This window comes from Antechinus flavipes, chromosome 6 (assembly GCF_016432865.1).
Source record: "Antechinus flavipes isolate AdamAnt ecotype Samford, QLD, Australia chromosome 6, AdamAnt_v2, whole genome shotgun sequence".
Taxonomy (NCBI): domain Eukaryota; kingdom Metazoa; phylum Chordata; class Mammalia; order Dasyuromorphia; family Dasyuridae; genus Antechinus; species Antechinus flavipes.
Window position 1 is genome coordinate 192395170 of NC_067403.1, and position 72089 is coordinate 192467258.

The following is a 72089-nucleotide window of genomic DNA, read 5'->3' on the forward strand; positions in this document are numbered from 1 at the left end:
TAATATCATATTATAGGTATGAGAGTTCTTCTGTAGGGAGAAGAGGATTGGGGGCAGGGACCTGGACCATCTGCAAAAATTCTTTTCCTTCAAGGAATTATTATATAAATCCACAGGTGCCTTCAAGTGAAAGTAATTGTCAAAGGAAAAAGAAATAAGTTAGAGGTTGTAAGTAACTTCCTGTTGGAGGACATCAAGGAAAGTATTTGTCATTCTGACTTAAATCATAGAGATATCTATTGTCTTCTCATGGCATGTATACAACATGGGTATGAAAGCAACTTGACTTTTGTCAAAACCTGCAAACACTTCTGATGTCTTGAGGGGACATAAGATACTGCCAAAAAGGGGGGAAATGGGGACAAAGTATCACCAAAAATTAAGAAGTTCTTTTGGAGAAACTGAATACTTAGGTACACTGTTGGAATTTTCATCATTCTGATGGTAGTAGATTCAAAATATGCAGACAAAGTTTGGTGTGAACAACTAGCAAATAAGGTGCTGAAAGAGAAAAGGATTTGGATTTCTAGATCTTGTATTAAAATATAGAACTAATCAGTTTATGACCAGAGATGGACTGGAATGAACAAATACTTATAATAATGTCAGTTATATATTATTTCTCTTTCTCTTTTTCTTTCTTTCTCTTTTTCTTTCTTTCTTTCTTTCTTTCTTTCTTTCTTTCTTTCTTTCTTTCTTTCTTTCTTTCTTTCTTTATCTCTCTGTCTCTCTCTTCCTTCCTCCCTCCCTCCCTCTCTCCCTCTCTCCTTTCTCCTTCCTTCCTTCCTTCTCTCCATCCTTCTCTTCTTCCTTCCTCTCTTCCTTCCTCTCTCTCTCTCTCTCTTTCTTTCTTTCCTTCTTTCTTAAGAGAAACTTGAAAAGTCTTGAATAAAAAGATAAAGAGCAAAATGAACTGAACCAGAATAGTTATTTGCATAATAACTACCAAAAAGGAAAGAAGAAACAACACTGAAAAATAATAAATTCAGGTTAATCTAGTGACCAGTCACAAATTCAGAGAACAAACGGTGACTAATGCCTCCTACCTTTTGGCAGAGAGTTGGTGAATCCTAGGTATACAATGGTAATATTCAGAAAAAGAGCAATAAAATCCATGGTCTCAAGGGCCTAGATAAAAATGCAAGAAATACTGGTAATAAACAGTTTAACTTAGAGATTCTAATACAAAAAGGAAAATACAGCCTCATCAGATGAAAAGACTTTGTAAAATGGATTAATGACTGAAATATGGCTCTGGGAACCCATTCCTCATTCAGAAGAAACAAAATAGATGAAGTGAGAAGTAGAATCTTATATTAATAAAATATGCTTGTGTGAAAAAATATCAGAATCTAAAGTGAGTAATATGGTGAAAAACATTTGTTGAAGGAGAAAAAATTGTGGAAATAATATTTTTAAATATACTATAGACACCTGGTCAGAAGGAAAAATTAGATGAGAAACTTGGGAAAGGAGAAATTAGATGAGTAACTTGGGAAACAGAACAAACTTAGCATGATTTTAAAAGGAGAGAGGATTTCAATTATCTTAACATTTCTAAGAGTGCTTTTTTTGTATCTATCTTGCTTTTTGTCTCTTTGTCCCTGTCTGTCTTTTTTTTGGTCTCTGTGTCTGTATTTGTCTATCACTGTCACTGTTTCTGTTCCTCTACCTCTGTTTCTTTCTCGGCTTCCCCACTTCTCCTCCAAAAGCAGAAAATAATTCAATATCTTCCTTTTTGATAAGGTCAGAGTTCAAAATAAAAAAATGACAATAGAATTCTAGACCAAAGTTCAATCTTCAATGAAAAATTGGTTGCTCCATCATTCTAAAGAATGGATGATGACATTTTTGACAATCTTTACAAGAAGATGATGGATTAAACTAAATTGCTTACATTAAAATTGTTTATATTACATTAAAACATTAGAAAAACAAAATTCAGTGGCAAATTCATAGTTGTTGTTATTGTTCTTCTTCAATAGCAACAACATGATATCTTGATTTGTGCCTGAATTGTATTTGAATGAGGCAGAGTTGCACAAAGTTGTCAGCATTTCTCTGTCCTCCAGTGTCATCAAAGTCTAGTGTAAGATAAAGGTCAAGACCATTGTCAATGGCCCAGGATCAAATTCACAGCTACTTTATACTTCATACTTCAAAGGAATAAATTGTATATTACTCAGAAAAATCAAGAAGCATTTTACAATAACTTAGCAGGAGCAAATGGGAGATAGACTCAAGAAGCATGTTGAGATATCATTTTGAACCTAGTCATTGTGTGCATTTCTTTTGTTCGACTCTGCTTATTTGTTACCAGGGAAGTTCTTATTGTTTTAAATGTGGGGAGAGAGGAGGATAAGAATACTAGGGAGTTACTGTGATGCCAGAGAAAAGTGAGAAAAGGGGGAAAGGTCTAGAATATATTTTCTTTGCTGCCTCTTCAAGCAGGACCTTTTGTGATTCTGAATTATTTTATTGTTTTCTAATGGTTTTCTATATGTAAATCTTTACTCCATCCCCCCATACCTTTTAGCCTCCTCAAGGGCAAATATATTCTCTTTTCTTGTCTTCCCCACATCACCTAATACAGCAATGGGCACACAATAAATATTCAGTAAAGACACATTAAATTGAGCTAAGTTACAGCCATAGATTGTAAAGCACATAAAGAAATAGGAGGGAAAAATTATGTGACCATATTACCCCCAAGGCCCGTTCTAAGTCACAGGCCATTTAAACACAAATGATACTTTCCTTCCTACACTCTGTGCCTGCAATCAAAAATAAACCTGATTTTAAAACACACACACACAAATGTGTGTGTGAATGCGTGCATGCAAGCCTGTTCCCTTGAGAATTCTCTTTGAATCTTCACAGAACCCAGAAACCCTTCATGTTTTCACACTGTTTCCTGGATGTTTGTCAAGTTTCTCATCTAAATTCAAATAATATCTCAACTTAACCATTTCTGATTTCTAGACTAGCCATGACCAACATCTCAGAGTGGAAATACTTGATTGCTGTTTCATTTCTCATGCAAGCATACTAACCCACCTCCATTCTTACCTCCTTTCTCCCAAAGTGATTGTACGATATTTTTACTGGAATTAATTTTCTAATATTTCGGTGGCTCTGTGATTTCACTGATGAATCTATTAGTCAATAAGCATTTAATAAATACCTATTGCTAGATCCTAAAGATATAAATATAAGAATAAAATAATCTGTTCTCAAATAGAGGGGGGATGATATATAAGTATATGTCTAATATATAAAAATGAATACAATGGAGAGAGAATTAGCTGCTGAGGGGTTAATGTCGATGATGTGCTTACCTTTAGATCAGGACTCCTATCTGGGTGTGGTATGGACTCCTTTGGCAGTCTGGTAAAGCCTATGGACTCATTTTTCAGAATAAATGCATAAAACAAAATGCATAGGGTTGTCTAGATAGATAGATAGATATTTGGAATATCAATATATATAGAGAGAATTCAAATATATTGAAATGCAGTTATTGAAATATATCTTTTAAATGTTCACCATCCTTAGCTTAAGGATCCCCTTTCTTAACCCATTCATGCCTCCTCATTCTGTATAAATTTTGCCCACAACCTCCCTCAAATCCTCCCAGAGGACCTACATCATATATTGGAGGTTCTTCTTTAGTTCTATTAACATTTTACAAGGTAAGGACAGTCCTTGGCCTATCCATTGGCTGTCCTGAACTCCTACTTCATGAATAATTTGTTTCCTCCTCTGTTCACACATTTCCTAGACTATTTCTTGTCTTTATTTCTTGTAAGAAAGTTACTACTTATACCCACTTTGTGTCTTTCCATTGCCTGTAGGGTTGCCCTCAATTTTAATTCTTTGGAATTTTGAGAGATTTTGTGATCTACAGTCATATTTTTTAATGTGCATGAGTTTTTTTTAACATTCTATAGTATTTTATTTGGAAAAAATAATTTTCCAAATATATGTAAAATAGTTTTCAGTATTCGTTTTTATAAGACTTTGTATTCCAAATTTTTCTTCCTCCCTCCCAATCAGTAGCCACATTGCATTACTGGGAGAACCTTAGTAGTTTAATAACAAAGATAATAGAAAAGTTTCTATGTCAGGAGATAGCATTTGGCAATTGGTAGCTTTGCCCACTTTTCACCAAAGGATGAATTATGATTACATCTTCCTATTCAGTTCTGGGTCTAGCCAATCGTCCATCCACAGTGCCTACAAGAGAAATATATACTAATAAATTGGTCCCATGAGATGTCTGTTGAAGGGCATATCTTCATTATCATCATCACTTGCATTTATATAGTACTTTAAGGTCTGTGGAGCACTTTATACATGGAATCTCATTTGATTTTCACAATAGCTATGGGAGATAATAGGTGATATTGTCAACATATTTTATATAGATGATGAAACTGAGCTTAAGAGAGGTTAAGTGATTTGCCAGAGCTTGTAAGACTGGGGGGGGGGGGGTTGAACTCAGTTTTTTCTGACACCAGGTCCCATGCTCTAACCATGGACAATCTAGCTTCCTCCTGCTTCAAACATTTACTGGGCTGGTCAATAGCATCTATCTCTTGAGATTTTTGTGAGGATTAAGCATAATGTATATAATATACATAAAGTGCTTTGTAAAGCTTTAAAGATTATCTACTTAAGAGTTCTTGATATTATGATTGCAGTTTCCCTAGCATTTGCACATCTATAATACAGAAAAGTGAGTAGATTTATTCTCCCAAGGTTCACAAAGATCTGAGAGCAAGAATGAGTGAAACTTGGGAAGAGGAAAACTTCAGTGCAAAGCACTTTCTAACAGCTGGAGCAACCCAGAAGTGGAGTGAGAAGTTTCAAAAGGTAATAAGGTCGTTATGGTCCAAAGTCATCCAGTAAAGCCTGAGTGGTTAAACATCTGGGAAATTGGATAGGAGATACCTGGTTTGGTCAGGGTTCAAACGACTTATGAAACTTCTCAGAGCCATTCCAACTCTGCATTCTGTGGCTGTGGTTCCCAACTGCAATTTGTAGCCTTACTTTGCTGATTTTAAATATTTGCTTACTTGTGGTTCATTAGAGGATATATTGAGCCTAGATGCTTGGTTTTAGCTCTCAAACGCAGCCACATTGCAAAAAGAAATTCACAGTGTAGTGACTAGGAATCAAGCATTTTCCATAAGGAAAGCTAGAGCAGGGAAGAGATCCAGGACATCTCTAGGAAAGACCTGATTGGAGAACAATACATGAGTAAAAAAAAGTTGAGTGAATTTGTAAACCAACAACTGAAAATTTAATATGAGACTTATTTTAAAGTAAAGTTAACAGGAAAGACCACTTTTCTCTTCCTTGGGGCTGGAAGAAGGACCTCTGTTCCTCTTGTAAGCCTAAAAGGGCAATTCTGTGTCATACATAATGCATCTTGCCTTAAAAAACAGCTCTTGGCATTTACTGCTTGTGACAAATATTTTTCAAAAGTTCCATTTTGATATAAAAGGCTCAGTGCCCATCTAAAAGGAATCTGTGTTTGTCTAAATTATTTAGATTCAAGAAAGCACCCCCTCAGGGCAGAGGGATGATTAAATTCCTTGCGATCTAATTTTCAGGGGCTCTTGTACTGACACACAAAAATAAGACTTCTTGCCAAGGAATAACTCTTTGAAGTGAGACTACCCCCAATGTTCCTTACTGAGGAATCTGCCTTTAAGGTGAGCCGGGAAGTGGTTTTGATTCTGCCCAAAAATGAATAGCAAAATGATGGAGGAGGAATGGTCTGGGATAGCAAGGGTCAGACCTTCACTGATGGACCTGAGGACCTGAAGACCAGCCACCAGCTGGCTATTACCTAAACCTTACCAATGCTGGACCTAAAGAGGAAGAAGTGATTCAGAGAAGATTGCGCTAGTATAACCCTAGGTGTAGGCCAGAGGTGACTTTATTAAAGCATTGCAATGTATGAGAAAGAAAAACACTTCCATCCTTATTTAAGAAGTAAGTATGGGAATTTCTGGTAAGTGTTTAACAATGGGTCCCTGAGGGAGAAAAAGATGCATAGAAATTTTTTCAACTAATTTGCATTACTAACATGTAGCAATATTTAACTTTAATAAATTTAAATTAAACATTATTTAAGTTCAGGCAATCAACAAAATAATAAATCAAATCTTGATCTGTGGTGTTTGTTGATTTGTAAAGTATAAATGCTTACACTGAAAATTTAACAGTTGACTCCAACACATTCTGTTCATTTGGATGTCAGTACCTTGAGACAAAACTCTTATTTCTCCATGCAAACTAGTCCCGCCCATATCTAGTTATGACTCTGTCATCTCTAATCTTCCTAGTAGTTAGTGAAATCTCCCTCCTCAGTTCTCTTTTTATGCTAGTCTGTGTATGTGTTATGTTGCCGTTCAGTTATTTTTTAGTCATGTCCAACTCTTCATAACCCCATCTGGAGTTTTCTTGATAAAGACACTAGAGTGATTTGCCATTTCTTTCACCAGCTCATTTTACAGATGAGGAAACAGAGGCAAACAGTTAAGTGACTTGCACAGGGTCACACAGCTAATGCTGGATTTGAACTCATGAAGATGGTTCTTCCTGACTCCTGCTCCAGTGCTCTATCTGCCTTTATGTATTATTGCCACTGTATTCTTAATCCAGACCTTCTCTGAAGTGCAAGAGTCAAAAAAATCATCAGGGAAAAGAATGAAAGAAAAAAAAAAGATGCGTGAGTCTTCCAGGTCAAAGGATAGACAGAGTACTACTCCCCTAAAGCCCTCATGAGATCAAGGAAAATCAAGGGACGCCTCATCATGTGAATTTACAGCAAATATAATTAAGCACCAACTTCATGCAAAGTACTATGCTATGTTTGGGCAATTTCAAATGAAACTGTGATCTCATGGATATGGGAATGTTAATGATACTGATTTCAAATGGAAAATAATTCTCCTGCCTCCATTTCATAGAGCAGAAAGATAATTCTTGGCAAAATGTGTTTCCTTCCTTTTTAACATATGAAGATTTTTAAGATCTGACTAAAAAAAATAAGCCTACATGGCAGTCAGGCAATGATTCCTTGAGATCACTTTTTAGAGCTTCAGAGAATCCATGATTAGGGACAATTGGAAGGGATGGAGAGAGTGCTATATGGGGATATTCCATGATAACTTGTATTCCCAACAGCTGTATATTAATTTTTTATTTACAATTTTATTTTTCTCTAATTACATGTAAAAAGGATTTTTTTTTCAAATTTTGAGTTCCAAATTAACTCCCTTCCTCCCTGCCCTCCCCTCTCATTTAAAAGAAAAGCAATTTGACATCAATTATATATGTGTAGTCATGCAAAACACATTTCCATGTAAGCCAAACTAATAGCTATATATTCTTAAAATCTTAGAATGAATTTAGAAAGTCTCTAATCCAAACGCCACTTTTTTTACAGAAGGGGAAACAAGACCCATAAAGGTAAATAACAAGTAACCAGTCAATTTGTTTCAGGAAACCTAGAAGAAACAGTAGTAGGGCAGGATCAGAGTAGGATTTCCTAAGGCAAAAACTTCTTTTTATTGATACTCTTTCCCAATAAAACACAAACCTACAAACAAGCTGGATGATGTCTTGAAAGAATCTCAAATGCAATATGCCTAAAACAACTCATTATTTTCCTCCCTAAAAATCATACCTTGTCTAACCTTCTCTGTTTAGTAGAGCACATCATCATCCTTCTAGGTACCCAGTTTTACAAATCTCAGAGTTATCTTCAATTATTCCCTCTCCTTCATCCCACGCTCCACTTATTTAACTAGTTGACAACTATGTCTTATCTATTCCCCTCTCTCCAGTCCAATCATCACCAAACTATGTCAGGTCTTCATCACCCTCGTCAAGATAACAATACTGAAAGAGCAATATGAAACACTTAGGTGATACACTGAATACAGTGAACACACTGGCCTGGAGTCAAGAAGTCCTAACTTCAAACCTAGTCTCAGACACTTACTATCTGTGTGACTCTGGGCAAGTCCCTTAACCTATATTAGCTTCAGTTTTCACATTTATAAAATGGTGATAATAATAGCACCTATGTCTCAGATTTGTTGCAAGAATCAAATGTGGCTTAGAATAACTATATAATAGTTAGCATTAAATAAATGTTGGTCATGACTATATAATTTATCATCAGAGTACCCGAATTCAACTTCCAGTTAATATTTATATGATTCTGGACAAGTAAGTGATCCTCTCTGGGTCTCAGTTTTCTCATCTATAAAAGTGGAGGTTGGACTAGGCAGAGGATTTCTTAAACTTTTTCTGCTCATTACATATTTTGCCCAAGAAATGTTTACATGACCCATGTATATAGGTATATAAAAAGTATGCAAATAAAATATTTATTGATTATAAATCATCATTTTGTAATTCCCACATTCAATTATGAGCCCCCATATGGGGTCTTAAACCATTGAGACCAGATGACCTCTAATTATAAATCTGTGGTTCTGTAGTCATCTCAGGCTCTCCTAGTCCAATCTAAAATAATCTTCCTTAGTCACACATCTGACTGTGTCACTTATTTACTTATAAACCTTTGATGTCTCTGTAAGGACTTTAGGATAGTATAAAAAGTACTTAAACTGGCATTTAATTCCTTTCTTAATCTGGCTGTAGCCCATCTTTATGGATTCATTGCAAATTCCTCCCCTTCACACACTCTGTGTAATAAACTTGCTATTCCCCAAATTTGGGATCTATCTCTGGTCTAGTTAATCTGCCCCCCATATCTGGAAGACATCTCTTCATTTTGGTTTCTTAGACTCCTATTAACTGAGCATCATGGCTCATACCATGTGCTATTTCCTGCCAAAAAATTCTTTTCTGATCTACTTGATCTACTCCTTCAGCTTCAAGTTTTCTCTCTCTCTCTCTGTCTCTGTCTCTGTGTGCGTGTGTGTGTGAATGTATATGCCTATTTATATATTGCTTCTGCCCCTACTACATCTTTCCTCCTATCTAGTAGAGACCAAAGTCTACTTTTCTATCAGTTTTAGTATCCTCATTGTTTAGCATAGTGTCTTGAATAATGATATAACATTTGTACAGCACTAAGGACAGTGCTTGGTTCATAAATGTTTGTCTTATTTCCTTGAACATTGCAGATGCTTCTTGTGGGTTGGATTGGAATAGACTAGAGGAAATTGGATAGGATGAGAATGGAGTACAGTGAATTGGAATAGGGAAGAAAACAAGTTATATTACTCCAAAATAGTTTTTAAAAAAACAATGTATACACAAAAGAAAATGATAGCAAACTGTGAGTTCATGTGACATACACTACAATTTTCCATCAAAAAAAGTGAAAGTTGATTGCTTTGATTTGAACAAGGAAATACTGAAGTCACTTGTTATATATAACTTGAGTTTTATTGACATCTAATATTTGCTTTATCTGCATCATTGTAATCATTGCTCATTTAAATCTTTTTTCATTTAAATTTAATTCATGCACAAATCAAGATATCAACCTGTGATGACAATGACAAATGAAGGACAAACAATAATAATAATAACAACAAGAACTTAGTCACATTTATGTATCAGTATTATCTGGGCATGCCTTAGTCATTAGTTACATGGATTATTTGAAAATGAAGGACAAACAACAATAACAAAAACAAGAACTCAGTGACATTCGTGTATCAGAATTATTTGGGCATGCCCTAGTCATTAGTTACATGGATTATTTCCAAAATTTCACATAGCAACTAATGATTCTATAATATCTTTGCACAAATAGGATTCTATATGCTGTCAGTAAACCCAATAGAATTACTGATTCAAAGGGTATGAATGGTTTTATTGATTTTTATTACATAATTCTATATTGCAATCCAAAATGGCAAAACAAATTCACAATCTATGTAGTTATTTGTATTATTTTTTAAATCATTTTGTCAATATTGTGCCTTGTTAGTGTATTTCCTCTCTTCAAAGTTCTGAAAACTATAATGTTACATTGTTTTCTAATTTTGTTTGATGGGGTGATTTAGATATTTAGATCATTTATGTTATGTTGAATTTGTTGTAGTGGATGTAATAAGTTACTGGCTAAACTCATTTTCTATCAAAATGCTTTCCAGCCCATCTAGTTATCTTTGTTAAAATCGAACTCTTTCCACAATAACATATGTTCTTGGCTATATCAAAGATCATAAGCATGTATGTAAGTATGTGTGTATGTGTGTGTTTTCACTTAAAAATCCTCCTTATGATTAAATAATGTATTACTGATTTATTTTTATATTTTTATCCAGTACCTGATAATGTTGTTAATTTCTGTTTTATAATATAATTTGAAATATGATAATGCTATTTTCTTTTCCTTCCTACTTATTCTCACTGTTTCCTTTGATATTCTTGACCTATTATTTTTCCACATACATTATACTATTATTTTATGCAATTTTATTAAATATAACATTGGTACAGAATTAAATCTGCAGGGTGATTTGAGTAGAATTGTTATTTTTACCAAATTAGCATGGCCAATGCATTAAAATTGAATAGCTTTCCAATTATTTATGTAGCCTTTTATTGAGGCTAATTTTTTGCAGTCAGGGAAAGATTTCAGAATAGCTGCATGGGAGATATTGTCTGGCAGAATAACATTGCCATACTAGCTCAGAAAGAGATTGGATGTGCCATCTCAAGAACTGGGGAGGCAGAGGTTGGAAGAGTATTGTCATAGTGTCCAGAGCTTTTGAATAACTCTATGACAGATCAGGTCACTCTGTCTGGAGAGGGAATCTGTAAGAGATGGCACTCTGACACTCCACAGAGGACCACACATAAGCTGGCCACTTTGTGAGAGAAGAATGGAAGGGTGGTACAGAGAATTTGCATGGAGTTAGTCCAAAGTTTCTCAGGGAAGCAGTCTGCAATGAAATTTTAACAGGTCAAGAGGGGATCATAATGGGGGATCAGACACCAAGAGCGTGTATGTGTACGTGGTAGCTAAGAAGCCAACAATGGGAATTTGGTTCCCTTCACATAACTTGATCTATCCGACATACTTGGAAATTCATGCTCATCTTATATCTATTTAATGGAGAATATTTTTTCTTCTTTAAGATTAAATTAAGCTCAATCATCATCTTCTGCATAAAGTCCTTCCTGGTCACTCCAAATGCTAGTGTCCCACCAACCAATTTATCTTTTGATTACCTGTTTTGCATATTTTTTTTATTTATTAGCTTTATATTATATATTTGTATGTATGCATGTATATATAAACATACATGCATACATGTGTATATATCAGAGACAGGGACCACCCAGCCCATGGAACATATAAGACTCATAAAATCATTTGTTTTGTCCCTACCAAGGCAACCACAGGTGATAACAACTTCCCATTGAGTTCTTTAAGTTGATAGTTTTGTTTCACTCACATATGATATTATAAATATCCAAATGGCTCTTCACAGAAAAAAAATATTCTCCAGTCCTGCTGTATATATACAATATACATACATATATACACATATGCATGCATACTGATACATAGTATATGTTCAATAAGTGATTGTCAATTGATATAGTAGAACAAATAATTCAGACTAAGTTTGTGGTTGTCACTGATGCTTCACAAACTTAAGATAGGTCAGAAGGGTTACATATTCTCCAAACTCCCCTCCCTATGTCTTTTTGCTGCGAGATGTATTTATTTGATCTTCCTTATTAATTATAATATTTTATAATGACCAATCCTCAACACTGTATATTTCATATATGTGTATGCATGTGCATATAAAGCTAAGCATATGTGTGTATATGTTACATGTTTACACCTATGTGTACACATACTTACACAAATATGAACATATATGCACATACATACATATATTCTGTATGTTTGTATGTGTACTTTGGGTAAAAGGGAAAGGAAAAAGCCATGGATTAGATTAAAGGACATAGAATTTAAATAGAAAAGTGATTTGACTCTTTGAATGTTAGGGATGTTCCTAACTGTGCACTTTCTTCTATGATAGATAAATACACACACATACATATGTGTGTGTATACATACATATGTGTGTGTTTATTTTATTAAAATTCTCTAATCTAGAAGAGAGATTTCTCCCTAGTCTAGAAAGTTAGCTAAATTGCTACAGAGAGATATGGTTGCAGGGGGCAGAAATGGAGGTCAGGACAAAAGAAGAGGTTTTGACCCTAGGCTGCCCAATAGAAATAGAAAGGAATGGGATCTACTGATACATATATTTTATCATGTATTTATATGTATGTTATATTTGTATTTCCATACTATTCATTGTGATTTTCCTTTATTCATTTTTTTGTAGTTTAGATGCATGTTCATTTGCTTAATTTTTCTCTTTCATTAAATTAACTAACAGTTGAATAATTCCATTACTATTTTCAAAAGGAAATAGCTTTGTTTTTGTTAAGTAATTTAAAATTTTCAATCCATTTATTTCACATTTAATTTAATTTTTCCCTTTTGTTTTTGCTTTGGGCTTATTAATTAGTTAGTTTTTAAATGTTTGCCATCCATGTTTGATGAATTAACATTCTCTTTTCCCCTTATATTAGTATAAGTACTGATAAAGATACATTCACTCCAAATATTTCTTTAGCTTCATCCCATAAAATTTGACATATTGTTTCACTTTTGAAATTTCCCTTCACATGACTATTATTTCTATAATTTGGCCTGAGTCACTAATTATTTAGAATATTGTCTGTAATCCCATTTTAGATCTAAATGTTTTGAGTATATTTTTTTCTTGATTCCTATTTTTAATTCTCATAATCTTGAAAGACTATATTGAATATTTCTACCTTTCTGCATTTGTGAGTCTTTCATTCTCTAGAGCAGAAAAAAAGTTTTGTAAAAGTATTGTGTATGCCTGAAAATAAGTATATTTTCTAAAATTTCCATGGATTTTTTTCATATGTCTATCAAATCTTGTTTGTAACATTCAGCTATTCTGTAAATTTTTTTCTTATAATTCTCCTACTTTCAATGCCTTACTATCTCACTCTTTTTGCCTTTCTGTTACCTTTTGCTTTAAGCACTTTAATAATTTTTTTTGGTCAGTGTATCAATGTTTCCCATTTTATATATTTCATTTTCTCTGAAGCTCTTCAGCAGAATATAGATTCCCTATTTTTCTCTCAGTGCTATCTAGATTTACTTCTGTGTTATTCAAAATCATGATCATTATTTCTATTCAGTAAAGTTTAATGAATTTTATTTCAATCTCTTAATTTGTATCTCTATGCTTTAAATGCATTTCCTGTAGGCAACAAATTGTTTGGCTATTTAAAAAAAGACAGTTTGCAACTCTTTCTTTAATAGGTGAGTGCAAGCTATCTACTGTTCAGTGTTTGATGTTGTTCAATTAATTCATTAATTGTTCAGTTTGATTTTCCTCACATGATTATTGTTATCAGTGCAAGGTACATAATAACTTGTTTCATTAGTATCAATACAATTTAAGACTTTTTACATATAAAAAAATACATATCCTACCTCCACCAAAGCACAGTGTCAGATACTGGCATTTTATTTTTACTGATATTATTGTTTAAAAGATTATGCATGTTTTCCTTACTTCTAGGTAGAATTGGATTCAGAATTATCTTCTATTCCCCATTCTCAAATTATTCCTTATTTTTTCATGCAGTGGCATCCAAATTCAAGATACAGTAATCTTGCCCTCTCTTTTCTTACCCAAGTCATCTGCTTCTCTCTTTCCCCCTTACATGGCATTTCTCCTCAAATTCTTGCCATAGGTTCATCAGTGTTCCCTTTGCAAGATGAAATTTCAGAGACCTAAGCTTATCTGCTATGTGGCTATGCAGTGACATTTATTCATTCCTTACTTGAATGTCTTTTTTTAATCTATTAAAGACCTATTTAGTTGGGTTGTTAAAACACCTGCCCCAAATTTGCTTTTTTGGAAGACATGGGAATCTTCTGATGCACTGGAAAAAAAAAATATATATATATATATATATAATCTTTTCCTTTACAAGAACATGATCAATTTTCTTTTGCTATACATGTCTTTTTAAACTATTATTTACAAATAAGAATTTATAGGCATATCACAATAGCAGCACAGTCTCACTCAAAATAATTGAGCAGAGTCATTGTATAAATCACATTTTATCCTAAAAGCTATAAAGAATATGACTCTATGAAACTTTAAATTAGTCTATAAAAGCTTATCGTCCCTTAGTTATCTACTGGTAGCATTTACTTTACACAATAGAAATATTTTCAGAAAATTGTTTGCAAATTGAAATGTCTATAAATCAAAGCTTGTTTTCGCTCTAAACTTCTAGGACATTTATTATGCCACCCTAAATGGCAAGTTGTTTTCTAGTATTTTGCATTTATTTATCTTTATGTTGTTTCTTTACCAGAAATGTAAATTCTTTAAGGGTAGGCATCTCTTAGTCATCTCCTGTCTTTTATAGTATTTATATAACACAGATAGAGCTTGAGATAAAATCTGAAATGGGCTTGCCTTAGGAGATAGTGAATTCTCCATCACTCAGGACCCTCAAGAATATGATGGATGACTACTTCTTGGAAATTTTGTAAACAGGATTCTTGCTGAGGATGAATCAAAGTAAATGACCTTTCAGTCCTTTCCAGTCTAAGAATCTATTTTTCCATGCTTTTTCTTCTGTTTTCAATATTTCTGAGAAATATTCTTATAGGATTTTTGGAAGTATGGCATGTAGATTCATTCTCTCTGTGTCTCTCTGTCTCTGTCTCTCTGTCTCTGCCTCTCTGTGTCTCTGTCTCTGTGTCTCTATTTCTCTGTCTCTGTCTCTATCTCTCCCTCTCTCTGTCTTCTGACTCTCTGTCTATCTGCCTGTCTCTATTTCTCCCTTCTCTAGCACAGCTCTACTCTAAGGCTTCATTATTTTCATTTGTAGATACATCTTCAATCCCCTTCCATGCTGTTCTTCTACCTTTGAATTTTGTCTTCCATCTGTCCCATTTTATTTCTTCAATGGATGGAGTCAAACTCCAATCAAAATAGATGTCATTAAAATATATATGAGGATCTCTGTAGTCTGCATATTGATTTAGATAATCACATATTAAAATTATCTATGTTTTATTGTGCTTTTATTTGTTCTGTTAAATATTTTCCAATTATATTTTAATCTGGCTCAGTCCAGTGTCACAATTCACATGCAATTCATGTGTTACTTGTTTGATATCTCTGTTTTAGATGATCCACTGATTTATTATTATTTTCACCATACTTTTCAAAGCTGTTGCCTGCTTGTCTTTTATTCTGTTTTTCCTTCACTGATCTTAAGTCTTTTGTCAGTTATTACCTTAACTAAGTTTGTTAACCATCCTAAAGGTTCTTATATTAGATCTAGCTTGCTTCAGCTGGATCTTCTTTCTGTATCATTCTTTCTATCTGAAGATTTTTTCTATTATCTATTATATCTATATCTATATATCTATTCTATACTTTTCTATTATCCCAAAATATTAACCAGTTCTTCACTCTTCATGTTTATGCAAAGTGATATTTTTCATACAAAGATTTTTCTTCCCTTTTTCTCTTCTGTTTTTGACCTTTTGCCTTATTTGGCACATTTCTTGCTAATGAGAGGTGGGCTAACTTAGCTTTCTCAAAAGATGAGAAAATAATCTAAAATTTACTTAAATTTGTCTTCTCCTTTCATCTGAAGAATTTTAGGTTTGTGCCTTCTGTCTTAATTAGTGAGGAGAGAGTTTCTTTTATATATAATACCTCACATTCCTGCTCTGTAGATCAAGAAAAAATTGTGGATTGTGGTTTTTTTTTTTTAATTTGATACTTCCTCATCTGTCAAAAATCTGGTTCCCAAGAGAATATGGTGAAAGATATGGTTGAAAGTTTACAGAAGTTGTCTTAAAATCCAAGAGAGACTAGCACTAAACAATAATAAATTTTATTTCAATGATCTTTTAAATTATTTGAAGCATTGTTTTTCTCACAACTGTATGATACAAGACAACCTGAGGATTATTACTCTCATTTTCCAGATAAGGAAATTGAGTCTCATTGAGATGATAAAGATCATAAATTAAGGAAATTTCCGAGCTGAGACTTAAACCTATGTTTTCTGACATAATCTAGTGTGCTTACCCCCATATCACAGGGACATTTGACCTCAAAGTGACTTTCCTGTCCAGGGTCTCCTAGAGAAAGAGGAGACAAGGATTAGAAATTAAGTTATCTCACTACTCCCAGAGCCAAGTTCTATCTCTTTTCCCATAATATAGGAACTTGATATGTTTGTTGAATTTAAATTTATTTTTCTTTTCAAAAGTAAAATTCTAGGAATCAGAGCAGGGATGAAGTACCACCCACTGAACTATACCCAGCAAGCAGAACTATTTCTAAGCCAGGAAGCCTCAGGACAAGAACATTAGGATCTGTGCATTCTACTATGTCTGGGGCTTTGAGTCTGTTGATTTTCTGCTTTGATTAGTATTTTCTCTCCTCGAATTCCAAGAAAAGTTTCCCAACCTTCTCTTTACTGTCTCCACAAAAGCCATCCTCCCTAGAACATCTTGTTGAAGTATGGAGATATCCTTAGGTCCTTGCATGTATGAGTATGGACTTCATGATAGACAGCATGAACATATCCAGCCTAGATAAGGGTAAATTAGCTGATTCCCAGAGAATTGACAAGCAGGGAAGGTTTTTGTTTATTTGTTTGTTTTTATCTACATCAATTAATTTCAGCAATACACTAAAGAGCAGAAGACCTGCAGTCTGCATTAGTGGAATAATAATGACGATGACAAAAACAACAACAATTTTATACAATGCTCTAAGGCTTATAAAGCAATTTATGTTATTTCCTTTGATTCTCATAACAACTCTGCAAGGTAGGTGCTATTGCTATACTATTTAAAGATAAGTAAACAGGTCAAGAGAGATTAAATAGTCAATCACTAACTCATGGGTCACAAAATTATTAAATGCCTCAGAGAAGATTCAACTTCCCCTTGACTTCAAGTCCAATATTCTTTTTACTATACTATGTAATTATCCAAATTAGCCAAATCACAGCAGATAAAGCAAAATAATTGGAGTTAGAAAGACCTGAGATCAGAAGCCATCTCTGAGACATAATATCATCAAGTCACTTCATTTCTCTGTGGCTCAGTCTCCTTATTTGTAAAAAAGAGGACTTTGGACTTCAAAGTCTCCCAGGTTAGACTCAAGCTCTAAATCCATGCTCCCATGATAGTCAATATTCTTGAAGTAGTCCCAAGACCATTGAGTTTAGAAGTACATAGACCTAGATTCCAGGCCCAGATTATCTCATCTCTTATATAGATGTATATACATATATATCTATATATCTCTAGTAGCATAATAGCATAATAGTATTCTACCAGTTTCCTCTTGGGAATAATAATACCTCCTACTACCTACAGTGAGTAACATGAGATAATATTTGTAAAGTACTTTGCAAGCCTTAAAGTAACATAGGAATATGAATTGTTGCTACTATTACTATCACTTCAACAAATTTGGGATCACATCTGTATGGGTTCTTCTTCTACCAATACAGATTCCTACCTTTCCATGAGTTCTCATCCTGCTTGATTCTTGTCTCTATTTTTTCCTTGTAATTTGTTTTTGTATGTTGTTTTTTTATAACATGACTAATACAGAAATATGTTTGTGTGACTTCACATTTATTATCAAGACCATATTGCTTGTCTTCTCAAAGCCAAGGCTGGATGAATTGTGGAGGGAATATAGGAAGCCAATTCTAGTTTACCCTGGTTTAAGGAAAGAATAGAATTAGGGCCTGGACCCCACAATTTTACTGATGAAGGAAACTCCCTTTGCCAATGCAGTTTAGTACCATTTCTACAAGCTATAGTCTTGAAATGTTTGCTTGAGATCTAAGTGACTTAACCAGGATCACACAGTCCTTATGTCTTGGAAATAAGACTTGAATCCAGATCCTCCTGGTTTCAAATTTGACACTTTGCTGCCTCTTCATTTAAAGGGAATTATTATTAATTAATTATTGAAATGTGACTAATTGTGTATAGATTGTATTACCCTGAATGTAAGTTCCATGAAAAATCTTTGCATTTCCCCAGGCATATAGATATTACATAGATATTAAAGGTATTGTGGGATGAAGTTGGATAGAGAAAATGACAGAAATTAAATGTATCATTGTAAGCAAACTATCTTCCTGGTTTATCAAAAACTCCTGAAAGATGACTTGGAAAGAAGCCCATGGGATTGATTCAGGAGCTTACACAGGCTCCAATTTCCATTTATTTCAGTTCTATCAGGAAACTAAATAATGCAAACCTGAAAATAAGTTGTGGGCCCTGTGCCTGGTAATGGTGGCCTTCTGAAGGTAGTCAGTGAGCCAGAATAAAGAAATACAATCTAAAGTCCATCTTTGCTTTTAACTCAGCCTGATAAGTAAGACACTGTGCTTCTCAGGAAACCTGGTGTGGGGGAAAAAGCAGACCTGGGAATCAGGTTATCTGTATACAAGTTTCAGTTTTGCTATTGATTTATTATGTGACCTTAAGCAGATTGGTCAAGCTTTCTGGAACTCAGTTTCTACATCTGTAAAATAAGGATGATGATGTCTGCCCATCATAATGACTTCACAGGATTGTAATGAGAACCAAATGAGAAAACAGGAATAAAAGTGGTTTGGGAAAAGTTAATAGTACCAGAAAATTCTGTAGAAATTATGTTGGTAGAAAAGTAGTGTTACAGAATCACCTAATGTTAGGTTTAGAGGGGACCTCAGTAACCATCTAGTCTTTCCCTTGCCCAAAATAGAATACTCACTGCAACACATCTAACAGCCATCCAACCTTGGATTGAAATCCTCCAATAAAGAGGGATCATGTCCTCCTCACACTGCCCATCCCACTTATAAGCAGCTCTAATTGTTGGCAAGTTTTTCCTGACATCAAACTTAAATTTGCTTTTTACCAACTTTCACCCATTGTTCTGCCTCCTTCTGCCCAAATTGAGCAAATCTGATCTCTTCAAACATTATAAATAGCTTTTCAAACACTCTTCAAACCATCACATTTCCCTTTAGTCTTTTCAGTTGTGTTGACTATTGTCTTGCCAAGTGATACCAAAGGAGAGAACAAGGCTGATGATTTTGTGCATCTCTGACTCACTTAAAGCCAATACATGGGCAAGTCATGACATTACCTGTGATATCCCTGGTCTTTGAAAACGAAGGATGAACAACAATTTCAGTAACTAGATACATGTAAGATACAATTTTACTTTCCTGAAATGTTTTCACAACTATGTTCTTTGCAGTATACAGCAATTAAATGATGCATATAGGGAAATGATTATTTCTTCCACAATTAAAGACACTAGACTTGTTTTTCTTAACCCCAGATGTCAGGAGAGAAACCAGAGACAGAGACAGAGATGGAGAGAGACAGACACAGAGAGGAAAAGACAGGGAGAGAGAGAGAGAGAGAGAGAGAGAGAGAGAGAGAGAGAGAGAGAGAGAGAGAGAGAGAGAGAGAGAGAGAGAGTTTCAGTTTGATATAGATAAAAACTTCTTAATCATTAGAACTAGTCAGCTCCCTCCACCTCCCATATTCATTAGGAAGAGTATGTGATCTTGGAAAGGGGAGGGTCACATTGACAAAATAATAAGTTCTTATAGTACTACTGAATTAAGGAATGATGTGGTAAGCAAAAGGGATCCATTGAAAGTGTTTGAGCAGTATTTGAAGAGGAGAACCTCTCTGCCAATTTACCTAGCTAGATATATTACTCTCATTTCTCATCTTTTCCCATTTTTTATTCCATCTCCTTCATAGAAAGAAATTTATATTCCCTTGTATTTATAGAAAATCAGAAGTGGAAAAGATCTTAGAACATAAATTATTAGAGTTAAAAGATTCCTCAGACTCAAGATCTCTCTCTCTCTCTCTCTCTCTCTCTCTCTCTCTCTCTCTCTCTCTCTCTCTCCCTCCCCTTTCTTTCTCTCTTACTCCTTTCTTTCTCTTTCTGCCTTAAGCCCATGTCTTAGATCATAGCACATCAGAGCTGGGAGGGAGCCTCCTGATATTCATTATCTACATGATCTTGGCAAATATATGAAGAGTCATGTGACCCCAAATTTAGAGCTGGAATTGACCCTAGAGGCCACCTAGAACAACTTCCTTGTTTTGCAGATGAGGAATATAAAGCCCAGAGATATTAGGTGATATGCCCAGCATCACCTAGCTAATAAGTATGAAGGGGGGATTTGAATCCAGCATCTTCTGGCCAAAGAGCCAGAGTATTGTTTCCTTATCTAAAAAAGAGAGCGTTAGATTAAGTAGCTTGTATATTTCCTTCTACTTTTAAATCTATGAACTTTGTACTATGGACCTTAGCAATCATCCTATCTTAATATTTCCCTTTTTAAAAATTCACAAAACTAGAGAAATCAATAAGGTAGAGATCACTGGGTTTGAAGTCAGGAAAACCTAAATTCAAATCCTTCATCAGATACCTAATAGCTATATGATACTGGACAAGTCATTTAATCTCTCTCAGCCCCCATTCCAACAGCTGTAAAATGGGGATAACAATAGTATCTATCTACTTCACAGGCTAACATGAAATAATATATAAAGTGTATATAAAATCTAAAACACTGAATGATGAGAATAAGGGTGATGATGAAGATGACACGTTCAAAGTAGCATATATAATAAATGGCATTGTAGGAATTTTATTTCCCCTTTTTCCAGCTACACTCCTCCACCCAAGCATATTTTGACTGCTCTTTCCTATCTCAAATGAACCTTTCTCCTTTATATCAAAACTGGTTTGGCAATGTTTTCAAGCCATTTTTTAAAATGACAACAATTCTGTGTCTCCAGCTGAAATAAGGATTTATAATGTGAATATGAAAAAAGACTTTTAGTTTTACAACATCAATATTCACACACACATTCACCCTTACTCCCACCCACCCCCTGCCTTTGAGGCCCTCTCAAGCAAGTACACACTGCCCTGCTTCTAAGGTGAATATTATAGCCTGAATAAAAGCACTGTGGGTGTAAATGGCCCTTCTAGAAAGTGTAGTTACTGTTCTCTTCTTAAACTGTTTATTCTGAAACTGGGTTTTAGTGACTCAGGCTCAAGACTGAAGCCAGCAAAAATGCCCTCTGACTTCTCCATAACTAGTTTTCTTCTAAGACAGCCATTATCCCTGAAGAGGAAAGCATTTGAAGAATAACATTAGTCATAGCTTTTAGCAGCTTAGACTCTGACAGGACCCTCCATGACCCTCTTCGACACAACCTTGTTCAGCATAAAGAATTATGAATTTGATATCAAAAGACCCAGACTCAAGCCTGTTTCTTCTGCTTCCTACTGGTGTTGAGTTTAAGAAAATCATGGCCATCTCTGGGCCTCTGGTCTTTGCCTCTATAAAATGAGGGAGCTGGACCGAAGAGTCTCCAAGACCTCTAAGGAGGTCTTCCAACCTCCAAGCCCACTGCCCTATGACCTTATGTGAAAGAATTTTCCTTGGCTGCAAGCCCTATGGAATTGTGTATTAGGCAATAAAAAGGCCTCCTTCTCCCTAAATGCCAATGCTGTCACACTGAAATCACATTTGCTCTTGGTCTAGGTTCTTCACAATCCAGTTATGTCTATAGGAAAAGATGTAAGCTTTTCCCTTCTCTTCTACTCTGCTGCTTGCATGGGGGAAAGGATTTTTTCCCATAAAAGTTAGGTGCAGCACAGAGGGAGTATTCCACACAGAAACAACAATGGATGATTCCACCCTTCTGGAATGGTTAGAGAAACCAGCAGCAAAGGACTGCCAATTTACCCAGCTTTCCCAGCTTCCTTCAATCTCCACCTTCCACTCGTAGCCTTTTCTGATCCCACTTACTTGGAGTGCCTCCTCTATTGTAGTTCCAATTTATCCTGTACACATCCTGCTTGTGTTTGCATGTTGTCCCCACATTAGACTGTGACCCTTTCTTTGTAGCCCTGGAGCTTAGCATAGTACCTTATATATAGTGAATGATTAGTTGTTATTGTTGCTTGTCAGAGGACCATGACATTAGGAAAATGATGTCATGATATGCAAGTGAATTGGATTTAAGTGAAGGAGGGCTGATGTTTAATACATGCTTATTGACTGATTGAAAGTGAGGGAGAAACTGTTCTCTGCTTCTTCAGTTGTTCTGCAACATAACGAAGATTCAAGTAATAAAACTATGTAAGAGAAAAAGAGAGAACGACAGAGACAGAGAGAAAGAATGAAAGAGAGAAAGAGAAAGAGAGAGAGTAGTGGATTTCTTTGTGGAAGGCTATACAATGTCTTGGAAAAGAGAGATTCCCCACTTCCATCCCCATATTGGTGTGACAATTTCTCTGCCTTTCTATAGGTTTCAGGAGATCTGAAATGAAAGGATTTAGAATTGAATGGGATCTTAGAGGTCACGTTGAGCTCCCTCCTTTTAACCCACAGGGTCATTGACTTTTCAAGGATATACAGATTTGTCCCTAAATGTACCATGTAACCTTTGACCAGAAATCCAAGAAAATTAAATCATCCCAAATTAATGACACAGTATTTTAAAGCTATAAGACACCATATGGATTACTGAAGCCTATAGTTATGAAGTGCCATGTCTTAACATCCACAGTGAAGGATATTCAAGAAGGACTACAATGTAAGTGCCCTGGTCTTGGTTTCAGTAGTTTTTTTTCCTGATACTAGAGTATATGTGTTATAGTCCTCATGGAGAATGGCATGTTAAGGCAAGGTGACAAGAGCTGTTACTCATTGAGTTCTTTCTAAGAAAATGTGGAATCAGTATGAATTTCTCTCTTCTCAAATACCTCTACCACATAAGTCATTCCCAAGGCTTAAGGACTGTGAAGAACTCAGAGTCACCTCATTCATCTTGGATCAGAGATTTTGGGAAGCTGAGATATTGTTCTCACTCCCTGGATTTCTGGAGGACAAAGCACTCCTTTGCTTGAGCTGAAAGGATCCCTTCCCAGGATTCTCCTCTTCTTCCTCCTAAATACCTCAGTGGTTTGGGACCCTGACATTTTTTCTTTCTATTTGAACTATTTTCTATTTTTTTTCCTATTTGTAACTATTTTTTCCTGTTTTTTATTCTATTTTTTTCTACTTCTAATCTGACCAGCAGGCTCAAGTTGATGGCTAGGGCATCAAGATCAAAATACAATTAGACTCAAGTATAATAATTAGAAGATTAAAGATCTAACCTTGAATCAATGAATGAGTTAGTGAAATAGGCAGAGCTTTGTTCATAGTATAAGGTTTTGGATTATGAACACTCAACGTTCAGTGTCTGGAACACAGTAGGTTCTTTAAAAATATTTATTGACTCAACCTGTGAACCAGAGGATCCCCCCAAAATGAGACTATATCAGACCATCCAGACTATCATAGCAGGAAAGGACTTTAGAGATTACCAAACAGAATCCCTAGCCAAGATGAAACTTTCCCAATGACACTTCTAGCAACACAATATGGGATAGTTCCCAAGGCTGTGTCCTGCTTTGGTTTTTAGCTGTTAGGAAAGGATGGTTTTTAGTTGTTAGAAAAAGTTTTCCCAATAATAAATCTAAATATACATCCCTCCAATTTAGACCCATTGTTCCCACCTCCACATTCTTGGCACCAAACAGGATTGTTATTATTATTATTATTATTATTATTATTTTGCTGAGGCAATAATAATAATAATAATAATCTAAGAAATATTAAATGTCTGAGGCCAGATTTGAACTTAGGTCCTCTTGACTTCAAGGCTGGTGTTCTATCCACTGCACCATCTAGCTGCCCCATTTTCTCTTTTTTTAAATGACCTCACATTGGTTATTTAAAGAGAATGGATGTACCCTCTCAAAGTCCTCCTTTCTGACTATCCTCAGCTCTTTCATTCATATGGTGTGTTCTACCATTTCTTCATAGTTTTGATCATCCACCTCTTGCTTGTCAACAGCTTTCTGAAAACATGATCAACAGAACAGAACATGTGATCTAACTAAGGCAGAAAACGGGGGACTACTGCCTCCCTTGTCCTGGCCACTATGACTTCCTTTCCTTGACAAAGCCCCAGAACAAGGCAATGGAACAAAAGCCTGGGGAGAGCAGGGCAGGACAAACACAAAAGCTTACAGGAGCCAAGAGCTGGGCTAGGCTGAGGATGATGTTGGGATGAGACAACTCGGATCCAGAAAGCCAAGGAAAATAATCAAATGACACTTTACAATGCTCCACACTGCTTTGACTGAGTATTCCTTCAGAACCAGCACTTACAATGCCAATTTTTACTTCTTAAATGGAAAGTATTGTCAAAACACAGGAACTGTGCATCTTTTTAGGAGGCATAGGAGTGTGACAGAGGAGTAAGAGTCTAGAGCTCCAAGTCAGAAGATCTCCACTTGAGTTCCATCTCTATTACTTACCAGCCCTGTGATGTTGGGGTTCCCAGCTTGGAATCTAGATGCTTGCAATATATACCTTACGCAGTCATTGTGAAGATAAAATGGGGCAATGCATGGGCAAATTTTGTAAACTTTAAAGTAGTGTGTAAGTAGAATTGGGGTAGTGGAGTGGAGAGAAGTTGGTCTGTTTTTAGACTTGGGAAGACACAGACTGTATTGCTTCAGACATTAATATGACCCTTGGAAATATTCACCCTCTGAACAGAGCAGCTTGGGGGAATAGTGGATAGAGCACTGGGCTTGTGGTCAGGAAGAGCTGAGGTCAAATCTTGCCTGAGATGCTTACTATTTATATGACCATTGACATTTATTTGCCCCAGTTTCCATGTCTGTAAAATGTGGATAATAATAGCACTTCCCTCCCTGGGTTTTTGTGATGTCTCAAATGAGATATTTTAAAGCACTTAGCATAGTTCTTGACACAAATAGGTGCTTATTAAATTTTGGTTCTTTCTCTTCCTTCCTCCTGAATGCTTCTAAGACTATATGTTACAGAGCATGACTTATCTGCCTTGTTGAAACCTTTTCCACATCCTGAGTGCTTGATCTAGACCTTCTATCCCTTCCCAACTTGTAACTGTTATCTTCATTATTACAATTGTCATTTTTTCCTCCTCCTCCTCCTCATCATCACCATCATATGGACTTTATTATTTAGTCCGAAGCTCACACCCTTTTAGGTTGTAAAAGTTGACTCTATTTTGTTGGCTTTGGTCACTTCTCCACCAACTGGCCCCTAGCCCTGTTCTCCTTTCTAGAGCCTTCATGAATCAAATAAGAATGAACTCTACTTGCCCCAAAGAGGTGGCCAACCTAAAAAAGTCATGTCAAAAAGCAAACAAAACAATTTTGAGTCCAAAAATACTCAAAGACTTTTTTGGGGGGAGGAGGGAAATATGAGGGTTACAAGAGGAACTTTGCCTTGCAAAAAATGGTCTCTGGGACTTCAGCCACTGAGGTTACTGCAGCTCTAGGACCTCAATTTGGCCATCTGTGAAATGGTGTTGATAACAAAGCTTTTCCCCAGGCTTTGGTGATGAATGAGGCCACTTAAATTATTCAATAGTCCTATGCAGAAGAGAAAGCATTTTATAAATGTTTCATTAGCATAATTCCTTTTTACTGAGAACATAAGGAGAAGGAAAAGGGCTGGTGTGTAAGCTGCAGCAAGAGAAAGTTTGCTTTTGAAATAGGGATCTTTTCAAACCTTGGAAATCACCAGGCTCATCAACATTATTGATAGTAATAATAATGGCTGGGAAAAGTGTGGCTTAGGGGATACAAACCTGCTTTCTGAATCCAGAAGGACTGGATTCCAGTTCTTCTTCTAAACATACTGAAGCTCTTTAACCCCTGACAATTATTTAACCTTTCAGTATCCCCAGGCAACTCTCAGACTAAGTGGAACAAACTGTGTGAGCTCTTCATCAGAAACTCCATATATAGAATCATAGGTCTAGCAAAAATATACATTATAAATTGGTTTTATTATTATTATCATTATCGTCACCAATCAACAAACTTTTATTAAATACCTACTGTATGCTGAGAGTTACAAAAAGAAGGAAAAGACAGTTCTTGACTTCAAGGAGACTACAAGCTATTACATTATCAGTCTCCTCCTCCTCAATCATCATCACTATTAGTATTATTATTATTAAATAACAATATTTAAATGGTACTTTAAGATTTTTAAAGCACTTTGCATATGTTATCTCTTTTGATCCTCACAACATTGTAAAGTATATGCTATTATTAACTTTTTTTTTTTTTTGCTGAATCAGTTGGAGTTAAGTGACTTGCCCAGGGTCACACAGCTAGGAAGTGTTAAGGGTCTGAGATTAGATTTGAACTCAGGTCCTCCTGATTTCAGTTCTGGTGCTCTATCTACTGTGCCACCTAGCTGCCCCTTATTATCCTTATTTTACTAATGAGGAAATTGAAATAAAAATTTAGCAGGGTGACACATTACTAAGTATTTAAGGTAGGATTTGAATTCTTGACAAGTGCGCTAAGTATTTGTGTAACTTAGCATACCATTTATGTAGAACGTTGCATAAATTAGCCCATTTGAGTCTCACAATAAGCAGGTACCATTTTATTGTCTCAACAGATGAGGGAACTAAGATTCTGAGAAGTTGTGAATTACCAAAAATGACAAAAGAAAATAAACAAAAACCACTACCCAAACCTAGGTCTTTTAACTTCAACTTTTTTTTTGTTTGTTTTATTTTGTTTGGTTTTTCACTACAGCTCATCACTTCTCAGCTCACAGTGCAGTCCCTCTTTTCTAAACTAGAACTTTTCTAAAACTAGAAAAATGAGGAGTTATACTCCTCCAAATGGAATTCAGGGTTTTATTCCAAACTGTAGGATGGTCAGTAAAAAAAAAAAAAAAAAAAAAAACTTAAGAGTAGATCAATCCATCAATCAACAAGCCTTTATGAAGTACCTTTTTTCCAGATCTTCTGCTAGATTCTGGAGATAAAAATGCATAGTCTAAAACAATGGATGCTTGAAAACATGGGTTCTAGTATTGATTCTTCCAGTTCTTACTAAGCAAGTCGAATTGTCTCTTTGAGCTCACTTTCCTCATCTTCAAAATAATAATCCCAAGGGTATCCCTGCCTCCCTCCTAAAATTGTTGGGAGGATGCCATGAACCAATAGGGATGAAAACACTCTGTGATCTATGAAACTCTACTAATGGGGTAGGATTATGGCTATTGTAATTGGAGTCATCCTATAAACTCATATTCCTGAGTTCAAATCCAGTCTCAGACATTTACCAGCTGTGTGATCTTAATCATATAACTAAATTCTGTTTGTCTCAGTTTCCTCATATGTAAAATGAGCTGGAAAAGGAAATGGCAAACAACTACAGTATCTTTACCAAGAAAACTCCAGATTGGGTCATGAAAAGTCAGACATGACTGAACAAGAACAACCAAAAAAGTTCACACTTGTCTTCTACCAGAACAGAAAGGGAACCCTTTCTGAGAATATGTCCATTTTAGACCATTAAGATCTACCTCCTCATTAGAATTGGGGGACTAGGATTTATAGTTTCTCCAAGTTCATTCTAGTCTTTGTGGCATTCGATGTAGCATAAAAAGCTCTGAATTTTAAGGTCAAATCTCATTTTTGGACATATACACCAAGGAGGTCAAAGATGGAAACAAAAGGTTCAATTTATACTGAAATGCTCATAGCACCATTCTTTGTGGATCTAAGAACAGGAAGGAAAGTGAACACCTATCAGTTGAGAAATGCCTGGAAAAGTGATGTTTTATAAATATAAAAGAGTATTTCTATTATTATGCAATAAGAAATGATGAAAATGAAGAATTTGGAGAACTCTAGGAAAGATTTTCTGAATTAATGCAGAGGAAGATAAGCAAAACCAAGAGAATAAAGTACAAGCCTGAAAGAATATAATTAAAAAAAATTCTAAAAGAAAGCTGAACTTTGATGAATGAATTGATCAATGCACCAAAGAAGGTACAAAAATGACATATGAAGATACATTTTCTCCCTCACAGCAGACAGGAGAGAAACTACAAAATGGGATATTATAGACAATATCAAGCAAGGCTTAAATATCAGGATGTTTTTTAATGTTAATTGGTTTTTACTATTGTTACAAAAGAGGGTTCTGGCTGAAGGGTTCAGTGCTGAAAATTTACTATGAGAAAAAACATCAATAAAACACATTAAAACGTTAAAATTAGGAGACAAGTTTAAATCTCAGTATTATCATTTAAATTTTTATGGGACCTGGAACACATCGTTTGATATATCTTTTTAAGTCTTCCTCTCTGACTCTCTTTCCCTCTTTGTCTCTGTCTCTGTGTGTCTCTGTCTACATATCTGTGTGGTACCTGTCTCTGTCTCTGTCTCTCTCTTTGTCTCACTGTCTTGCTGTCTCCATCTATAAATTGAAAATGTTGGATTATACATGATTACTAAGATGTTTGTCAACTTTAAAATTCTCTGCTCCTAGGGGGACTAGTCATGTAGTAAGGAAGAAAAACAGACAGAGAATATTGCTTTAGCAGCTACAGAATATGAAAAGTCCTAATGAAAGGCTTCTGCATTGGATAGACCCTATAGAGAAGAATATGGCAAGAATTAGATACTTTAAGGACCAATCTGTAACTAAGTCACTTTGTGTTCTCTCTCCTTTGATACACATATATGTTCGTCTTATGAGCTGATGATTTTCAAGAAGGTCCAAAAAGTCTATCATCCTGCAAACAACTTGCCACTAAACCTCTTCAATGTAAATTAGGCTGGTGCTCAGATAACAAGAATACAGACTACACTGGATCCAAATTCAAAGTCATTTGAGCCTGGTAGAAGTTGCCCAATATAGGATTTACTGGAACAGGTTTGAGAATTTAGGGTCATTTCTATATCAGAGATGAAGCATCTGAATATGGCATTAGTAAGTTTGTGGAAAAGAATTACACAGAGTGGGAAGAATGGATGACTCACAGTTTACACCAATGAAATCAGGCATCCATCATAATATCATAAAAATTAAAGGAAATTGCTCCTATAAGTTACTAGAATTACCTATTTCCCACGGGCTGGGTATAGAAATGAAATATGCTGCCATTTTTATGGCTTTCAAATTTTTTCATGATGTTGATTCTTGTTTGATAAACTTGAGTGTTCAAGACCATCATGAGGGATTTTGTTCATTCGAGATCCTCAAGCAGAACCTGGATGGCTGTTAAGTGTGATGTCTTTTATAATGATCTCTATACTGTGGCTAATTAAGAATTAATTATGGAAGCTGCCAGTGATATCTGCCCATGATTGTCACCCAGTGATCTACAGTTATTTAAAAGCAGAGGTCCAGGAAATAATTTGGCCAAATCACATGGTTCAGTACTTTAAGTAACTATTTTAAGTAGTAGCTCCATATTGCCACTAAGATAAAATATAACCTCCTTTATTTATCATTTAAAATCTTTTCCTATCTTTTCAGTTATATTATGTATTATTATTATTGCTCCAGCCATACTGGACTTTTCTCTGTTTCTTACATACTTTATTCTATCTCCACCCCTCCATACTTTTGAACTGGTAATCCCCTAATCTAGAAAGTACTTCCTCCCACCTCCTTCTCTTATTAATTTCTCTCTTCCTTCAAGATGAAGTTCAATCTACCACCATCTCTTCTTGACCCCCAACTACTAATACCCTTCCTCCCAAAATATCTTGTATTTAGCTATTTTATGTTTATATACATAGAATAAATGTGTGTATGTGTGCATATATACTTTCTCTTACATTAAAATGTAAGTTCCTTGTATATAAATTTTATTTCAGTCTTTGTATTTGTATCCCCAGTTCCTAGCATTGTGCTCAGCTCATGGAAATCACTTCATAATTGTTGATTGATTTAAGGTTCCTTCTGACTCCTGTACTCCATATACTGCTCAGTTTTCCAGACATGGTATTCTATGGTATTCTATGTTCTCTCTGCTAAAATCACATCTTATCTTTCTCTTCTCCTTTTTTTCTTCTTCCTTTACCTCCTCCTCCCTTCTCTCCTCATTCTGCTTCTTGTTCTCATTCTTCTTTTTTCCTCCTCCTCCTTCTTCTCCCCCTCCTCCTTCTTTTTCTTGTCTTTTTTCTTTTTTTCTTCTCCTCCCCTTCTTTCCCTTCTTTTATTTCTTCTTCCTTATTCTTTTTCTCATTTTTTTCTCTTTCCCTTCCTTCTCCTTCATTTTCTTCTAAAACATAAAATTAAAAGGCAGGGGTCAGTATCCTTGACTCAGCTACTTTCTCCCATTGCTGGGAGTTTACAGATCTTCTGTAAATGCAATCCCCCCCCCAATTTTCGGTACCTCCCCTCAAGTCCAAACAAAATACAACAGCAATGTCATTGACTCCATCCAGTCATGTGCCCTAAATTGGAATGAAACAAGAGATGAGAACTTTCTAATGGCTGCAGGCCGAATATGCTTTTAACCAACTGAGAAGTCAGGCAGGAATGAAAAATTAGTCTTTATGTGATATTTCTAATACCCACAGCCCCAGAGCAAGCAGGAGGCATTTGGCATGCAGTGATGGCTTACAGTAAATCTTCACTTTTTTATAATAGTGGGATTAGATACATCAGTAGCCTGGAAATCACTGAAGAACTTTAGTGGCTTCAACCTTTCAGAAATGCTATTATAAAATTATACCATGAATTCCAGTCCTTTGTTGAACATTTCCAAGAAAGTCAGACTTTGGAGAAAGAGCCTAGGACAGCCAATAAAGAGACATGGATCCTACCATTACTACCTAATTACTGTGTGATATTAAACAAGTCATGTCCCTTCTCTGGATCTTACTTTCTCTATTTAAAATCAGTAGATTGATCATGGAAATATATAAGTTTCCTTTCTCAAGTACCAGAGGGTTTGTATTTCTAGGGATTCAAAGATAAGGGTTTGAAAATGTGTCCCTTTCCAAGATGTCCTCTGGGTGTACCTCATTATCTGCCGTCTTGGAGTAATGATAGGACTGAATGGGAGCTCAATTTGGTCTAAGAAACTCAAATGCTAAATAGTTACAGAGCTAGACATGTGGATAGAATCCTCCTTTATTTATCATTTAAAGCCCTTTCCTATCTTTTCAGTTTCATTGTATATTATTATTACTCTAGTTATACTGGACTTTTCTCTGATCCTTACATACTCAATTCTATCTCCATCCTCCATATTTTTGAGCTGGAAATCCCCAAATCTAGAAAGTACTTCCTCCCATTTCTTTTAGTTGTTCACAGCCTGAAAATCCCCAATATTAGCAGAGGGAATCTATGGAGACAAGTACCACTACCTTTCACCAATGTCATCTTAGTCATCAGAGGTTCTGGAAGAAGGATTCGAAATCAATTTACTCGTTCCTTTCCCTATAACCAATATACCTCCATCTACTGTTCTCCGTATCACTGGAATTCAGAATTGTTATCTGCTACAAGGAAAAATCTGGCCTCCCTGCTATGACTCTCACATTCTAATCCTTAACTACCCCAGCCTTTTGTCTCCATAATCCCTGCCCTCCTACTACAGCTGTCTTCTGAATGCTATTAACAAACTTCCTTTTATTCCCTGCCACTACCCTTTCTTCATGCTTCTAACATCTTTTGACACTCATGGAAACTTGTTTTCAATGTTCAGAAGAGAGCATTACAATTACCTTCTTCAAGTATCGGTTTCCTTCACACCTCCTGAAATGCTTGGCTCACAGGAGACATAGTTATTCCTCTTGTTGCTCATGGCTACTTCTAGACATCACTTGGAAACTTTTCCTCCTTTGAAACTGATTTTATTTGTATACATTTGCCAGTTCAGATCCTTGTCATAGACATCTAGCAGACTTTAGGTAATTCCTCCTTGTTTCTCAAGGACTTTGGTACATGATTAGTAGCTTTTTGCTGCACCCCAATCCCTAATGTTGGACTCAGGAACTTAAATAGAAAAGTTGACATCCTTTTGGATCTGTTGGACTCTTGATTCATCAGCTTCTTCTTGTCCCTGACCTACATCATAATCATATGCAACCAATATATATATCGATATCAATGTATCACTTGGTAGTACTTTCCTGCATGCAAGTAAGCCATCCCAACAATAATTTCTTAAATTTAAAGTATTTTGTGGGTCTATAATCTCCCCTCCAAAGTAGTGCCCATCTTCCCATTGATATGCTTGTTTTTACTAAAAAGCCAGAAGGAATATTTAATTTGAAGCAAAGATGTTTTAGATAGGTAGATAGACAGACAGACAGATAAGAAAGGAGAATGAAAGACAGAGGAAAAAATTAAGCATTTACTATGTACCAAGCACTATGCTAAGCACTGTGAATGCAAATATAAGGAAGGAAGATACTTTTTTGATATCAAGGAGTTTGTATTCTAATGGGAAAAAAACAAAACAGATAGGAGCTGGTAACAGCGTATTATATACATTGTCTGTTAAATGTGACCTGCTTCCAAACAAGAGGTGAAAGTTAAATTATCAAAGCCCAGGTGATTTCACCAGCAGAGTTCAAGTCCCAATGAGGATGATGACTAGAGTAGAACTGCCATGGTTTGTAGCTAATATCTGGGAAGTAAAATGGCAGAGTAATAAAAGTAGCAATGAAAGTAGCAAATGAAAAAATACAAATATATAAGTATCATCAGTGGATTGAGTGTACGAGGGCACTTATCTAGAGAACACATATAGAGAGGAACAAACATTGGGAGATTGTGGTCGGGGTACATACAGGGAGGAGAAGCTCATAGCTCTGACACAACCAAGCCACCAAAGTTTTTCCCTGATATAATTTACAACTTCTACCCAACCTGTTCCATGTTCAATTAATGTGTCTATCACCAGATGGAAATCTTATGGTCTTGTGATTGGTACTGGCAGTATTCCACTAAGCATATGGTTGAAGACCTTTTCTCTACTGTTTTTTTTTTTTTTTTTTCTAGCTTCAGATGAAATTCTCAGTTGAGGTCCTAACTCTTTGTTTTTATCTTTTGGTTTAGAGTCCAGAGGTCTAAGCTTTAGCTCTATTATTTAGGGAGATGGGACTTTCATACACCTAGTCATCAGACTTAGAAGATAACTTCATTTTCTCTCCACAGGGAGAAAAATCTGACTGTTGCTAGATTCTTAGCTGAAACGGCAGACCATTGGAGTCTCAGACTTAAATATGGAGTCAAATTTAAAGGCATTAATATAACTGCATGGATGATATAACTAGCTCATTAGCTTAAGCCAGTAGCAATAGAATTAAAATTAATTGCCTATATACCAATTGACTAGAATATTCTAATAATATAATAGATCCTGATTCCTTCATTTCTAATAATTTTGCATTTCTATGGGTCCCTGTGATTTGCAACACTTATTTCATCCTAGAGTCCTTGAGACTATATGTGATTTATCATGGTTTGGCACCACAAATATTTTTTGACTCATTTTCTCTTAATATTGGGTAAACTCTCTGTTTTTGAGTTACAACTATTATTCAGGAGATCTGTAGCCCCTTGGGAAAGTATATAAAACACTTATACTCCCCTTATTAGAATTATTGACTGATAAGGAGGACATTATGCCAGTCAACAATTATACTAACAATTGTTTGATAAATTGATGAATTTAAGTTTTTTTTTTGATCTAAGCTTCCAAAGTACAATGTGCTTCAGATTATTTGCTTTGACATATCTATATGTCAGTTTTTCCTTTCAAAAGAAGAGTCATAGATAGCTTACAGGGATGAGCACAGAAAAGCTAAGTAGAGCTATTAGGTCTGTTTAACAGAAATTATGCCTCTATCTCAAATATCTTTCTGACTTAGGGTTAGAAAGTCCCTTTTAAATTCTTTCAATTTATTGTTGCTAACAAACATCCCTTTCAAAATCAACTATCAAGGACACCTCTCCAGAAACCAATAAGGATCGTTTAAGTCTAAAACCATAGTTTTCCTTGATCCTCTGTCCCCACTCCTACCACCACCACTATCCCTATGAAGATTTTCTGAGTTTCTCATGTAAATGAAAGTGAAAAAGGAGGCCCTAAACATCCCAGCCATACTGACCTACTCATATTATTTAAACTTTAACCTTCAATCTCCAGTCTTTAGGTCTTTACCTAGGCTGACCCTTAACTGAAATGCACTCCCTTATCATGTCTAACTTTAGAATGCTAATTTTTCAAGGCCCTAGCAGACACCACCTTCTATATAAAGCACTTCCAGAATCTGCCAATTGTTACTACTATATGTCCCCTGAAATTTTTTTTTATTTTCTTATATGGACACTGGTTATATTTATCTACCTCATAAAAACATAAAAGAAAACAATCTGAGAAACTTCAAATCTTTGATTAGAGCAGTGTCTAGGCAAAGACTTCAAAGTTAAGGGTGAGGCAGAGAAAGAAAGAAAAAGAGGAGAGGAGAAGGAGAGGAGGAGAGGAAGGGGTAAGAGAAGAGGAAAGGAAGGAAGGAAGGAAGGAAGGAAGGAAGGAAGGAAGGAAGGAAGGAAGGAAGGAAAGTAGGAAGGAAGGAAGGAAGGAAGGAAGGAAGGAAGGAAGGAAGGAAGGAAGGAAGGGAGAAAGAAAGAAAGAGAAAGAAAGAAAGAGGAGACAAAAGAGAGAAAGAAAAAAGAAAGAAAGAGAAAGAAAGAGAGAGAAAGAGAAAGAAAGAGAGAGAAAGAGAGAAAGAAAGAAGAGAAAGAAAGAGAGAGAGAGAAAAAAAGAGAGAGAGAAAGAGAGAGAGAGAAAAAGAGAGAAAGAGAAAGAGAGAGAAAGAAAAAAGAAAGAAAGAAAAGGTAAAGGAAGGAAGGAAGGAAGAAAAGGGAAAGGAAGGAAGAAAAGGGAAAGGAAGAAAGAAAGAAAAATGAAGGGAGAAAGAGAAAAAGAGAGAAAGGGGAAAAGGAGGAAGGAAGGAAGGAAGGAAGGAAGGAAGGAAGGAAGGAAGGAAGGAAGGAAGGAAGGAAAGGAAAGAGGGAAGGAAAGAAGGAAGGAAGGAGGGTGCAAAGAAGGGATTGAGAGAAGGAGGAATAAAGGGGAGGATGGAAAGAGGAAAGGAGGAAGGGAGGGAGGAAGAAAAGTATCAATGAAACACTTAAAATTCTCTCAAAAGAGCAGAAGGATTTCAAAAACAGCTAAAGTAGCTAAGTGACTCTGGGCCTGGAATGAGGAAGTTCTGAGTTCAAATTCAGATTCAGATATTTACTACATGTATACTCCTTGAGAAGTCTCTTAAACTCTGCCTAAGTTTCCTCAAATGTAAACTGGGGATAATATTAGCACCTAATTAATATCTCCCAGGATTGCTGTGAAGATTAAATGAGATAATGTTTGCAAAGTATTTGGCACACAGTGAGTGCTATATAAATGCTTTTCTCCCTCATCATCCTCTAGAAACAGACAGACAAAAGGTAGTTTTGTTATTATTCTATTAAATATGATAGATATTTTTTAAACTACATAAAAGAAGTCCATAGTTTAATGTGCTATCTTTTTTTCTTCTCCATATGTTGATATGCATGAAATATTCATTTATGTGCATGTTTGTTAAATTAGTAACATAAAAGAAAAAATTAATACTCATCTGATTAAGAACAGTGATGTAGGAACAAATCTATGAGTGACATCTACAAACAAACATGTTCAAATTTAGGTTGGTGATATTTAGGACTTCTCCCATTTAGCTTGCGTGACCTGGGATAAGCTCTGTGAACTTCCATTTCCTCATTTGTTAAAAGAAAAAAGTGGAGAATGGTAATAATTGAATTCCATGCCTTAAATGCTTGTGTGATAAGAACATGGCAATTAGGTCTAATAAAAATGTTACTTATATATTTATAATATATAATTTGTAAGCTTTCCAAGTGAGAAAGAACCTCAAAAGGTATTTAGTTCTCCCAGAAAATAATGCATCCTTGGAAAGAAGTCATCTAGCTTCTGACTGCAGAACTCCAAAAGGCAATCCATTCAACTTTTGGAAGTTTTAATTGTTGGAGATGATGTTAAGTCATTTCAGCCATGGTCAATTCTTCATGCTATTTCCTTGTCCAGTTCATTTTACAGATGAGAAAACTGAGGCAAACAGAGAAAAATGACTTATCCAGGGTCACACAGCTAATAAGTGTCTGAGACTGTATTTGTAAGCAGGAAGATGAATCCTCCTAAATTCCAAACCTAATGCTCTACCCACTATGCTACCTAGTAAGGCAGTTTGTTTTTAGTTGAAATGAAATCTTTATATCTGTAACTTCTATATATTATTAATATACTAATTATATGTATGTATATGTATATATATATATATATATATATATTATATATATATGACAAACAAACAGCTAAGGACAGAGAGAGAGAGAGAGAGAGAGAGAGCAAGAAAGAGACAGAGAGACAGAGAGAGACAGAGAGACAGAGAGACAGAGAGAGAGAAGAAAGAGAGAGTACACTTAAATTTACATAGCACTCTAAGGTTTGCAAACTATTCTACAAATGTTATATTATTTGATGCTCACAATGATCCTGGAAGATAGATAGAATTGTTACACCGAACTTACAGATTAGCAAACTGAGGTTGACAGAGGTAACTGAATTGCTTAGGATCATACTGCTATGGTAATAATAATTAATTATAATATCTAGCATTTGTATAGGGTTTTGAGGTTGGCAAAGTGCTTTACAATTAAATTATTTATTTATCCCTCTAGCATCAGGAAAAACAAATCTATGTCCTCTCCCCTAGACCCAGGCAGATGTATGAATCTAAGCACACAGCTTTATCATCCCCCTGTAGAGGGTTCAATGTAAGCAAAGCTATTTCTGAGAATCTCTGCATTTGGCCCTTGGTACATTGTACCCTGTACATATGGCATTCTCCTAAAGGAGAGTCACTCACTAACAAAAATAATGATTCAGATTAATGAAAAGACAAACAAAATTGTTGATATTTTGGATCATTTTAAGATTACAAAGTATTTGGTACATAGTACAAGAATTTTGATCTCTATTGTTATAGATGAGCAAACTGAGGCTGCTCACCGAGTACTTCCTTCTCCAATGAGGTCAGCTTTCAAGTAAAATTACAAAGAAATATACTCCCCACAATAGCTTTCTTGGTGTTCAAGGCTCCTGAGATCCATTTTACAGAAAAGAAAATAGGCTCCGAGAGGAAAGTGGTTTTCCTACTATCTTACAGCAAGCCAGTAACAAAGCTAAGAGTAGAATCCTAGTCTCCAGGTCCCTGTCTAGGACTGTTTCTGTCACACTAATGTGGTTATGTATCAGTGCTCCCAAAAGTAAAGAAAAAGAAATCTCCATATCCCTGGGCCAGCTGAGAGGAGGGGAAATTAAGAAAAGGAGAAGGGAGCTGAGTGAAGTTATTTTTGCTTTGGTCCAACAAAATAATCCTATTTTCTGGCTTGAGAACATACCTGGTATAATTTCTCACCATTTTCTCTACAAGACTGCTTAAAATGCCAATTTTCCCCCAAAATGACTGTGATAAAGGACTAGGAAGGTTAGATAGTGCAGTGAATTGGGCAGCAGCTTTCTCATTTTCCAAACAGGCTGAAACATCCCCCAGGGTTAGCTAGCAATCAAGGCTGGGAACATTTCTACATCCGAGAGCCTCACAAAGCAAGACTGGCATTCTTCTTTTGGAGGAGTCAGTGTAGCTAAGATGTGTTTGGTCCTAAAGAACCAGAGGGCTACAGAGTGAACATAGTACTCCACACCTGTGGGGGTATCAAGGAAAGTTTGGTAGGAAGGTCTACTCCTACAAACCCATTCGGACTAGAAGGCAGATATGACATCATGTCAGAGCTCCAAACTGGAGAGAACATGGCTTGATCCCAAGAAGAACTTCAGATGTTCTTATTTAAGGCATTGGGTTTCTATCAGATGGTGGCAGTTTGAATCATTCAAACAAGCATTTTTAAATCCCCTGTAGACACAGTATTAGATGCTGACTAGATATGAAAATAGAAAAATGGGAGAGTTCCTGACTTCAAAGAGTTGACTTTCCATTACAGGAAATGACACATATAAGGAAATAGTAAATGCAAAATAATTTCTGGAGAAGGTAGCTAGTACCTGGAAGTGGAGGAAGATGTCAGTCAACAAGCATTTATAGGTACTTACCATCTACCAGGCACTGAGTTGGCACATATTCATATGCACACACATCACATTTTCCCAAGGAACTCTCATTTTAATAGCAGAGATAACAATAATTAGGTATATTCAAGATAGATACAAAAAGGTAGCTATATTACAGAGGAAAAAGGTAACACAGAAGCATTAGGTACTTACAGGGCACGCAGGAAATAAGTAATAGAGGCAGTCCTCAAACCCAGAACCTCCTGACCCCAAATTCATGTGTTCTTTATAGTATATTATTACATCCTTTTGTACTATAGCTACTTGTGTATGGATCACTCCCTACTAGAAAGTGAGTTCATTAATAACGTAGCTGATGCTTCTGTGTCACGTTTTTCATCTCTGCAGGGACATTAAGGTCCAGGAAGTTTTCCCTAGAAGGTGACAGATGGAACAGAATTTGTGAGATGCACCACTAGGAGAGAGATTCTCTCTCCCAAACTTTTCTAGGACAAAGAGATTAAAGAAGGGATGCTAGGCTGAGTCCTGGTCTGCTTGGGGGCAAGAAGTCACTATACAAGGTGAGAGGGAATATGATCTATAACTAAGACATCCAAAGTTCTATAGCTCACTTCCATCTTTAATCCATGAAATTCAGACTTTGAAGTTCCATGGGGAAGACAGGAATAAGCAGAACATGGAGCTGATGCTGCTGCTCTCAGTGATAGGAGCATCTAGAACCCAGAGAGTAAAAGAAAGCACTGGGAGAGGTCCATATCCTAGAACAAAAACAGAGTCTGGGAACCAAAAGGAGATAACAAAGTTGTTGAAGTTGCCAGATCCCAATGGGCTGACAAGCAGGAAAGTTGACTTATTTCAACATCATCCCTATATTTCCCTTGTTTCAAATTTTGAGATAAGATGAAGAACTCTTTCCTTAATTTTTCTGGTGATTCCTATCTTCCCCATGAAAGCTTCTAAGTCTGAATTTCATAATCAAAAAAGGAAGTGAGCTAGAGAACTATGGATGTCTTAGTTGAGAGTCCCCTATACTCAAAAATCTGAGAAAGCAGCTGAAAAATATTTAGGAAGGGGCTAGAGGCCAATCTTTCCATAGAGAGATGTTGTACATTTCATTTTATTATGTATTATAAATTATGTAAATAAAGCATATTGGATCTCTGAATTCTATAGAGTAACACTGTGAACTAAGAAACAGGAGAGATAGGATCTCAGATGAGAAGAAAGTTCATAAACCAGGTAGATAGAATAGATTTTCTGTTTTAGTATTTTGAGCAATATCCTACTTCATTTCCTTAGCTAATTTAAGTCACGGTTCTTCAAGGGTCAATTCAAACTATTCACTGTTACTCTTGTCTTGACAAAGGGGAAATAGTTTAGGTATTTTCAGACTGAGAATCCTTTGGTGATCAGCAAGTATAATAGAGCTTCTTGGTAAGGCTACTCCAAGCATTTGCCAGAGAGAGACTGATGGGGACACAGGATAGTACAGAACAGTGTCATCTGCTAACCAATCCAGATATTGCATTTCTTCAATAGCTATCCAATACAGAAATAGGGTACCCTTTATAGGTTTGAAAAAGGCAGTACAACTCAATGGCCCTAGGGGAGGAAAGACAAAGGACTTGTGCCACTTGTGTCACAGTGGTTAGAGTTCTCATATTTATAGTGCTTCAAGATTTATTCAGCTGTTTCCCCATAATGATTTTATGAAGGAGATAGTTCAAATATTATTAATCCTATTATACAGAAGAGAAAAATGAGGCAAATTTGCCCAGTATTCATATTTAACATAAAAGCAAATTAACAAAACTTCTTGTTTCAGGTCCGGGGTCATTTTATTATATGTGGATGTCACACTCCTTGAAGGAATATTACAATGTTTTCATTGCATTTGCTCTGCTCATAAGAGATGCTTAATATTTGTTTGATTGAATTCTCTTTGGGGAGGCGTCCAAGGACATGAAATATTCTACCTTAGTTCAATCCTTATTGCTGAAAAAGCTCCCCAATCAAAAAAAAAAAAAACAACTAAAACAGACCCTTCTCCCACACCTTTTTTGGTTACAAGAGCTGTGAAGATGATAGTTTAATTTAAGAAAGAAATACAATAATAATCACCACCTGTTCTGTCGATGAGAGAACCATCTGGTGCATTCTGAAGAACCACAAATGCCAAGATGTATCTATTATGAGCTTTGTGTGCCTAAGGGGCTGTGTTTCCACAGAATTCCTTAGAAATCACTTATTCTTTACCAAACTCAAGACCATTGGATTCAAAGCTTTAGAACAATGGACATAGAATTTTGAGGCTGGAAGGGATCTTGGGTTTTAAAACATAAAAAATGTCAGAATGGAAATGGGACTTAGAGATCAATCACCTAGTCTAATTTCCTTATTTTACAAAGGAGGAAACTGAGTCCCAGAGAGAGGAATAGGACTTGCCTAAGATTATATTATGAGCACATGATAAAGATGAAGAACAAAACTCCCTTTAGAAGTACGAGCAAAAAAAGGTTCCTCCCTTCTTAATCTATTCTATTAAGTCACCTAGAGTTGAGGGAATAGAGCACTGAATCTAGACTAAGAGAGAGCTGAATTCAAATCCAGATTCAGACACTTACTAGTTGTGTGACTGTGGGCAGATCATATTTTTAAATCCCTCATCGGTATCTATTATCTATTTATTCTAGGCCTGATTCATTTTGTGCTTATTTTTTAAAAACATTTTATTATTATCTTGCACTTTAACAATACTCTCATTTCCCAAAATATCTCTCCCATAGAGTCATCACATATAAAAAATTTAAAAAGAAGAAAAGGGAGTTCAACAAAAATCATCATAATGGAAAAAAAATCTGATAAAATAGTTTGTGTTCTACATCAATTTCCCTTATTTCAGGTTTTCCTGAACAATTTCCCTTCTTTCACAACTAGGAATGTCCTAGTTGTTCAAAACAACAGGGAGATGTTTAGGATTAATTCAAAAGGCTCAGAAATTTAGCCTAAAAGCTAAAAAAGAAAGTCAGCCCTTAGGATTGACTTTTCTGACAGGTATCAATATTGGAAAATCCTTTCTGACTATGAAATCTCCTCAAGACAACAGCTGCCTTGAAGTGATTTGGGGACCATCTTCCTTGCCTTCATCCCTATCCCTAAATGAAGGATATAAGCAAGATGCCAAAGTGTATAGAGATTCAAACTTCTATTCCCAGTCAACATAAGCAAAATTTGCCTAGTGATCATTTCCAAACCTGGATTAGTATCACAGAAGATTTATTTAGTAAAATATGATTTATATGGATGGAACCTTGAAACAGAGTAGATACAATATTAAGACTGGAAAGGATCATAATGCTAGTTACTTAGTATTATTCCCTTAGCTTATTCAGGAGGAAATTGAGACTTAGAGACAGTAAGCAAATTCCTAAAGCTATTTGCAGAGTTGAAACTAATGGATTTCAAAATGATTGTCTTTTCAAGTGGGATTTATATTAGGAATGCAGGACTAGTTCAATCTTAGGAAGGCTATCAGTGGACCATATCAATAACAAAGCCAATAGAAATCACAAGATTAGTTCAAAAAATATAGAAAAAGTCTTTGACAAAATATACCATCCATTCCTATTAACACTAGTGAGCATATGAATAAATGGAATTGTCTTTAAAATGATAAGTAGCAACTATCTAAAACCATCAGTAAATATTATATGTAATGGGCACAAACTAGAAGCTTTCCCAATAAGATCAGCAGTGAAGCAAGGTTGCTCATGATCACCATTATTATTCAATATTGCACTATAAATGTTAGCTTTATCAAAAAGAGATGAAAAAGAAATTGAAGGAATTAGAATAGGCAATGAGGAAACAAAACTATTACTCTTTGTAAATGATACTTAGGAAAAGCTCTAATTTAATGAAATCATTAACAAGTTTAATAAAGTCGCAGAACACAGGATAATCCTACATAAATCATAGGCACTTCTATAAATTACCATCAAAACCCAACAAGAGATAGAAAGAGAAATTCAATTTTAAAAAACTGTAGACAACATAAAATAGTTGGAAGTTTACCTGCCAAGACAAAACCAAGAACACAATCACAAAATATTTTTAATATAAATAGTTAGATCTAAACAACTGGAAAATATCAATGAAATTAATATAATAAAAATGAAAATTCTACCAACTTAAGGTTATAAGTAAAGACACAGTAGTAAACAATTATAATAACATAGTATTTTTATTAACTTGAAGACTTCACCTTCTGAGATAAGAACTCACTATTTGACAGGAATTTTGGAAAATTGGAAAACAATAGGATACAAACTGGATATGGACCAACATCTCACGTCATATACCAAGATAATCAAAATGGGTATATGATTTAAATATAAACGGTGACACCATAAGCAAATTAGGAGACCAAGAAATAGTTTAACAGTCAGATCTATGGAGAAGGGAAGAATTTATGACTAAAAATAGATAGAGAATATTATTAAATTTAAATGGATGATTTTGATTATAGTAAACTAAAAAAGTTTTGTATAAACAAAACCAATGCAAACAAGGTTAGAAGGAAAACAGCAAGATGGTAAACAATTTTTATAGTCAGTGTTTCTAGGAAAGGTCTCATTTCTAAAATATAGAGAAAACTGAGTCAAATTTATAAGAATATAAGTCACTTCCCAATTGATAAATGGTCAAAGGATATGACAGTTTTCAGTTTTGTCATTTTCTTCCCATTTTTCTGTGGCAGTTTTCAGATGAAGAAAGTAGAGACATCTATAGTCTATAGTCATTGATTAGAGAAATGCAAATTCAAATAACTCTAAGGTACCATCTCATACCTATTAGATTGGCTAATATGGTAGAAAAGTAAAATGATAAATATTGGAAAAGATGTGGGAAAACTGAAACACTAATTCATTGTTAAAGCTGTGAACTGATCCATCCATTCTGGAGAGCAATTTGGAACTATGCCTCAAGGGCTATAAAATTGTGTATATCCTTTGATCCAGCAATATCACTACTAGGTCTGTATTCCAAAAAGATCATTAAAAAGGGAAAAGGACTTCATTGTACAAAAATATTTATATCAGCTCTTTTTTTGTGGCAGCAAAGAATTGAAAATTGAAGGCATTTCCATCAACTGGGAAATTGCTGAACAAATTGTGGTATATGAATATAATGGAATACTTTTATGCCATAATAAATGGTGAACACGTAGAATTAAGAAAAATCTGGAAAAACTTGCGAACTGATGTTGAGTGAAGTGAACAGAACCAAGAAAACACTAAACACAATATCAACAGCATTATCAAACAATTAACTATATTGATCTCAGCAATGTAATGATACAAGACAATTCAAAAAGATTCATGATAGAAAATAGTATACACAACCAGAGAAAGAATTATGGAGTCTGAATATATGTAGAAAGATGCTATTTCCACTTTTGTGTTTTTCTTTTCTTGTGATTTTCTCTTTTGTTCTGATTCTTCTTTCACAACATGGCGAATGTGGAAATATATTTACTATGATTATTGTACATGCATAACCCATATAAAATTGTACATTGTCTTGGGAAGGGGAGAGGGCTGAGATGAGGGGGAAAATTTTAAAACTCGAAATCTTATAAAAGTGAATGTTGAAAACCATCTTTATATATAATTGGAAAAAATAAAATGCTACTAAGTGAGGGGGAATAATGGTCATCTTTGGCAAGAAATTTGTTAATTCATTTGTTTAGCAATAATTGGGCATGTTTTCTGTATCTAGCATTGTAGAACAGAAGGGAGTAGAAAGCTCTCAACCTTCTAGTTTAAAAAGTATCAGATGTTCTAGAATCAAATGAATTTAAAGCAATGGACTGAAATTAATCAGGGAAGACTTCCTGTAGGAGTTAAAACTTGAAGCATCTTTGAAGGCTGTCTACAATCTGGATTGGCAGAAAGTTGCTATGAGAATATTCCAAATCACAGAATTACAGATTTAGTGATGGAAGGGACATTACAATCCATTTAGTCAAACTTATTTCATTTTACAGATGAGAAAACTGAGGCTCAAGGAAACTAAACAGCTCACTAAAGGGTCCATATAATGTAATTAGAACTCAATTCGTTCTAATTTCAGGTCCAGTATTCTATGGACCACACTACCTAGATGATTAAATGAAATGTTTAAGAGTGATTATGGGGGACCAAGTAGGTAGCCAAGTAGAAAGAACACTGACTCTGGAATCAGGAGGACTTGAGTTCAAATGTGACCTCAGACATTTACTATGTGACCATAGAGAAGTCACTTAATTCTGGTTGCCTTAAAAAAGAAACAGAGAGAGTGATTGTAGGAAGAAGAATAAGACTTAATAAGGATTGCATTTGCAATTAATGCCATTTATTTTCCCTGGACCTAATCACATATTGCAGTTAATAACCTGATATAGTGGAAACAAAATGGGATTGGGCAACAAAAGGATAAAAGGGTTTTGAAAAGGCAGGTGATGTTTCACAGATTATTTTGAAGCTTAAATAATTTTCATACCCCTGAAATATTGGAGGAAAATATCATAATCCCATTTATTCATTCATTTGCTTGTTCATTCAACAGACATTTTATCTATTGTGTCCAGCACCGTGCCATTTGAAAGACCTGGAATTGAGGCAGAAAAAGAAAATATTCTTAGCAACCTAGAAATGAAGTTCTCCTCCTATGTTTAATTAAGGGACCTGAGTTCACAGCTCTGGGGAAATAACATTGGTCAAGTGACACGGACTGGAATGATAGTACAGTTCTCATCTCTGTGGACAGAATTCACCCTCCCACTTACATTCTGAGCCTACTCCTTCAGTACAGTGGGCAGGTAGCCAACCATCTCAATAAAACACAGTGTGAGATCCAGCTCAGTGACCCTGCTGAGAAGCCATAATAATTTTTTGGAGATAAGATAAAATCTTAGAGTCTCAAAAACTGAACATTTGCAGGTGACATAAAGTTGGCAGGAACAGCTAGGACACTAGATAACTGAGTCAGTAGCCACAGAGATTGAACAAGATAGAAGATTAAATTATATCTAATAAACTGAATTTAAGAGGAATAAATATGAAGCCTTACACTTGTAGTCAAGAAATAGACTTTACAAGTGCAAGATGGATAAAGAAGATTGAATAGTAGTTCATCTGAAACAAGAAATGGAGAATTTAGTAGACTACAAGCTCTATGTGAGTCAACAGTGTAACAAGGAAACCAAAATAAATCTAATGGGATGTTGGACTACACAAAGAAAGGTCTAGTTTTTAGGCATCAGGAAGTAGCAGTGCCACTATATTCTACCCTTATGAAGGAATCAAGAAAGGAAATCCAATTCCAATCTTATTCTTAGCAACAGGATGTAACAATTGTTAGTGAGGAAATGATGGGAAACCTAGGAAGAAGTAATCACTCCTTTTTAAGTTTGTGCTGGAGAAAGAAGGGAAATATGGACACAATCTGACACATACCCTAAATTTTAGGAAAGCATATTTCAAAATGTTCAAAGAAAAGAGAGAATCTCATGAATACTCTAGAAGTCAACCAAGAGGAATGGAAGATACTTAAGAGTGATATGCTGAAGATACAAAAGGAAACAGTCCCAGAGAGGAGAGAAAATGAGACATCTGAAAAGATCAGTGTGGAAGTACAGGTAATTCACCAACCACATCTAATTTTAAAAAGAAATGTGCACAAGATGGAAGCAAGGCCAGATAGCAGAAAATACATATGCCTGGGGCATAGTATTGTAAAAATAATATCAGAAATACTTAAAACTCAGAATGAACAAAGGCCATTGAGGGAAGATAAGGAGAAGAAGGGGAGGGAAATGGGAAGAAAATACTTTAGTTATATTGAGAAAGAGGAAAAAAAGAGGATTGAAGAAGAGATTGGATATTTGTTTGAGGTGGATGGGGCAAAGATAACTAATAATAAAATGTTTGATTCATATGTTGTTTCTGTTTTCTCAGCAAAAGAAAATGATTTTTTACAGTGGAAAAGGGAACAAAAAATGATTTAGTTGATGCCCAACATAATTAAAGAATCTTAGTACACAGGTACCAATACTTCCTTTGATGTATTCAAGTCTCCTGCTCATATGAACTACCCTAATCAGGTTCCCAAAAACCTGGAATCTCTTACTGCCATGGATATTTGAAAGAACATAAAAATAGAATCTCAATATTTGAGAAGGAAAAATGTCCTGATTTTTTTAAAAAATAGCTTCTACAAGCTATAGATAAGTGAGGTTTGATTTCTGGAAAAATTCAGGAATGAATCATTAAAATGATGATTGATGAACATCTGGAGAGGAAAACAATGATTCCACAAAACCAGTCTGGCTTCTTCAATAACAAATTGTTATTGGGGAATGGCTAAACAAGTTATGCTATATGATTCTGATGGAATACAATTGTGCTATAAGAAATGGCAAGCAAGATAGTTTCAGAATAACCTGGGAAGACTTGGATGAACTGATGCAAAGTGAAGTGAATAGAACCAGGCAAACACTGTAACAAAGTAACAACAATACAGATTAACAGTGACTCTTAGCTACTCTGATCAAGATGATTCAAGACAATTTCAAAGGACCCATAATGAAAAATGCTATCTGCTTCAGTAATAGATCTGATGAATTATAAGTACAGATTGAAGTATTCTTCTTTTACTTTCTTTATTTTTCTTGTGTGTATGTTTGCAACATGATTAATATGGAAATATGTTTTGTATGACTTCACTTGTATAAGCAATATCATATTATTTACCTTCTCAAATTGTAAGAAAGGGAGAGGAGAAAAGGAGAGAACCTGAAATCCAAAATTGTTTTTAATGAATTTTAAAATCTTTTAAAACACAATTGGGAAATATATAATAAAATAAATAAAAACACAGATAATTTTAAAAAAACAGTCATGCCAGATTAGTCTCATCTCCATTTTGGACAAATTACTAAAGTAAGATATGAGGGGAATAATAAAAATATGTTTTACCTGAATCTTAGCAAAGCTTTTGATAAGGAAACTTCTATGATTCTTATGAAGAAAGGTTGACAAAGAATTATATTCTTCAGTTTGATACCACAGGATAGAATGGAGAATGATAAGTGGATATCACAATAAGGCAAAAATAAGAAAAGAAAAGACTTCCCAACATATAATGGCATCCAGAAGAAGAATTAGCTGCCTAAAGAGGTGATAGGTTCCCCAGTCTTGGAGGTCTTCGAGCAGAGTCTAGAAAATCACTTGTCTGGGAGGTTATAATGGAGAGTCTCTTTGATTATGGGAGGGATTCTCTGATCTGTGATTCTATGACTTGTTCTCTTGATCCCCAGAAAGTTGTACCACAAGCAATGGACAGAAACTGTAAAGATGCCATTTTAGGTTTGATGTCAAGGAAAAGAGAATAACAACCCTCAAACAATTAAAGTTAGTGAAATATATTGTCTAGGGACCAATGGGTTTCCTTTCCTGTGGGTTTTTAAGAAGATATGTTGCAGTGGAGAATCTTTTCAGGAATGAGGCATTTCCAGCTCTAACTACTTATGTTCTATTGCCCCTTCCAGCTCAAACATTCTGAATTATAAAGTCTCTCAGAGGCCAACCAGAATGAATTTAATTTCTTTTCCACTGGAAAGCCCTTAAATCAGGGGTTCTTAACCTTTGGCATATGTGTCAAGTCTACAGACCTCTTCTCAGAATAATGTCTTTAAATATATTAAATAAATATGTAGAATTACAAAATAAGCCATGTATATGTAAATGTGTAAGTATGAATGTATATACATGTGGTTGGGTATTGTGTTATATACAATATTAATGTGGCTATTTTTCCCAATCCCAAATTGAAGGATTCCATGAAATTTAGCTTTCATATCCCTTGGGAGTGAGTGAAGGATCTATGGACCTCAGGTTAAGATCCCTTGCCTTAAGATAACATTTCATGAATCTAGGAATATATAAATCCAGGTCAATGTGGTATGATTTCAGTTGCCCGGAGACAACCCATCCCTCAAAGTACCTTTCTTACTGGTCTATCCTAATTCCTAGAATTCTACCATTAGAAGTAATTCTTTTGTATTAAGGCATTGGTGGGTCCAGCTCTCATCTTCTGACATGCAAATCCTCTTGAGTAGGAAACTATTATAAATTATAACTTCATTTATAATATCCTTTTGTCCTGAAAACCAGCTAAAATCCTCTCCCTACAGAATAGAAGTCTGGACTAGAGGAATAATAATAACAATAACAAAAATAATAGAGTACCTTTATTTAGCATTTCAGTTATAAACATGATCTATGCTAGCTAGGTATTAATGGCTCTCTTCACCACAAGATCATTAGAAATGGCTTCAATCATCTCATTGTTGGAAAGAGTCACGTTCATCAGAATTGATCATTATATAACCTTTTTGCCATGTATAATGATCTCCAGCAATAATTTAAAGAAAAGAATTGATACTCTAATGGCATTGTGAGAAGCCAATGAGGAAGATACCTTGTTAATTTAGCAGCACTGTATGAATAAAAAGGAACAGAGTTTGGATGAATCCATGATCTCAAGGGCTAGGGTGCTCCCTCTCTACTGATATAGATCACACATATGGATTGCACAAAATCTTGTTCATATGTGTCCATAAGTCATCCATAACATTTGTACTCAGTGACATAAACAAGCATTTATTAAGCACCTATTATAATGCCAGGCACTGTACAAAGTGTTTTACAAATATTCTCATTTGATCTTCACAACCACCTTGGGAGGTAGGTAGGTGCTACTATTATCCCGTTTTACAGTTAAAGAAAATTAAGGCAAGTTAAGTAATTTGCCTATAGTCATACAGCTAGTAAATTTCTGAGACCTGTTCTGAACTCTGGTCTTCCTAACTCCAGGTCTAGCACTCTATTTCCAAACCACCTTGTTGCCTCAATGCACTGAAGGGCTTCCTTTAGCTCTCTTAATATATTGGTGGCTATAATACTTTGGCAGTCTCTCTTCTATCCCTATCAACTTTTCTAGTGATACATGCCTTTGATGCTGTATTTTTTGCCACTTCTTTGACTTGTCATCCTCAGTCAATCTGTTGTTGCTAGTGTATCTCTTCATCATCCTCTGAGTCACAAAACATTGTGATTCCTCTGAGATCATGGTCCATAATTCACAGACATGCAGCATTACCTGGTCTTAGAAACAGCAACAACATTTCTTTCTGACAAAGATCAAAATTGTAATCACCACATAAATTCCCAAACCAGTCCAGCTTCTATTCTATACACAGGATCACAGAACTAAGACTTAGAAGAAGTTGTCTACTTCAACTCATGTATGAAAGGAATTCCTATTAGTAAAGCATCTAGATAATTCAACAATTAAAGTTCTGGCTTGGGGTAAGGAAAATTTATATTAAATACTATTCAGGCATTATTTATTGGATGACCATGGACAAGATACTTAACAACTTAGCTTTTTTGTCCTTAAAATGAGAAGGCTGAATTAAAGGCTGCTAGAGTCCATTTGATTCTAAATCTATGATGCTATCATTTCTAGCTCTTGTTTAAAGACTTCCATGAAGGACAAACTCTCTACTTCTTGTACAACTTATTCCACACTCTTAATTATTAATCCTAAATCTCTCCTTACCACTTTCATCCTTGCTCCTGGTTCTGTGCTCTGGGGACCAAGAGTAAATCAAAGTCTTTTAGATATTAGAAAACAAGTCATCATCATTTCCCTTTCCTCACTCCCTTGAATCTTCTCAGGAGCTGGATGACAATACCTTACAGGTCATTTTAGAAATGCAGAATAGGGTACCTTGAATCTAGGATTTCTCCCCCCATAGATTCCCAACTTGCTAATGTGAGTTAAGAAAGGGAAATAGGTTATAACAAGTGTTATGTGGGACTTGGGCTTGTTTAGCCTGGAGAAGAGAACACTAAGAGATGAAATGATCCCTGTCTTCAAAATATGAAGCTGTTGACCTACATAATCTCAAAATTCCCTTCTACCTCTAAAGTTTACAAGGCAACTAACTAGAGGGTTGTGAAATAACAGGGAGTCAGGTTATTGTGAATGGTCTTAGAAAACAGAATTAGGACCAATATAGGAAAGAAAGGTGGAGTCACAAGGAAGATGGACCACAATGATTTTAGGATTAGGAAAAACTTTCCAGTGATGAGAGCTCTCAATAAAAGCTGGAGTGACTCATTAAGTAATGACTTTTCTGTCTTAGGAAATGGTTAAGAAGAGGCTGGATGACTTCTTTTTTAATGAATCCATTGAGATGATACTTGGAATGGATGATTTCTGAGTTCTTTTATGGTCTTGAAGTTGTAAAATTCTAAGAGAAAATCCAAGCTAAAGAAATCATCCTTCCCCATTACCATCTCAAGAAAATGAGCTGTTTGTTGTTTGTTTGCTGCTGCTACCAGAATTAATGAGTGTTATGAATAGACTCCAGTCCCCTTCTAAAGGAAAAGAGATTGTTTATTTTGTAATTTGTCCTGATGTGGAATGCAGTATAATATACACTTTTACTATTGAGATGGCTTCAGTATCTCCCACCCCATACTACTTTCATGCTAAATCTGCCTTAGAGTGGGAAGAATATTGAATAGAGAGTCAAAATCACAATTCTGCTTCTTGAGATGGTTATTCCAGGAAGGGCAAGAAAAACAAATATAAACAAAAAAAGCCAATCTCGGCTCTCAAGAAGCTTATAGTGTAGGGCAAGAAAAACAAATATAAACAAAAAAAGCCAATCTCGGCTCTCAAGAAGCTTATAGTGTAGGAAAACAATACATAAACTGGAATTGGAAAGGGATAGAAGTATTTACATAAGACCAAAGCTATTTATTGACAAGGAGGTGAAAAAGTCCAAAAAGGCATAGACACCTCCTGAAATGGTGGTCCTAGTTAGGGACTCTCTAACATGAGAGAAGAGCCACAGGGTAGGAAGACAACTGGTGAGGGAAGTAGAATAATCTGGAGAGTTTGAAGGGAGGAACCTACTGGCTTGTTTCTTTGTTCACTTTTCTTTTTGGATTTTAACAGTCTAGGAAATAGGCATAACCCAGAGACTGTTAACACTATAAAATGTAATTTTGTAATTCCTTCTGAGATAATTTCCTACTTCAGGCCAAGCTGAGGAAAATCTCTCTTTTTTAGTTTAAAATCCCTTTTCCTGGTCCTAAACTGTGTACTTAGATAGAGGCTTGGGCACAAAGCGTTATAAATGGTCATACAGGTTTAAATATCCATTTCAAATAGCATATAAGCATTTAAGAGGATAATCTGTCACTTTTAAATTACAATAACTACTAGTGAACCTCTTTCCCCTTCCTCCCTTGGATAGAGAGGAAATGGGAAGTGAAATGATTAGACAAGTCAGAAATATCTTTGTAGGTAGTGCTTAGGGACTCAGGAAAGAGAGGTACTTGTCACCTGGACTCTGTCATTCCCATCATCCTCAGTCTTCTAGCCCATCTAACCAAATCTTTCCCCACTTTCTTGCATCCCACACCATACCACGAGATCTGAATCAACTTGAATGCTCTGCTCTCACAATGGTTGCCTAATCTCATTCTCTGATGGATCAACAAGAGAAGCATGGGAACCCAGAGCAGTTTACAGTCTTACTCTTCTCTCTCCCATCATGACTTTCCTACATCTCAACTACACAACTTCTTTGGTGGAAGAAAGTTCCTCCCAAGGCCAAAATCCTTGAGAAATTCAGGGAGTTCTCGGTTAAAAAAAAAGTTCTGGCAAAAGTCTGGATGTAGACATTTTCCAACCCTATCAGAGTTCCACAGCAACATCCATCAGGGAAGGGCTACACTAAAAATATTCTAGAATATATTTTAAAGGACTGTTTTTTTTAAGAATTTAGGAAACTATCAATTAATATAAACTTGTATAGCTTCATCAAGAATAGGTCATGGAGAGAGATCTCAAAGGTTATCATGATACATGATTGGTGTAGGTAATCTTTACAAAGTAAAAGGTCACAATTTATCCATGCATTCCCATCCTTAGTGAATATACTTCATGTGTTAGTCTCTATTAAAATTCATCCCTTATGTTAAAAGTTTTCCACTAGGTCATTTTAACTTTATAACATTACAAGGTCATCACTTAGATAACTATCTCCCAAATTTTTGACATGACCCCATTATATTTTCTTCCTATTTGATATTCACCAAAGAATGTCTTATATTGCTTCCTGTACATTAATTATTACTAATAAGGCACATTATTCCATTGTACTTTGGGTCATCTCCAATTATGATCTTTCAGGATTTGTGATGTCCAATGTTTTCATGGAAGAATATTTATGTGGGAAAAGATGGGGGCAGAGAGGAAGAAAGTATCAGTGATAATCTTGGGATAGTTGAAAGTTCTATAATCATTTTCTAAATGCAATCTAGATTACTTTTTTTCCTCCTAACCAGTTCTGATCTCAAGTCATTTTTCCAAACACAATATCTAGTCAATGTACTGATGCTCCATTTACACGCACCGAATATTCAAAATATATTGTACTGTGGGCAATAGGTGTTCCTCATACACTTAGTTTTTCCCATATGCATAGATCCTAACTATGCATTCTTTAAGGGGTTATGGATCTTGTTTAGAAGGATCTGTGGCATTTAAGGGCTTGATACAACTGGTGCAATTTTATATATAAACAGGAACATTTGGAGAACCATCCCATCCCTATATGGATTTCTTCACTTGCTTGAATTCAGAGGTACATGTCTCTGTATCCCTGACAAACATGACCAAAGAATCATCAAAATCCATTTCACCCTTTTTCCTTTTAGCAATAACTTGTTTGAATAGATTATATTTGAGTTGGTGAACTTATGTGCTCTATCTCTTTATTTTTACTGTTTCTTACTATTTGGGGTTTAGTTTTCTATTAAGTTCTGTCAAGTGTATAGATTGATTGCTCATAAATTAGAAAATATTCTCAAAATGATAACTGTCTATTTCCTATCTCTTAATATGAAGTCAATTCCATTTTGGGGATGTTCAATGCTTTCTATGCCTGGCACCTCATTATTCTCTTTTTTAAAAAAAATTATTATTTAGGTATGAAATTTGTAGCCAAGAAATCTTTAGAAACTTTAATTTCATAATTGTAAGCCCTATTTATAATTTGGGGTTGTGTCCTTCCTATGCCAACCTTTGTTTTAAAATGGCAAAATATTAAGGGATATTTTTGGAAAGTCTTTGGGAGACCTTCATAAAATTTCTCTACTTCCTCATTCTCTGCAACAGATGTTAGAACATAAACTGCGGTTAATTTCAGGGTGTTCTTTTTGGAAATGCTCATTATGAACATTGCATTTTGAGATGACCAAGTGGTTTGTAAAATAATGTTTCTTATTGCCTTTGGGCATATGATAAAATTGACTCTATCTCTTCCTGTATTGGCCTCTGTAAGGAGAATATGTGAGTCATCCTTCCATTTAGCTACAACTCTCTTAAGTCATCTGATTTCATTTATAGCAACAATGTCAGTATTGATATGGTTCAGTTCCTCCAATGTGTTAGGTCAACTCATTGGTCATTGGGCTAGGTTCTTATATTTAGAATACTAACAGTTAATGTTTCTAAGGGGCCTCAAAATTGTGTGATTTTTCTGCCATACTCTCCCCCATCACTGCAGAAGGTTAAGGAATTACAGACAATTAAAGAGATAGTTCATATTTTTTTCCTTTTTTTCATGAGTTGCCTTAGCCAAATAATTCAAGCCTAAGTGACCAAAGTACTATTCCTAAGAACCTCCACATTTAGCTAGACTGAGCCAAGCCTTTACCTTTATGAAGCTATCCTAAGGTCTTAATGTCTTAGACTATCTATGGAACTGATTGTATTTTGTGTTGCTAGAAAGACAATTCTCTATCTATTAAACCAACAAGAAACAGATAACTTGTAATAATAGTGGATAGTAAAGTTCAAGGTTTTGGTTTGGTTCATTCCTCTGTTCAGTCACTTACTGTTTTGTTTTGTTTTCAAATATTTAGGGTCTATATATATATAATCCTCCTCTTTCCAAGATTTTGGTGCAGTCTATTTTAGGAGACTCATTCTCCAAGCTCTCCATGAACTTGACTAGGAAATCTTTCCTCCTCCATCCAGAAGTCTGGGTCTTAGGACAGTCCAGAAACTTGTGATAGTCCAAGAAATCTGTCCTCTTTTCCAAAGACTAGAATTCATTACTCTCACTCAGGCACACGGTTTTTCTCTCCCTGGCATAAAAAGTTATGCTACTGCCAGGATCTCAGACTTTAGAAATTCTGAGTTATGTTGCATAGGTGAAAATCATGTACCAAAAACACTTTTGTACTTTGCCATTACATTACCTTATAATGGCATCTATTAGTAGTTGTACACTTATACAAAGGTGTTTTTTTATTGTTGTTTTTCCATCTCAAACACCTGGATTTACTCTCAGTTCTATTGCTCCTTGGTCTGCTCAGTTTTCCCAGGATTTCTCAATAAGATTATTCATATATATATCCACATCCATCTATATATCCACCTGAAGGTATAATCAAAATACTAAACAAAGGATCACCCATTTTGCAGAATCATCAATTTGACATCTTCCCCACCCCTCAATCCCTATATACTATATATAGCCTCCTTGAGCCTGTCATGTTTCTCCATTGTTCCTGGGGTCACTCATGGTCAAAATTATGGGCAACTTAAATTCAAACCCTAAGTACAAATACTTTATTCTGATTCAGAAATTCCATGATTCTATTATTCTGTTTCTAATTATAATTCCAAGATTCTATTATTCTACATGTGTAATTCTAAGATATTATCATTTTAAGATTCTATCATTCTGTGTTTTTAATTCTAAGATTCTATGATTCCTTTGTTCCCCTTTTTAGTGCAAGCACTGTATCTCCAGGAGGCTTTGTGCCTACACAGAGAGATTATTTCCAACACTCAGGTTGCATGAGTATGTCATTAGAGATGTTAACTGTGCTCAGCAGGGGATTTTTTTTTTCCGGTCTCTTTAAACCCATCAAAAAACAGTTTGAATCCAAAGGAACAAAATCGTTGTCAATTCCAAAGGCTAACAGTCTGATGGCCCTTTAATTTTCTCTTTAGTCTGGCATTCAAAACCCTACACAATCTGAATCCACCCTGCATCTTGGTCTTCGTTCTGCGAATGTGCCCTATACTTTCTTACCTCTATACCTTTGCAAAGCTCATATTGAACACATGGAACTCTACTCCCTCCCATCTCTAACTTCTTAATTCATGCTTAGCCATTTACTTGTTGTATGAGTTTGGAAAAGACACTCAATCTGAGCCCTTGGGTTTCAATTTGCTCATTGGTGAAAAAGACTCTGGGGAAAAAAAGCCTGTAAAGTCCCATCCAGTTCTTAATCTATGTTCTTTTAAAGACCCAGAAAAATGCCATCCCTTCCAGGAAGAAGAACCTAATACCTTTCATTAGAAAGAATCCACCCTTCCTAGGAAACCTTTGTTTGTATTCCTTTTATAATCTGAACAGCATATTCTGTATTACAAATACCATCCCAATTAGATCATGAGCTCCATTAGGACGATAGATGTGGGTAGAACCAAAACATTAGAGATCATCAGATCCAATTTCTTTATTTTACAAATAAGGAAATTAAGGTCCAGAGAAATCAAGGAAAACAAAGACTTCATTGACCTTGACCTGCTGATTTCTGGAACTCCTCCAATGCTCTGTAAATGCTAAGGACCTTGTAAGTGTTTGTGGCTTTAATTAATTTTAAGAGTTTCACGAGAAATCTACTGAACCAGATCCTGAATACTGCTCCATATTTCCATCTGGCTATATTCATATACAAATTCGGCTCCATTTCTGCCCTTGTTCTGACCCAGAACTTGCCATAATTTTTTGTGTTTCATGCTTTATTTTGTTGACTTTCTACACAGTTCCACATCTCCAATGTTTCATGAGATTTTTTTGTTTGCTTTTGTCCATTCTTCTGACCAGGTACTTCAAACACTTTACATATATATAGGATATCAGTCTCTTTCTGTGTCTCTCTCTCCCTCTTTAGAGGGAGATGGGGGGAGACAGAGAGAGACAATAACAGAGAGAAACAGAGGGAGATGGGGGAGACAGAGACAAAGAGACAGAGGAGGGATACAGAAAGAGACAGAAGGGGAGACAGAGACAGAGAGGCAGAAACAGAGAGACAGAGTGAGACAGAGACAGGGAGGCAGAGGCAGAGAGGCAGAGACAGAGGGGAAGACAAAAACAGGAAGACAGAGAAATGAAGAGAGAGATAGAGGAAAGACAGAGAAACAAAGAGAGACAAAGATAGAAAGAGAGGGAGGGAAAGAGGAAGGGCGGAAGAAGAAAAGGAAGGAAAGAGAAGGAGAGAGAAAGACAGAGAGATAGAGAAGTGAGAAAAGAGAATGGAAATAATAACATATTTTTACCATGTTTAACATATATTGGATTACTTGACATCTAGGGTGGGGAGAAGAAATGGGGTAATTAGAACACAAGGTTTTGCAAAGATTAATGTTGAAAAATTATCCATGAATATGTTTTAAAAATAAAATGAGAGAATGGAAATATGAGAGGAAAGGAAAGATAAAGAAAAGGGGAGCAGAAAGGGGAGTAAGTGAAGGAGACAAATAAAAGGAGAGAAAGATGAACAGAGAAAAGAGAGATAGAGAGAGACAGACAGAAGCAACTTTGCTATTTTGCAATTCCAAGATCTCCTGTCTATAAATTGTAAGATGAATGTATTTTGTTATTATTATTTGCACTATAAGGATTGTTAGAGGTCATCTAGCTCAAGACCCTCATTTAAAAGAACAGGAAATCAGGAAACTCTATTCTCTGACACCAAACCCAGTATTCTTTTCTCTCTATATACGCCACCCATAGACTAGAGTCTGCTTTTGACCTACACTGCAGTCTGTTTTTCAGAGAGGAGCAGTGGATTTGTCAGACATGGAGCCAACCTGAACTAGGGATAATGTAAGGAGGCTGGAGTGAGGTGGATTCCAGTTGCATTTTAAGAGGCGAGCATCCTAAAAATTAGAGCCATTTAAAAATAAAACCAGCTCATTATGCACCAAGAAACTTTCTTTCACTAGAACTGTTCGAGTGAGAACTTAGGGAGTCTTGCCAGAACTACCACAGGATGAATTCCTGCAATGTCAGGGAGACAGAGATAGAGACAGAGACAGAGAGAGCCAGCTCCAAACATTCTTTCACTAGAACTGTTCCCATCAAAACTCAGTGACCCTTGCCCTCAGGGAAGGCTGAACTAGATAATCTCTCATATTTCTTCTACAGCATATTCTCACAACTAAGAATCAGAGACTTACCTAGAGCAATGAGATTTCAGTGGCTTCATAGGGTCACCGAGAAGTATATATTAGAAGTGGGATGTGAAACCAGGTACTTCTAGCTCCCAAGCTCTCTCACTATTTCATAAATATTTGTGAATTAAATTGAGATGAGTAAGTTATACCTACAGCCAGAGTTGGCCCTCAACAACAACAACAACAAAATCAATAAAAATTATTTTATAATTTTATAAATTTGTTTTTATTATATAAATATAGTATTTGTATAATTATATTAATTATAGCATTTTTTATATATTTAATTTGTTAAGCACCTACCATATTCTAGACAATGTACTTATCATTGGGATAAGACTAGAACTGGAGTCAGGAGGCCCCAAGTTGAAATCTCGTCTCTGCCTTTCATTTGCTTAGACAAATGTAGCCTATAGTTCACTAAACTAAAATAAACTAAACTAAAAATAAATCATTTCATTTTTCTTAATCTATCCTGACTCATCTAAAATATGGGGATAATAATTCTAGCCCTGCCTACTGGACCCAGTGATTGTGGGTCAGTTGCTTAGTAAAGATAAAAAGCCTTTGTGATCATCAGCAAAATTTAGGAATTTTATTTATTTAAAATTAAGACTCTTTTCTCCCTTCTCTGAAGTGTCCTTTTTCTTCCTTATTGGCACTCATGGTAGAACTGGATACTGGAAGACATGTGTTCAAATTTTGCCCCTAGACAATTGTTAGATATATGGCCTGGTCATTTATCCTTTCAATCTCAGTTTCCTCTTCTATTAAAATGAAATTAATAATAAATACCTACCTAACAAGCTTGTGGTGAGTACCATATATGATAACATATATAAACAGCTTTGCAAGCTTGAAAGTACTATTTAAATACTACATATTATTATTATTTCTCATTCCCCTCCTCTTCAGGATACCAAACCCTTTTTGTTCTTGGAGGCTTTGACTTTTGTCCCTTTTTTGGTTCCTATTCCTTATCTCAACTTGCACCCTACCTAGGGAAGATGTGCTGTCCTACAGAAAAAGCAATTGAGACAACAGGTAGACCAGAGAGAGATTTAGGGGGAGTAGAGATTGTCCTGAACTCATACCTCTCATGACCTTTTCTGTCCTGCCTTACGGCAGGTCTTAGGAAACTTTGAGGTATAGAAGAAAGATGAGAAACATTTGGAAAGGAATTGTAAAGCTTAGAAGATTGCCACAATCCTTCCAGGTCACATTGTCCCCATCTCCCATACTCATGCCTTTAGATGGATGAGAATGTTATCATTCTCTCAGCTCAGTGGTTCTTTACTTGCTGTCCATGAACTTATTATGTGTAGATATACACACATATATATGTAGGTATACACACATATATGTGTGTATACCTATATATATATATGTAAATATATATTTGCTTACGTGTATATATACACCCATATCTATATCTATTCCTATAAGCATAAACAACTATTTCAATATAATTGGTTTCCTTTGTAATTTCATATATTTTATTTTATGTATTTAAGAGCAGTTTTCTGAGAAAGAATTTATAAACTTTACCAGTCATTCAAAGGGATCCATAATGTTAAATGGCTTAAGAACCTCTATCCTAGATAGAGTAGAAATTCACATATTCCTAAAGGGAACTACTGGTATGTATGAGCCTTCATGCAAAGAGAACAAATGAAATCCCTTGAAATTACCTTTGATCCATCACATAAACCCAAAGCATTTGCTTCAGGAAAAGCCTAGATAGTCTCTAAAAATCACTTTTTGTCTCAATCCTTTGATCCTATACAAATAACACAGTTATAGAAAGAAGGGAATTCATAAGCATATTTACAATGCAGAAAGCCCACAGCTTTCTTGCTCAGAAATGCAATGATGGTTTGCAAAAAACTGAGACACAGCAGGGACTCAATAAGCCCTGGTTGAATGGATTACTATAGCTCTTGCTCACTAACAGATGCAAAAGAAGGAATCACAGAATATCAGTACTGGGGAGTCCCTTAGACCACATACCACATGCATACAAAATCCTGGTTAGAAGAAGTTTTAAGATTCTGAATGGTAATGCTGGAAGAAATCTTAGATAGAACAAAGGAATGAAAGTGATCCAAGAACATAGAATTTGGAAGGCCAAAGCTTACAGAAACACCTCTAGTCCAACCCCTTGCTCAAGGTCACTTAGCTAGTCAGTGACAAGACAAATATCAGAAGCCAGAGTCCCTGGCTTCCAATTTCCTCCAAATATACCAGGTGACTGGATTACAGATGGCTAAAGTCTCAGATTATATATTATATCCCTTTATATTCTTCCAAGGGTTCTAGAAAATTGTAAATATTCAATGTTTTCTTATTGTTGAAATTGGAGCATGGAGATATGTTCCCTAGACTTGGGTTTGGTAGTTGGGGGAAATAGAAAAAGGACAGATGAAATCCCTAAAACCACGTAGCTCGCTGGATGATTGGAGAGATAAGACTTTGATGAACGAAATAATCACTGCACCTAGGTGACAAAAGGCAAAACAAACAAAACAATAAGGATATCAGGAATTCCAAGGAGAGGGATTTCACTGAGGTTGAGAATGATAGAGGAAGGCTTATTCAAAGTTAAACTTACTTTGAGCCATTAGAGATAGAAGCATAACATTTGTAATGGAATGGATGGGATGAGCCTTGGAAAGGTAAAGATGAAAGAGAGAAGATAATATTTGATGAGAATAATCTGACTTCAGCAGTTTAGAAATAGAAGGAAAGACAGGTGATGAGGCAAATTGGACCTGAAAAATGAGTCCCTCCAATTTAAAAGTCTGTAATTCTAACTGTCTGGACATGGTGAGACCCATTTCTGGATGTGCTACTATTGGAATTAGAATATTGGATCCAGGTGCTGACGAGAATGACCTTAGCAGCAGGCACATCATTCACTGCTCAGAACTGCCAAAGAGCTTTCTGGCAAATGGTATAGCAAACCTCTTCCAAGGAACCATGGGAAGGGATAAATGGAAAGAGAAGAGGGAAAGGGTGAGTAATGAGAGTAATAAACTTCCAGGACATTAAAGTGGGAAGTAAATATCACCCCTACCTTTCATTTGAATGAAACATTTTAAAAATCTTTTTTCAACTGATGGTTTTATTTTACTTTCCCAACTTCCCACTGAGCTAAGTAGGACAATATTATTGTGATGTGGGAGGAAGGTGGGGAGATGAAGAAACTAAAGTTCAGAGAAGGTAAATGATTTAGTCAAAGTCACATGGTAAACGAAGGATATAACTAGGATATAAGATGCATATTTGAATGGAAGTATGTTGCAAAAGTCTGTTTTTAAAGACTGAGTTTTCTTCAGCGAGGCTGCTCTGGTATGGAGAAGGGAAGAGCTGATCCTCATTAGGAAGCTAGAGAATGGATTAGGCAGTGGAGGAAGGGAAGGAAAGAAAGGAAACATGTCCTGTCAGCTAAAAGACCGATTTGAGACTCCTCTAGAAGAGGGAAGCTGGTTGCTCTAAGGAGGAAACAGCTGCTCACACTCTCAAGGATGATATAGGAGAGCCATAGAAATTTTCAGGTGAGGGATCATCCATCAGGAGTCAGAAGGGAAAAAGCTACAAATAATGGCAATGATTTGACTCCCTGCTCAGGGAACTGAGATTTGATTATAATCTTGTTGATTGATTACATAACAACAATGAAAAGGTCTGTTATGCTCCGAGAGCACGTATTCAATGATCGAGAACCTTCCGAATCTTAGCAAAATGGATGATGGTCAGCTACTGCTAATGATGTTGCCAAAAGGAACCTAAAAAATATCACTAAAGATTACAGAGTCCTGGACAGGAAATTGAAGACCAGAGAAGCATATATCATCAACAAGTCAACAAGCATTTATTAAGTACCTATTTAATTAAGTACTGAAAACTAAATATAAAAAAGGGCTATGAAAATAAAGGCAAAAACATTCCCTGTCCTCAAAGAACTCATAGCCTTTGGGAGGTTGGATTTTGTCACTGTTGTTCATGGAAAGCAAATAATACAGAGGAGAAAAATTCATTTGGGAAGTAAATACCTGGCTAAGGAGGTGGTGTTTAAGAATGAGTTTAAAATTTAGACATGACAGATTCCTGGCCAGGGATGAAGAATACATAATAAAGTGCAGTAAAAATGTATTTACCAGCTGTCTTGCAAATCTAATCAAAAGTGTATGAAACAAAAAAAAGTGAGGGGTTGGGGAAAGGAAGAAAACTATTCATGGAGCTACAGAGCAAATACACTGAAGAAAATGTAATAGCAATTGAGATACCAAGAAGTTCACAGGAGACATAAGTCCAAGAATGGAGTTAGTAGTAAAACTAGTATAGAATGTTTTTCTACAAAAGTTCAAAGTTTAAGTAACAAGAAAAAAGAGTTGGACATGTCAAGTGAAGCAGGAAAATTCGAGTTACTTATCACTAAATTTGACAGGATGAAATCAATGACAACTATGGCTCTGGATCAGTATACTTACTCAAAAGAAACAAGAAAAATTAAAGTGATAAGGTAGCATCCTATTGTATGAAAATACACTCATTTGAGGAAAATAAGGAGTCAGATTTAGAAAGTGTTTGGATTAATAAAAAATAGGAACAAAAGTGTTTTTTTTTAATATATGAGTTCATAGAAAAGACCACTTGGAGTAAACAAGGGAGCAGGAGGAGTCTGGGGAAAAGATATTAAATCTAGCTCAGAATCATGGTATAACTGTGAGTAGGAAAAAACAAACTTTTTATAAAGATAATCTTATCTTTCAAAAAGCAAAGAAAAAAGTAAAGGGAAACTCTATTGGATTGATTATCAATAACTTGGAGAAACCACTTTCTGGGATAAAAAATGATGACAAGACATTAAAAATAAATCTTCAAAATCTGCTTCCAGGCTGCTTTCTAGGCTCAGTACATATTATTTTATATTATAACCACATTGGACAACTTGTTCTCACTATATGATCATTTGTCTCCATTTCTTGCCCCCATGTTAGAAATGAATTTCCTCTACCTATTGCCATATAGAACTCCTACCTTCCTCCCAAGTCCATTCCCCATTCTCTATCAGGTCCCAAGTGGCCAGTATCTTCTTTCCTGTACCACCACCCCATTAGGCAAGAAACAGAAGGGATAAGTGATCCCTCTCTAGAGAAGATGATAGAGAATGAGAGAAAATATGGACAGAGTAAGAGATGTGTGAAATCTCTTGATTTCTCAAGAAGAGATTAAGTGACTATAAACCCTCACTAGAGACAGACAGAGAAAGATGGAATAATTATGTTTGGTGGAATGTTAGAGATGAAGATCAAGTTGTTGTAGGTAGGTTATCTGTGTCTTGCAATGCTGAAATTCTTTGAGAATTTGATTATTAGTTGTGAAACTGAGATCCAGGTACATAAAATGACTTGCCCAGTGATTGCCCAAATCATAGACTCACATAATGTAAAGCTGGAAAAGACTTCAGTGGCCTTCTAGTCCACTCTGTATGTGAAAGGAATCCCCACTAATAACACAACCAATAAGTATCCCTCAACCTCTTTTTGAATACTTTCAATGAGAAGGGACTCACTGCCTCTTAAGGCAAGTATTATACTTTTGGACTTCCTCTTAATAACTTCAATCTTCTTTTGAATTTGCTGTAGCCCCCAAAATGATGGACTTCTGGGTCTTTTGGGTTTCGTGATATATTCTTATAAATCTGATCTCTGTAAAAAAAATAACTAGAGGACTTTGCTTTAGAAAGAGAAATAATTAACTAGACAATTTTTCTCTAAAAAGGTATTTACAATGATCAATTCTGAGGGACATGGCTCTCTTCAACAATGAGATGATTCAGGCTAGTTTCAATGGTCCTGTGATGAAGAATAACATCTGCAACCAGAGAAAGAACTGTGGGAATTGATCACAACATAGGATTTTCACTCTTTGTTGTTGTTTGCTTGCATTTTATTTTCTTTCTCATTTTTTCCTTTTTGATCTGTTTTTTTTTTTGTGCAACATGATAATTGTGAAAATAAGTATAGAAGAATTGCAATTATAACATATTGTTTAACATATATTGGATTACTTGCAATTTAGGGAAGGGGGTAGGGGAAGGGAGAGGAAAATTTGGAACACAAGGTTTTGCAAGAATGATTGTTGAAAATTATCCATGTATATATTTTGAAAATATAAAAATAAAGAAATCATAAAAGAAGGAAAAGAAAAAAAAAGAAAAAAGAAAAAGAGGTATTTAAATGGGTATCATCAGAACATAGATGGGATAATTCTTAGCTCAGTAACAAATTTACCAATCCATCAAAATGGCACCTATATAATGAAAAGAGAATTCTTAACAATAATCCTACACATATGAAGCCTATGATTATTTCTATAAAGAAGATTAAAATGGATTGTGACTTGAGCTAGCAAGACCACTCCAGAAATAGGATTCCTCTTAAAAGAGAGGAAAAGGAGGAGATAGAAAGGAAAGAAAACATTTGGGAAACCAAGCTTAAGCTATTCTGTTACCACCAGGTCAGTGTAGGTACAGAACAGCAAGCAAGGCTGGGAGGAGCAGCTGAGATCTCCTGGACTACCAGAAGGAAAAGGGGAGTGGGAGCAGATGGATGGAACTTAGCCAAAAATTCTGTATTTTGTTGGATGGATAAAAGCAGAAAGACAATTCCTGCCTCTTTGGCACCTGTCAGTGAGGTTGGTAGGCTGGAATTTTTGAAGATCAGAACAAATAGAGCTCAATTGGAATCCTGACTCAGATACTTGCTAACTGTATAACCCTGGGCAAAGAACTTGACCATTCTCAGTCTCCTTTTTCTCATCTGTAAAATGAGAATAATAAAAGCAACTACATCACAGGGTCATTATGAAGTTTAAATGAATGCAACCTTTAGAAATATATAATATATCATCATTATCATCATCATTATCACTATTATCTGTCAAGGAAGGGAGAAACAGAAAGCAAGGTCAAGAAACAAATACTGTTCCAGAAATACTGCTCTTGTTAAGTCATTTTTCAGTCATGTCCAGTTTTTCATGATCTCATTTGGCATTTTCTTGGCAGAAATACTGGAACGGTTGATCATTTCCTTCTCTAGCTCAATTTACAGATGAGGAAATTGAGGCAAACAACAGGGTGGAGATAGTTGTCCAGAGTCACACAGCTGGTGTCTAAACTCTATCTACTGAGCTACCTACTTCTGATCAATTTAGCTCACATATTTTCAGTCTTGATAAATCCTTAATTCCACTTCTCTGGAAGCACTATTGTGCCAATTTATACGGAAAGTTCTGCTAAAAGCAGTAAGAGGGAATTTGACCCTATGTACAAATAATAAACCATCTTCCTTAGTCTGGTCTACATGACTCCATGAGAATCCCATCTCTGAATCAAGGGATTTCTGCTCTATGCTCATAGTACAGAGCAATTCCCTTAATCAATGACCCATTTGTATACAATTTCCACAATCCAGAATCATATGGAAGAAGTATAAGTTCTTCTGCTTTTTCCTTATTGAAACAGCTAACAGGAGCTAACAATGATGTTGTGAAGGAAAGTGGAAGTAGGTAATAAAAAATAAGGTGTTAATTATTAAAGTATTAGTTAAGGAGCTCAATGGTACAGTAGTTAGAGTGCTAGACTTGAAGTCAGGGAAAACAATTTCAAACTGATATAGGATCCTTACTAGCTCTGTGATTCTGAGCAAGTCACTTAATTTCTGTTTCCCTCAGTTTCCTTAACCTTAAGATGGGGAAAACAAAACCATCTACCTCCCAGGATCAAATAAGACAATGTTTGTAAAGCACTTAGAACAATGGCACATAAAAAGCAACATAGAAATGCTAGCTAATTATCATCATTATTTATGCTTTTACCAAGGAAATCAATGTTCTGATGACATCCTGTAACAAATGTTTTGCTAAAATTGAGGCATGCTACCATAGTCCCAACTACTGAGGACATCAAAGCTGGCAGGTCTCTTGAGCTCAAGAACTGTAACTGAAGTGTTTGAGAACAGTATCACTATGACCCAGAACTGAGAGGCCAGTGGGTTGTCAAAAGACAGGAAAAGTAGTCCATAGTGGAAATGGAGCAGATTAAAATTCATAAACTGATCATTAGTGAGCTCAGCCCATGGTCAGCTCTACAATTTCAGCATGATGGAGATGAGGACAAAAAAAAAAAAAAAAAAAAAGGAAGGAGGGTTACACTGACATCATTAATTCTCAATAAAGTCATGCTGACTTTCCACAGTTAATACTTCCCTTTCTAAATAGTCCCAAACTTTCTCCTTATATATGTATTAGAATTTTACCAGAATTAAAGTCACGCTCACTATTGATTTATAGTTTTTAGATTCTAATCTAGTCCTGGTTATCTGTCCAATTCTCAGTCTTTCAAAGATTTCCAAGAGAGGATCAGGAATTGCATAGGTTTTGTGCTGATTTATGCTCACTGAAATCTTCTTACTATTTCCTTAATTTTCTTAAGTTGCTACTTCCTATAGAATTCTTTTTTTTCCCCATATCCTCAGTCCAAGAATTATTTTTTAATTTTTAATTAAAGCTTTTTTTTTATTCTCAAAACATATACATGGATAATTTTCAACATTCACCCTTGCAAAATCTTGTGCTCCAAATTTTTTTCTTGCTCCCTTCCCCCCCGACAGCAAGTAATCCAATGTATATGAACATATGCAATTCTTCTATACATATTTCCACAATATGCTGTGCAAGAAAAATCAAATCAAAAAGGAAAAAAAAATACTACCTGCTATCTACGGGAGGAGATAGGAGGAAAAAGGGAAAAATTTGGTACAGAAAGACATTGTAAAGGTCAGTGTTGAAAAATTACCCATGCACATGTTTGGTACATAAAAAGCTTTAATTAAAAAAAGGAAAAAAGTAAGAAAGAAAACAAAAAGCAAGCAAATAACAAAAAAGAGTGAAAATACTATGTTGTGGTCCACATTCAGTTCCACTGTCCTCTCTCTGGGTACAGATGGCTCTCTTCATCACAAGACCATTGGAATTGGCCTGAATCACCTCACTCTTGAAAAGTGTCATATCCATCAAAATTGATCACCATATAATCTTGCCAAGAATTATTCTTTTTGGAAGAAGAAAACAGGAGCAGAAATGAATTTATCATCCTCACAATCATTCCACCTCATCTGACCATCCAAGCAGTGATCATACCCTCTCATTTTTGAGCATCCTTATGCTCCAGAAAAATTAAAATAACAGCAACAATCATGGTTTTGTAGATTTTACCAACCTCAACTCATTTTGATTTTCAATGCATATATTAGCATTTTTAAAGCACTTTTGAATCAATTATCTTAAATTAATTCTCAGGTCCTGCTTTTGATTTTATATTTTATATGTTATTTCTTATGTTATTATTCTTTCTTTTATATGATTGTTAAATTGTATGAGCTTCCAAGGCTATTGACTCACAAGTGAGGACATTGTTCTTGTGATGTCATTGGTTCTTTTTGAGAATAAAGGGCCACTCTTTGTAGTGACTAGAAACTGGAAACTGAGTGGATGCCGATCAATTGGAGAATGGCTGAATAAATTGTAGTATACGAATGTTATGGAATATTATTGTTCTGTAAGAAATGACCAGCAGGATGATTTCAGAAAGACTTGGAGCAATTTACATGAACTGATGCTGAATGAAATGAGCAGGACCAAGAGATCATTATATACTTCAACAACAACACTATATGATGATCAATTCTGATGGATGTTTCTCCCTTCAACAATGACATGAACCAAATCAGTTCTGTTTGTTCAATAATGAATAGAACCAGCTACACCCAGCAAAAGAACTCTGGGAAATGAGTGTGAACCACTACATAGCATTTCCAATCCCTCTATTTTTGTCTGCATGCATTTTTGATTTCCTTCACCCGTTAAGTATACATTATTTCAAAGTCCAATTCTTCTTGTGCAACAAAATAACTGTGTGGATATGTATACATATATTGTATTTAATATATACTTTTTAAAAAGAGAGAGAATAAAGGGCCAACAACAATAACTATAACAATAGCAGCCCTATTATCTCCAGAATCCCTTAAAGCTATATCACTCTTTGTTATCACTCTTTATCCTCTCTTCAAATGCCATTTATATCTAAATATTTCTGTCAAATGCCTTGAGATAGGGACTTCACCACCACCAAGTCTGCTTATATACCACACATCTCCAGCACCCTCAGTGAGGGAATATCATAACCCTTTGGCTATCTTTCCCAATGTTCAAGAAAGAAGCAGAGAAAATTTCCTCTGCAAAGAAAGGATAAACCCATAGAGTAGTTTGATGCACAGTTGAAAACTGTTTACCTTCTTGCTTTTAAAAGGCAGCTAGATAGTGCTGAGTCTGTAATCAGGTCCTGATTCCTGGAATCAGGAATACTTGAGTTCAAATGTGACCTCAGACATTTACTAGCTATGTGACCATGAGCAAATTACTTAATTTCTGTCTACTACAGTTTCTCAATCTATAAAATAAGGGCGATAATAATATGTACCTCACAGGATTATTATAAGGATTAAGTGAAACAATATTTGTTAAGTATTTAGCCTAGTACCCAATACATAGTGGTGCTTAATAAATGCTTATTCCCTTACTCCCCTCTTTAGGTCCTAATAATAAAGATAGGACAGGACCTGTGGTTTTATTGGTATAAGGAACTCCTGGGTGTGATAAGTTCCTTTACATTTTATAGTTTTAGAGAATTTCCTACAGCAAAGGTATCCTATAGAAGCCTGAGCAGCATCTGGAAGAAACAGATTAAAATGAAAATACAATACAACATAATTCCATTAATTTGTTTTTCTAAGTCGGTATATGTCTCTATTTGAATTTGACAGGAACTAGAACAAGACTTCTTAACTTTTTCAACTTGTGATCCCTTTTTGCTTGAGAAATTTTTACATGGCCTCAGGTCTATAAGTATATAAAATAAGCATACAAATCGTATTACATATAATCATAATTTCACAATCCCCACAATCAATTATGTGAGGGCAGGGTTTATGATTCTCATTTTAGAGATGAGAAATGAAGGCTCAGAGAGGTGAACAATGCTGTTTAAAGTGATACAGACAGTCATTGGAGTGAATGTCAGAGCACTACAATTTAAAAAGCTGGGGCATAGAGCACTGAGTAGTTAATATTACTAACCCTTGGCCAGATTTACTCAGTCATTATGCAACAGAAGCAAGACTTGAACACAAGTTATTTTGGCTTTAGGGCAACTCTTTCATTGCTTTTATACCTTACTGCTTTTCAATAATAATAGGTATCATTCTTTTTCTTCTTATTATTACCATTGCTATTATTAACACTCGTATGGCTCTTTATGGTTTACAAGTTGCTTTAAATATGTTATTTCATTTTATCCTTATAGCAATCCTATATAATAGGTATTATTATATCCCCATTTTTTAGATGAAGAAAGTAAAATTGAGAAAGCTTTAGTAATTTTCCCAGGATCACACAGTCAATCAGTGTATGAGGCTGATTTTGAATTCAGGTTCTGATTCCATGTGCTCTATTCATTTTGCCAAGGTGATACATTATAATAATTAAAATCATTTCTTATTATTATTACTATGGTAGTGTGGTTGTGGTTTTCCTTTCCTATGCTGTGCTCTCTCCTTCATAGAGCCCTAGGGTAGAAAATCACTATCCATCTCTACAATTCTCCATTCAATCAAAGTTCCATGGTGGCCAATCACTCGTAGGCCTTGGAAAGCAATATGATTAAATAAATTTACATTCAAGTATAAAGAGCAGATTTTTCCAAAAGAATGTGCATTTTATAGGCAGCATGGCTTAGTATTTTGAGAGCCAACCTCAGAGTCAGATAGACCTGGTTTCAGTTACTGCTTCTGGCATAAAAAGGCTCTGCATTTTGGGGAAAGTCATTTAATTTCTCAATATCTCCAGATAAGACTCATGTTACCAAACAGTTGCCATTTGGAAGCATTAAAGATGACCCTTTACCAAGAAAATTATAGATTGGGACCCCATTCAATATTTTCCATCTTTCCCCTCACTTTTCCTCTTAGATAATATGTGACATTGGACAAGTCACTATTCTTCTATAGAGCTCATGAAGTTTAAATGAAGTTAAACTAGATGATGTTTGAAAGTCTTTCCAGTTGCCCAAATTCTATCTCTATTTTAAGGTTCCTTTCACCTCTTAAGTTCTTAGATTTAACAACTGTTCAACTATTGCCACTACCCCAGAATCCAATTATTTTTTAAAATTTTGAGCAGTATGGACAGATCCCAACAATCAACAAACATGGCTGAGATCTTCTATCTCTCAACTTGGCTTCAGTTCCTTGCCTGGTAGAGAAGCTATCTGCAGTGAGATAGAAAATCCCAAGTCTGAGAAGGAGGAATTAAGTGTTGACAGTGATAGATTGACCAATAGAAATTTGGTCATCTAATCTGTCTCTTTTTATAGACAAGGAAATTAAGGCTCTGAGAGGTTAAACAATTTGAGCAACATTACACAGGTAAAAAGTAGAAGAGCAAGAATTTTAACTCAGATTGTCTGCTCCAAATCCCAGTGTATTTTCCATAATATGATGCAGAAATATGAACTGTTCTTTATTAAGGTTTTGCTTGCAACCATAAAACCAATGGGGCATTGTTTGTGGGCATTTAAAGATGGTTCCATACTCCTATTACATAGCATCTGACGAATTTTGCATTTTGTTTATTTCATTTCGACAACTATTAGAAGCAGCATGTTATTAGAAAGATTTATTTCTTTTTTTAACGTTTTGTTTTGTTTTGTTTTGTTTTTAGAGTTGGACAACCTGGTTTTGAATCCCAGCTCTGACACATTTTAGCTCCCTCACTTTTGGACAGTCTCCCAACCATGGGATGATCTTATGCTCACATTTGAGTTTTCAAGCTTCTAAATGAGTTTATTGGGGCAGGGTTTATGATTCCCATTTTAGAGATGAGAAATGAAGACTCAGAGAGATGAACAATGAGCTGTTTAAAATGATACAGCTAGTCATTGGAGTGAATATCAGAGCACAGCAAGACTCAGACTTTCTGCCCGTCCACCCAGAGCTCTTTCCACTTCACTTATTGATCCTTTTGTCAAGTGAGCAGAGGGCAGGAATTGCACCTTCATCCTGGGCTTTCATATAGTAATGTCACCCTGGGAACCTGCAGCTGTTATTTTCCCATTCCTAAAAAAAATGGAGGCCATGTGACGCCACATGCGTTTATTACATTCAGTCAGATGGAATAAGCAGATGAGCTCAAACTATCAGCTTCAAATTGCCAAATTTGTGCTGCAAATCTTCTTTATGATTCATTTTGGCAGCTGAGATTAAATGCTCATGAATCCCACCCAGTTCACACAAGGTAGAGGTTTCTAAGTTTTCACAATGTACCCTCTCCAAAACGGATCAATGGTTTTCTTTATAGCTTAAAAGAGAGACCTGGGTCCTGGGCTTTAACCTAGATTTTTCCCAAAGTCTTTATGTGACTTTCAAAAAGCTACTTTCTTTCTCTTTCTGGGTTTTTCTGAGAATATCTGAATTTGACTTATTTCTTATTCTCTCTTAGAGAGTTTAGCTGCAAGCAACCCAGTCCAACAACAAGCATTAAACATAAAATATGTTTATTGCAAAGCGTATGAAGGCAGAAATGGATTTCATTTTCAAAGAAAGTTAATAAGAGAATAAGACTGCCTCCTTTCCTTCCACCTAGAGGGGTCATTCCCTGTTCTGCCATAAACAAAAACTCAAACAAACACCAATCACGGCAATACCAGTGACATGGGTGTATTTGGGACTTCAGACAAGATAGTAGCTCAATTCATCTCAGTTCTGGCCCTGAGTGCTCTGAACATCTGCACAGAATATCCAGATGATCAAAATTTCTATATTCTTCTTGGCTCAGACACTCTCCATCTCTAACCCAACTGTCCCAGCTGTTGATGAAATCTTGATTGCGACCAAGACTCCCAGATAACCCTGCCATCTTCACATGTGGTTACAACTTTCTCCCTCTTAGAAACTACACTCTCCCAATCATTGCCCCCACTCTGTGGTATTATGAGAAAAGGAATTATTTCCTGGTGGACCTGCCCACTATACACAGGATTGTTATACTTTTTAATAATCTAGAAATGAAAAGGTCAGTAGAGATCATTTAGTCCAATTACCTCCTTTATAGCTAAATAAACAGAGGGAAAAGTATTGGTTCATAAGCATAAATGTAATAACTTGTGGAATCAAGGCCGCCTGATTCTGAAGCCCTATTCTTTATCTAATATCATGTTCTCACTGGATGGCCTAAATCCCAGTAGGGAGTTCTGAGTTCCCAGAAGGATTTATTTATCTATTCCATCCATTGTAAGACCTCTCCCCTAAAGAGTCTAAAGATCTGGGGATGAGATG